At 39.9% G+C, this 58,753-nt stretch overlaps 2 non-coding genes and 1 pseudogene across 2 annotated transcripts; all 3 read left to right on the forward strand.

Annotated features, from left to right (window-relative positions):
- The first annotated feature begins 22,029 nt into the window (after positions 1-22,029).
- LOC147949866 (uncharacterized) lies at positions 22,030-23,172 on the forward strand (annotated as a pseudogene).
- A 5,860-nt stretch (positions 23,173-29,032) lies between these two features.
- LOC147949867 (small nucleolar RNA R71) lies at positions 29,033-29,139 on the forward strand. Its single transcript, XR_015565488.1, has one exon. It is a non-coding gene; the product is annotated as a small nucleolar RNA R71 (small nucleolar RNA).
- Positions 29,140-37,294: 8,155 nt separating this feature from the next.
- On the forward strand, positions 37,295-37,401 carry LOC147949868 (small nucleolar RNA R71). Its single transcript, XR_015565492.1, has one exon. It is a non-coding gene; the product is annotated as a small nucleolar RNA R71 (small nucleolar RNA).
- Positions 37,402-58,753: the final 21,352 nt, after the last annotated feature.

Raw genomic sequence — 58,753 nt, forward strand, 5'->3', positions numbered from 1 at the left:
AAGGGGTTTTGGTATGGTTGAATGAATCCCATTTTACTAATAATTTTAATATTGTGTCTAACAGTAATTGAATATGCATGATGTTTATCCATAAAACACAAATGATAAATTGGATATGCTAATTTTAAGATAAATTATTATTAAACTTTTAGTAGAAGAAATGATACATTTACCAAAACATAACAAAATTCAATAGCTATATTTCATTTTTTGGTATGATTTAATTGCTAAATTAATAAAATAATAAATAAATAAATCGAATTAAGTTTATTGAAATATTAAAAACAACAGTAACTGGATATGCATGATGTTTATCCATAAAACACAAATCATATGCATTAAGCTAATTTTAAGATAATTTCTTATTAAACTTTTAGTACAAGAAATGATACATTTATCAAAACATAACTAAATTTAATAGCTAAATTTCATTTTTTGGTAAGAATTTAATTGCTAAATTAATAAAATAATAACTAAATAAAAAATGAATTTAGTAAAATAAATGAAATCTTTAGATATTAGTAACAATACTATTATTTTTTAGTAGTTAATAAAAGTAATAACTAAATAAAAACTTATTAAATAAAATATAGAAAAAAAATTAAAGTAGTGAAAATAATATTATAAATTTTTTAGTAATATTAATACGATTAAACTTTTAACAAAAAAAAATGATCATATTTTTATAATTTTGAATGTGTTAATGAGTTTTTGAGATTGCATCACACAACTAACATTTAAAAATAACAAATGAATTTTCAGAAAATATCTAACTTGAATCAGTGAACGGATATTCATTTTCGGGTTTAACTGTTTGACTATCTAAGCATTCATGACATGGTCCAGAATTCTATTATGGCAGTCGATGATGCATTTGGTCAAACCCATTGTAACGACAAACCATTAAGACCATCTCCAATGGTTTTCCCTATTTTTATTTCTAAAATAGAGGAACTCTATAATAGAGGTGACTTTTGCGCCAATGGATATCTCTATTTTTTCCTCTAAAAAAAAATATTCCGTAGAGATTCCTTTTTTATTTTACCTATTAATACCTTATACTTATAAAAGTTGCAAGCTAACCCATTTATTTTAGTATTTGTGAAACTTTCATAAAATTATGATATTATTTAAATTTTTAACATTCATAAAAGAAGACAAGTGAACAAAGACAACAACATTTGGAGATGCAAAGTAAAAATTATGCTTTGAAAAAGGTAAAGGAAGAAAACAAAATTTTATTTTGTGACTTGAATTCCGTACATCCAAATGTTCGTGGATATCTTCAGGCTCAACAAGCGCAAATTTTACAAAAGCAGAATGATCAACAACAAAACCAGCAAGCTCCTCCTCCATCTACGTCGTTTGGTTCAATTGGACAAATTTTTAGGGATAGTGGTGGATCCGAAAGTAATTTACTAGAATATTAAATAATTAGTCTTTGTTGTATTAAAAATAATATTATGGTATGAATAAAAACTAAAATATTTAAGTTATTTATATTTAATAATATTTTATATAAATTTTATTTTGCAAATAATAGTCTCAAATTTTAAAAATGTTTTTATATACAAAAACCTTTAAAATTTTTCTATACGAAAACCTTAAAATTTTTTAAACCAAAATATTAAAATTAGTCAAATTTAACTTTATAATCAATTATCCTATTAATATGAAAATTAAATTATTATTAAAATATTTAAATTATTATTAAACTATTTAAATATATATTTTATTTATGGGTTTTGGTAGCTTCCAAGGATCCAAGTGACTGATCCAATCGAAAGATACTTCAGACTAAAACGTGGGCAGGTCGTGAATATTTAAATTATTACTAAACTATTTAAATATATATTTTATTTATTTTGATCATAAATATAAAAGTGTTAAAAGTTCAAGGACCATTTTATAAATAAAAAATCCAACTCTATTATAGAGGAAAAAATAGATTTCCTCTATATATAGAGGAAAAAATAGATTTCCTCTATATATAGAGGAAAAAATAGATTTCCTCTATATATAGAGTAAAAAATAGAGATCTCTATTATAGAGGTAGAAATAAAGATAGGTTGGAGTAGATTTTACTCTAAAATAGAGTTAAAAAACAAATATAGAAGTGGGTTGGAAATGCCCTAAAATGTTCATAAAACTCTGTATATTTGCATTCATTGTGGGATATCGATATGTTTGCATCAACATTTAATGATAAATAATATATATAATCAGGTCAATCTATCGACATCCAAGGTTAAAATCTTTAAAAATGTGTATTTATGGGATATGTATATGCAATAAAGTCTTTTAAGGATAAAAAGTCATGTGATTATTGTCAATGTTGTTTATTACCCTTCCAACGAAGTTCTTATGTCATTTTTTGCCAATAAAACTTTATTTTGATACTATATTATTTAACTTGTATATAGATTAGTAAAAATCTATGGTGTTCTTTCCATTCAAGATGGTATATGGTTGGCAAAAGTTGAGTTTTAATATCTACAATTATATATATGTTTTTGGTTCATGTTTGGCTACAATTATATATAGGTTCCTGGGAAGTGCTTTCGTCTTTATCAGGAGAGGGAATTTGAGAAACTGGAAGATTCAACCAAATCAGAGATCAAGGTATTTCCTGAGAATATCAATGATTTGGTTTGTTGGTTGCTATAACTTAAGTCTCTTAGGGAAGTTTAACCCTCATAGCTGAAGCATTTATTCTCTAATGGGTTTTGATAAACACTTTGTTGATCTATATTGTTTTTTTTTTTTTGGTATCAATGCAAAGATTTTATACCATTTTCGAATTTGTGACAGAAGTTACAGGTGAAACAAGTAGCAGAAAAAAGAAAATCTACAGCAGATAAATACAACAACATAATTCAAACTGCAAAGGAAACGGATTGAGAGCTCATGGCAAAGCCGCGAAATGAAACACCGATTCCAAACTGTAAAGGTTGGAAAATTGCGTGATTTCCACAAATCGAACGACAACGACCTGGAGTCCTCATCATAGTTGCCACGAGCATCCAACCAAAAACCAGCCTCAAGGCCTTGGGATAGGAGCCTACAGCTTCTCCGAGGACTAACGCAAAAACGGAAAGACAACTGCGGACTCAAACGCGAACCCTGCGGCACTGAAGCATCTGTGGGCTGCCTGAGAAGCCGCCTCAGGTAACCATTCCCATCGCAAGCGACAAGAACCATCTCCCTCGGGAAAGCGAAGCCACTTAGACCTGACCGCCGCCTCTAATCATTCAACAAAAACTTCACCTGAGCATCACACTAATCCCCATCCGCAGGCTGAACAAAAGTAAGAACAACAACGACAGAACTCAAAACTGCAAAAGAGAACAGGAGCGAGCTCATTGCTAAGCCGCAGAGAGAAACACCGAATCCAAACTGTTGAGGATGGATATTTGCGTGATTTCCACAGATTGAACGACCACAACCTGGAGTCCTCATCGTAGTTGCCACGAGCACCAACCAAAGCCCACCTCAAAACTTTGGGAAAGGGGCTTACAGCTTCTCCGAGGACTAACGCAAAAACGGAAAGACAACTGCGGACTTAAACGCAAACCGTGCGGCAAGGGAGCATCTGTGGGTTGCCAGAGAAAGCGCCTCCGACCACCATTCCTATTGCGAGCAAAAAGAACCATCTCCCACGGAATAGCGAAGCCACTTAGACCTAACCGCCGCCTCTATTCAATCACGGGAAGGCTTTACCAAGCATCACTCTAAGCCTACTGTCGCAGCAAGAGAAAAACCAACAACAACAACAACACAAACTCCACCATCGAGCAAAAGAAGGCAAAGCAAAGGGAACTTGATGAAAGGCAAATAGAACCTTGCCCACGGCTGACGAAGCTGACACCAACCTCAGCCCACACAATGAAGGAGATACGCCGTACAACCACCTAAAACCCACGACGATCTATCTGCCACAAGAACCAAGCAAACGCATTGAAACCGAGAAAACTCACATTCCACTCTAAGCTTAGCCTCCAAGTGTGTCACCAAATCCTTGTCCTCACGCACCACCTCCAGCCGCTTGAGAAAATCGAGGGAGGAGTGACCGAAGAAGAAGAAACCGAAACCAAGAAGCTAAACGCCAGTCAACACCAACCCACCTAAGATTCGACGAAAAAGAGATCTGAAGATGGCGGCGCACCACCATAATCAAATCGGAAGAGATTAACCCGCCGATAGGAAGCTCAAACCTTGGATCAAACACGCCACAAACCAACTGCAAGAAATCACTACACGAGGAGATCTCAAAACCAGAACCGCAAGAGTCGTAACGGAGCCGACAAACCCCAAGACACCAAACGAGAACCGAAGACCACCTTGCCGCCGTGCAGAGCGAACCGGACACCACCCACAACCAAGAGGCGAGACCAAAGCGGAGGACGGAGTGACGAGACGACAAGCGAGGAACGGAGGAAGCACACAGAAACAAAGAGGAAAGAGAGAAGAGAAGGGAAAGAGAAAACAAGAAGGAAGCCCTCTCCGGTCACCGGAGAGGCGAAGAACGGCGCAGATCTAAGGTTGTTGCAGAGAAGATCTAGAGAGAAGTTTCGCCGCGCGTCAGACTCACGCGCGCGAGCCTTCGTGCACCTCTGTTTGATCTATATTGTTAAACAAACAGTGGTGCGATTGTAAAAGCATTGGCAGAGTTGCACTCGCTTGGTGCCTTAACGGATGATGGTAAACTAGAGAATCCCGCTGGCTACCAAATGTCATGGCTCCCACTGGAACCTATTTACTCCAAAGCTCTTATTTGGGCCAATCAATTCAACTGTCTAGAGGAAATGCTGATTACTGTTGCCGTGCTCACTGTGGAGTCCATATTTTATAATCCGCGTGAGAAAAGAGAAAAGGTGAGCATACCAAAGAACCATAAGATATGTATATATATATAAAAGAATTACTCAAATGTTAACCTTGGTTTATTACTCATATCTAACAATCTTTTGAAAATTATTCAAATGTTTAGTGTCCTGCGTATAATTACAATTTAACTTTTGTGTTTAATTTTTCGATTTTGAGTAAAAAAAAAAAAAAAAAAAAACACATCAACAAATAAAAATACACATCAGATATAATTTAACACATCACTAAGCAGTTTTTTTTAGATCGACAGCTATTTTTTTCTTGTTTATATCAAAGAGAGGGAAAGTGAACAGTTTTCACTGTTCACAAACCGCAAAAAAAAAAAAAAAATCTTCTTCGTCATCGTCTCTCTCGCCGTCAATCTCTCGCCGCCATCTCTCGCCGTATTTACTCGCTCTCTCTCTCTTCAACGTCGCACTCTCTTTCTTCGTCATCGCTCTCTCTCGCCGTCTTTGCTCGATCTCTCTCTATCTTCGTCGTCGTGTTCGTCTTCGTTTAAACGTTCCGGTATGTGTCGAGTGTTTAGTTTTGAGTTTTCCTGCTGAATGTGGGTTTTTATCGATGATTTACGGCTGATTGTCGCCGTCGTTAATGACAGTTGATTTGTTAGATCTATTCGATTCGATGGCTGATTTACTTTTAGGGTTTACGGCTGATTTGTTAGATCTATTCGATTCGATGGCTGATTTGTTTAATTTTGTGGCTGAGTTACGGCGTAGTTTTGTATTGGTGACTGAGTTATTTTGTGCTTTAGATCTGAGTTATGTATTTGTGGCTGAGTTATGTTATGCTTTGTGTATGAGTTTGTTTTATGTTATGGCTGATTTATTTTATGATTTACTTATGAATTATATTATTTATCAGATGGTGAATATTTCTGAAGAACAAGCAAGGGATTACCCCCCAAGACTATACGCGGAAGGAAACTCTAATCTAGAGTTAAGAGAAATTAATACCAATTTCAGGATGGGAGAATTCCCTGCGATTAGGGAAGCAATAAGACATGATGTGTGGGAAAAAACGAAGGATCTACCTATTTGAATAATCTTTAAGCTAGTTGATAGCCAATTCGTCTGGTCTGGTAAGCTACTACATTTCCTACTATGTAACCAATTAACATAAGAAGGAGCTTTGGTTTATCGTTGGTGGTCAACCTATCAGGTTTGGGTTGAATGAATTTGCTCATGTGACGGGGTTAAACATAGACCAAATGCCGACATAACGGTTTGAACTTGAAGAGGAACACAAAGAGTTCGTAAGACTTTTGAAAGTGTCTGGTGGGGAAGGTCCATCATTAAATGAACTCAGGGGAGGACTGAAAGTGTGCCGGTCATGGGTAAACCCTGATCGCCGTAAATGGTTGGGGCTGTTGCTTCTTCAACACATTTAACTTTATGGTTTGCATCATAACTGTAGAATTCCATATGAAAGTGCCAAAAGAGTTTTTGATGGTGAAGCAATGAAGACTTATTCGTGGGGTTGGTCAGCATTTGAAGCCCTTGTTAATGGCATAAAGTTGTTGAGGCCGACGGGGAAATCGTACACCCTTAATGGGTTTACACCCGTGTTACAGGCTTTGGCGTATGAGTCCATCAAATGCTTTGGAGATCGGTTTGGGAATGCATCAGTTGAAGATGATGCCATACCATTGCTTCGATGGCATGGAAACCGTACACGTTCAACGATGGAAGCGGTTATTGCTGAAGAGATCAGAGCGCTTGGTGAGGTAAGGTTTTGATTGTGTTATGATAGACTGATAGTTACTGGCTGAGTTATTGTTTTAAATGATGGCTAAGATATGGTTTATCAGTGGTTGAGTGATTGTTTAGTAATAACTGAGTTATTATTTAGTTTAGTTATTGCTGAGTTATGGTTTAGTGATTGTTGAGTCATGGTTTAGTGATGGTTGAGTTATGGTTCTTTGATGGCTGATTTATGTCCTATGATGGCTGAGTTATGGTTCTTTTATGGTTGATTTATGGTTTAGTGATGGCTGAGTTAAAACTTACTGATGGGTTTCATAATCTCTTATGTTACAGCTGCGTGTCTGCAAAATGGTTATGAAGGAAAATGGTTGCGATCTATTTCATACGTGGCCAGATCAAGAAGACGACCCAGCTGTTGATCGCCTGATCGAAGACATACATATGGATACGTTTGTTAAAGGTTTTTGGGAGGCTAAGTGGGGGAGTGATAAGAAGAAGAAGAAAAAGAAAGCTAAAGCAGCTGTTGAACCTGAATCTCCTCCCGCAAAGAAGCGGAAAGTCCAGAAGGATGAAACTTCCACCATTCAGGGTGGTGAATATGGTGAAGGAGCAGGAGCTGCACATGAGAGGAAGAAGAAAGGAAAAAAGGTAAGTTATATGGTGTATAGTGAGTTTATATTTTATGTAATATTTCGTTAGCTTGTTTACGACATTTTGTGTATTTGTTTCAGTTGGCTTTTGAGGAGGAAGATGCGGGGGAAGATGTGTTGGTAAGAACTCTTGTTAACTTGGTGTCTAGGTTAAACTCATGGTTTGACACCCTTGATACAAACATTGCCAATATGCCTTCTGATCTGGAGAAGAAGATTGGAGATAGTTTGGAAAAGAAGATGAATGAAAGGATGGAAACCAGGTTTGGATCTTTCGAGCGTGATTTTAAACAGATGAAAGATCACGTGCTTTCCATGGGTGTTGGACAAACTGGCCAAAACACGGGACCTGCGAAAAACACGGGACCTGCGAAAACCACGACATCTGCGTTTTCAAATATCAAAATAAAGGACCTGGTACCACCGGAAATTCAGGCAAAACTATAGTCACCAAAAGGTCTACCAGTCATTCCAGGAAAAATGCAACAAAATTACTCTGTCAACAGTCCTCCGGTAATGTCTGATATATGATAATTTTATGGCTGATTTTCCAGAATGTTTAGGATGAGTTATCATTATCGTTAATTGTCTTCACTATGTTATACATGAAAAGAAATCTGTTGATGGCAGTGGTTTGGATGGGATCAGTAAGAATTTGATGGATGATTTTGATAATCCTCTTGATTTCGTTCAAAAGTCTCCACCTGCTAAGAAGTCTGCAGTTTCTAAGAATTCTGCAGCTGCTAAGAAACCAGCTGATACAAAAACAAGGCCTTACATGAGGAGAAATCCCAAAGAGTTAGAGACGACAGATAAGGCCAAAGAGTTAGAGGCGGCAAAGAAGGCCAAAGAAGTAGCTGTGGCAAACAAAGCCAAAGAACTAGCTGCGGCAAATAAGACCAAAGAATTAGCGGCTGGAGACATTCAGCCAAAGAAAAGAGGTAGAAAGCCTAAAAATCCTAAAATACGTCAGTCTGTTGTCTCCTGGAGGTTTGAATGAGGGAGAAGCTGGAGAAGAAGAAGATGGTGCATAAGCTGATGAAAGCAGTGTATGTGAAGTTACAGACCAGTTTAAAGCTGAAGCCAACACAGTTGAACCTAAATCTGAGGAAGATGCAGAGGAATAGATTAGGCTGGATAGTGTTAAGCTGTCAGCGGATGGGAGTGCATTGAATACACAACAAGCTCATCCAAGCAGGATTTTCCCTTATATTGGAGACAACGGACTGACGTGCATGAGGAAGAACTGTTCACCTGGACCTGGAATATATGATCCTTTGGCACATGTTGATCCGGTCCAGTTGCAGAAACTTTTGGATTTTCTAAAGAAATATGAGTAATGAACCCTTTAGACCCTTTTTTTAACAAGTTAATCACATCTTGTTAACATTATATAAACTTGTGTTTCTTTGTTTGTTCGGAATACTTTGTTAGGCAAGGGACCAGTCGAAGTTGAATTCTATAGGGAGCTAATCACCAAGCGAAAGGACTGGCCACTGAGGCCAGAAAAATTTGGTACCTATGGGTGGCTTTCTGATGCAGTAAGTTAAATCGAAGTCGTGATGAATCAGTTTATCTTAATGTCTTAGTTATTGTTCTCGTTGTCTGAGTTGTTGTTCTTTACTCAGCCACATTTTTTACAGCACATGTGCGCGTTTATGAGACTCCTTAGGATAAGGTACAACCGAGATCCCTTCCCATATCACAACAAACGCATTGCGTTATAGACCCGTGGTTCACCAGTACAATGGTTCGTGATCATACTCAGTTCGAGATCAAACCCAAGCTGTTTAAACTCACTGGCAATAGTTATGAATATTTAGTTAAAGGTTTGATACCTTCAGATCAACCTACTAATTTGAAGTGGATTGAAGATGTGGATCACCTGTATATTGCTCCACAAACTGGAGGCGATCACTGGGTGGCGCTGCACGTGGATCTGGTTAGGGGGCATATTGATTGCTATGATAGCATCGTCGGACAAGTAACCAAAGAAAGTGAGGAAAAAATGCTGACTGCTTGTAGCACGGGGAGAACGTTCCTCACGAATATCGTACACCTACTTTCAAACAGTTTACCTTCAGGAGGAGGAGTAAAGCCAAGGTCTCGCAAAACGTACAAGTTGGTGACTGTGGCGTGTACGCTTTAAAGTTTATTGAATGTCTAGCGCTTGGTGTGTCTTTCGATGGAATTTGTGATCAAAATATCCAGGCTATACGTGTTAAAATGGCAGCAGAAATCTACGATGAGGCACCTGAATTTTTGAATCAGTTTGACTAAAAAACATTTGTATTTCTTTTTGGTAGGACTTGTACTTGGATGTGTAAAAACATTTGGATTTCTTTGTTTAGTATCTTTTCAATGTTACAGCTGAGTTATGGACTTCACACGACTGAGTTATAAGTAAATATTAAATAAACATATATGTTATGGCTGAGTTATATACTTCGTACAGCTGAGTTATGGCTGAGTTATGTAATTGGTACGGCTTCGTTTGGTCTTTCGTGTCGTGCCTCAATATTACAAAAAGTGTTGTTGGGGAAACCGAAACAATAATTCTGTGTCTACTCAGATCCACACACGTAATAAATTCATAAAGTTAGTTTTTTCACAATATATTATACAAAATAATTAAAAAACTGAACTCAAAATTCGAATAAAAAAGGAAAAAATTCCGACAAAGTGACTAAGTGATGGCTGAGTTATTGAATTACATGGCTGACTTATGAAATATTTGTAAATTTACATTATTATAACTCAAAATTTAAATTTAGGATTGAAATATGAATATTACAATTATTATAACCAATAAAAAGTAATAATTATAGAGAAATATTGATTTTTACACATTCTCATCAGAATGTGTAAAACATACCACACATGACGTTTAGGGGTTAGAGTTAGAGTTGGGGTTTAGGGTTTAGGATGTAGGGTTTAGATGAGTAACATTATTTGTTTTTTGGTTTTGGTTTTAATGTGTTTTAATGTGTTTCGTTTAAGGTGGTAATATGGATATACTAATATGATTACCATTTGAATATTTTTTTAAAATTTTTAAATTTTTTTTGGTTATTTCCGGTAATGTGTCGGTTAGATTAATATATAACCATAAATAACCCAAAATACATTGTAATTAAGTAGATTAGCCTAATATAACCGAAAGTAAGTCGAATATAAACGAAATTAACCAAACATACCAATACAAAAATACCAAATTGGAAAAAATTATTTTCTCGGTTCGGTTCGGTTTGGTTTGGTCGGTTATTTAGTCATTCTAATTTGAGGGTTGACTGAGATATCGTTTCTGACGGTTGAGTTATTATTAATCATGACTGAGTTATTAAAATAGATTGATAAAACACCACAATAGAGAAAGTTCATATCAATTCCAAATAGAAAATAAAACACCACAACGGAGCTTGTTCAAGCTACTTGTTGAATCTCACAGATACTTGTTCAAGCTCACAAACTTCTTCTCTAGCGCGTCATATTTCTTTTCCATATTCAAGATCATTTGTTCTTGAATCTCGATGCGCTTCTTGGCTGCATCCAAGTCCTGCTTCATCTCATTCTTCTCTTCCTTAATATTGGCAAACTCGTCGCGCAATGCATCACTCCACCACCTCCTAGAACCGCAGCCTTGACCGGGACCCTTACAAATAGTACATAACTCATATTACAATATCCCAAAAAATCAAAATGCAAAACACAAAAATAAGAGTACAGAAATCTTTACATCTGTGATTTCAAACGCACAACTGAAATAAAGTTCTCCTCTCGTGCTAGGATCACTAGAAGTGGCAACGAGAAGCACCGCACCACAATTACACCCGATTGGAACGCCCTTGTCACGCCTCCTGATTTCACCGTACCTCATTTTCATCTTTCTTTCCTTACGATTCAGCTCCTACATTACGACAAACACAATATTAATATAACGTTGAAAGATTTCAGATGGTCTAGAGATCTACCTCAGTTAGTGCTTCAGACGCAGTTTTCTCATCAGCCCTGGGGCTGCCAGCGTAGATATCTCTCTGCGCCATCATCTTGACTCGATCTCCATTACTAAAACACAAAATCACTACAATCCCATCATTTATACGAAAACAATAAATCGAACGACGTCGTTTAACGATAATATACGTGACGACTGAGTTATGTTCTTTACAATGATGCTACGGCTGAGTTATGCAACAGCCATACGGCTGAATTATGCACCGACCATATTAATTTATTATATACCTTCTCGAGAATACAAAAAGCGTTGTTGGGGAGACGCAAACAATAATTATGTTTCTTGTTATCATCCACACGTGTAATAAACACATTTTTAGCGATTTATTATTAAAATAAAAAGAAATTCAACAATTGAATGGTATGGCTGAGTTATTGACATCAACGACTGACTTATGTAATATATGTAAATTTAAATTATTTTAACTCAAAATTTAAATTTAGAATTTAAAAATGAATATTACAATTATTATAACCAATAATGAGTAATAATTATAGAGAAAGAGTAATTTTTACACATTCTGATCAAAATGTGTAAAACATTCAAAACATGACATTTATGGGTTAGGGTTAGGGTTAGGGTTAGGGTTAATGTTTGGGGTGTAGATGAATAACATTATTTGTTTTTAATTTAACAGTTTGGTTTTGGTTCTAATGTGTTTGGTTTAAGGTGATAATATGAATATACTAATATGATTACCATTTGAATATTTTTTTAAAAAATTTGAAATTAATTTTTGGTTATTTCCGGTTATGGGTTCATTAGATTAATATATAACCATAAATGATCCAAAATATATTGTAATTAAGTAGATTAGCCTAATATAACCGAAAGTAAGCCGAATATAATCGAAATTAACCAAACATACCAATACAAAAATACCAAATTGGGAAAAATAAAATTTGGGTTCGGTTCGGTTTGGTCGTTTATTTAGTTGTTCTAATTTGAGGGTTGGCTGAGATACTGTTTATGACGGCTGAGTTATTGTTTACGGTCCTCAATAATATGAAAACATATTTTTCTTTCTTTCCTTGGTCTTTCGTTCTTTTAAATTCTCCAATTACAACATGCCTCGATATTACAAAAAGTGTTGTTGGGGAAACCCGAACAATAATTATGTTTATGCTCAGATCCACACGTGTAAAACATCCTCCAAAGTCAGTTTTTTTCACTATATATTATACAAAATAATTAAAAAATTGAACTCAAAATTCGAATAAAAAAAATAAAAACACTCCGACCAAGTGACTAACTGATGGCTGAGTTATCAACATCAACGGCTGACTTATGAAATATATGTAAATTTAAATTATTATAACTCAAAATTTAAATTTAGAATTGAAAAATGAATATTGCAATCATTATAACCAATAAAAAGTAATAATTATAGACAAAATGTGACTTTTACACATTCTGATCAAAATGTGTAAAACATGCGGGTTAGTGGTTAGGGTTAGGGTTAGGGTTTGGGGTGTAGGGTTCATATTTCAAACATTATGGGTTTTAATTTAACAGTTTGGTTTTCGTTATATTGTGTTTGGTTTAAGGTGGTAATTTTCAAAAATTTTGAAATTATTTTTCGGTTATTTCTGGTTATTGGCCGGTTAGATTAATATATAACCATAAATAACCTAAATGTTATCTAAATTAGGTAGATTAACTTAATATAACCGATAGAAATCCAAATATAACCGTAATTAATCGAAAAGGGGAAAAATTAGTTTTTTTGGTTCGGTTCGGTTTGGTCGGTTATTTAGTCTTATAATTGGAGTGATGACTGAGTTATAGTTTATGACGGCTGAGTTATCGTTTAGGGTCTTCTCATTAATATGAAAACGTATTCTTCTTTCTTTCCTGAATCTTTCGTTATGCCAGACTCCTAATAAATATTAAAACGTCTCTCGATGTCACAAAAAATGTTGTTAGGGAAACGCAAAAAATCACTAATTTTGTGCCTGCTCATATTCACATGCACAATATATTATTCAAAAAATTAAATAATTATTATTCAAATTTTGAATTTTATTAAAAAAACAAAAAACACACAATTGTAATTCCTAGTTCATAGTTCATATAGAAGACGACACGAAAGTACAATGGAAATCACTTTCTGAAACCGACGTCATCTGGGCCAAATTCTTCAAACATATCGACCAAATCATTCCAAAGTATGCTACTCAGCATCTCGGGTTTATTGCCACCTTTCGCTCATATCCTCTTGAGCGCACGCATCTAGGCTCTGTATAACGTACTAGCCACCAAATTAAACTGCGTCCAGAACATTAAAGTATGCTTTGGATCCCACGTGCATTTACGCTACAATTAAAGGAAAGAAACGATAAGAGTATAGAATAATATCAATATGGTGGTTTGTCCAGAGATCTTACCGCGAGGAGGAGAAACCATCGTCTCTTAAAGTGGAAGGGAATCAAGCGGTACGTCGGCCACGCATGGTGCCAGTTGTGTTGAAGTATTCTTCCAATCGCGATAGAGAGAACGTGAAGAAACTTGAACCACGTAACAGTGGTTGTGTCAACCCAAAAACCCACACCGGGGTTTAGAACCCTCATATTCTCCCGATCAGTGGCGCAAATGATCGCTTCGACATCTCTAAAAAACTGTTCATCGATATGAGGAACATCTTTCATGTTGATAGGAAGATGTAACAAATAGAAAGATCTGTGATTTAGGAGAGTATAAAGAGAAACAATAGAAACGAAGAATGAGATGAAAGAGAGTCAGACATATGAATGAGGAGAACATAAAGGAAAAACAATAGGAAAATGAAAGATCGCGTCTATTATTAGGTTAACTTATGGTTTACCGCCAAAATATTTTTTATGGGAAAACGAAAGGTCTCATCGATTCATGTGATGGCTGAGTTATCACTAGGAATAATCTGGAAGTAGATGGCTGATATATATGACTTGACGGCTGAGTTATAATATTTACGGGAAAACGAAAGGTATCGTTTATTCATGTGACGGCTGAATTATAATATTTACAGGAAAACAAAAGGTCTCGGTTATTCATGTGACGGATGAGTTATAATATTTACGGGACAACGAAAGGTGTCGTTTATTCATGTGACGACTGAGTTATAAACTCAGCCAAGGTGTCGTCAATGCGTCTATTACAGGATTAACTTATGGTTTCCCACCAAAGTATTGCTTAACAATAAAATTATTAGTTTATTACTTCTCAACTACAAATAGAACCAAGTGACTGAGTTATAATATTCCCATTTCTTTAGTCTATTACCTCTCAACTTCAAACTAGAGTAAAATTCCTGTTTACAACACTATGTCCGCTCGAGCACCCAAGATGCCGGATCTCCCCGACGATGTTTTCATAAAAATCGTTTCCCTTACTGCAGAAGATTGATGGTGGTCACTTGGTTCTATTTGAATGGCTGGTCGTAGGGGGAAAAAAGCAGTATACAATAAAGAAGTTCTGAAGACAGTTGCTATCTATTGCCTTTGTAATGATCCATCACAAATCAACACATACAATGCCCCTGATGGTGGCATCCAAATTGAAGGGCAGTACATGCCTTTCTTCGTCAAATGCTTTGACGCCGGCAACCCCATTGCCATCTACTACGAAGTGCTAAGGGTTGTGGCTGAGGATAGAGATATCCAGCGTGGGATTGATATTCTCATTCGTATTGTACCGGCCGATGCTGATGCCACCTTAGCATGTGGGATACTAAGTATTTGTCAAGGGAATGAGGTTATGGCTGTCCATTACCTCCAGTTGTTTGATGCACATCATTATCCTCTGGTCTCTGCGGGTTTCATGGCAACCGGTAATAATTTTCTGGCTGAGTTATCTCGTTATAAGACGGCCCGGAAAAACTCATACACAACCTCCCATCTCTATCCTGACAGCCCGTTACTCCCTTCACCCGCTTGTGCTGTGATTTGTTGTTTGGATAACTATTCTCTCCTCTTTGGAGACTATGAAATCATGTGCAAAAACTGTTACCTTTGGTGGTTGTCCCTCAAAGTCTCTGAGATCCTTTAGGGTTTTCAGTAGTGATTTCCAGTTTTACCTTATCAACTTGTGACTCTAAAGTCTTGAAACGACCTGACCCGCTATTTTTTTTATAATAAATAATAAATAAAAAATATACTAGAGCTAGTGGTCCCATACCCACTAGCCACCTAACCACAAACACAACCAACATCGGAAATAGCAGATACCAATAAATAATCCAATCATAAACCAATAGCCTATATTAATTTCAAATCATAAACTAATGATCCAAACAGCATAAACCAGAGAACCAGCAATCCTAAACAACATTCCAGGACTCAACTCTAGCAACCTAAGAGAAGCCAGACAACCAAGCGAACCACTAGAACATCCTCCTCTTCATTGCCTTGATTCCACGATCACACTTTGCCTTTACCTGCACTACAAACACAAATTGCAATGCATGAGTATTTTATAAACACTCAGTAAGGCAATCCTCCCATCTACTAGGCTATACACACAAGCAATAGAGATACTCTAACCATCAAGCAACAATCAACAAACAATCCAGGCTCTGCATCGACCGACACAATACTTGCATCGACCAACACCATTAGGGACCAGCATCGACCGACACAAAGTATGCATCGATCGACGCATGCTTGACATCACGCGGAAACCCTAATCGCATCGACCGACGCCTCCACATGGCATCGACCGATGCTCCTAGGTCAATCTGCGCCGTCCTCGCACTAGCATCGACCGACACACATAGTGCATCGACCGATGCACATGCCAAGCATCGTTTTCCCAGAAGCTTCTCGTCGGATCTTCGTTCCTGCAACCACAAGAATCGATCCCAAGCCACAAGAAAGCTTCCTAACGCCTCATATAACATTCTAACAAGCCTAACAACACATAAACAAACAGATCAGAGAAATCTCCAGCTTAGATAAGCCATGGTCATTCACTTACCTTTGCCAAGATGAATCTGAACCTCAAACAAGCAAAACAATGCTCCTAGGGAGCTCCTACAACGATCCCATCTACAGATCTCTACAGGAACAGCCTCAAGTCTCCAGAAAACTCCAAAAACACCAAGAATACTCTTCTCTCTTCTCTTTTCTCTCAAAAACTGCCAAAGTCGTCTAATGAGAGAAATGAACGACTTAAGGGTTTTTCCCCTTTCCCTTTGCCCAAAACGCAGCGTTTAACTTAAGTCAAAACGCAGGACATTGAATCAGCATCGACTGATGCTCCTCCAGCATCGATCGATGCACATCCCAAACCGGGATTCCGGTTCGCGGATGTTACAATTCTCCCCCACCAATTTAGATTCGTCCTCATATCTCAAACAACACTCAGCCAAGGACTCTCGTGCTACCGTCTCCACGGCCCGCACTCCTCTGACCGATATACGAAATGTCACCTCTAGGCGATAGTCTCACGCTCGAGGCATTATTTGCTCTCGACTTTTGGACTCTCCTTTTTACTCACAGGTCTAAACCTTGAGTTTTTATTGGCTCCTCATCAGACCGAAGTCTGCATGCCATAATATTGGCTCCTCACCGGGCCTAAGTCCGCCTGCCATAATATATATAAGGGAGTCCAATACTCGTCTCTCGGGTTGCCACCCTACAGCGCGCCCCCGGATCATCATCCGAAGTCGATATATCAGCCATACTCCCAAGCCACAAAGTCTTAGAATATAACGGTACTAGGAGAACCTAAGTTCCCCAAGAGTCGCGAGCAAACAATTCCGAACACGTCTGAGTCCTATTCCTATCCAGGTTTCCTTTCCGTGGCTCGCTTAAGACAACACGATGTCCTACCAACCACATATCCCCTCACTGGAATACCTCATGACCACACAAGGATCATCTCTCTGCCCAACGGGCCGCCACAAAGGCCAAGCAAATGTCCTAAACAGGACCGCCACCAAGGCCAAACAAATGTCCTAAACAGGACCGCCACCAAGGCCAAACAAATGTCCTAAACAGGACTGCCACCAAGGCCAAACAAATGTCCTAAAAAGGACCGCCACCAAGGCCACTCTTCCCGAAGGACCGTCACAAAGACCATTTGTCCCGAAGGACCGCCTCAACAGTCACTCTAGCTAAACAGTCCACCACAAAAACAACACAATTGGCTAAACAGCCCGCCCCAAAGGCCACACAATGGCTAAACAGCCCGCCACAAAGGCCACACAATGGCTAAACAGCCCGCCACAAAGGCCACACAACGGCTAAACAGCCCGCCACAAAGGCCACACAATAACTCAAAAGACTGCCACACACGGCGCAACGAATCAAAAGTCCGCCACTAAGGCGACACAAGCCCCTACAAGGCCCTCTGCCACTAAAAAATGGACAAATTCGAACTTACAAAAGACTTTCCATTTTTAGCACTTCCCACTTCTGGAAACTTTCCACTTATAAAAACTTCTAAAACAGGAAACTTTCCTCCAACACACTACCTCGCGGATACTTTGTACCCCAAACACCACCTCATCTTGTTACTTAGTCGCACAACCAACCACCCCAAGCGACAAAGTAAACAAGCGAGATGGGCTGGAATACTCCATTCCCGCTCCAGCAACGAATTACAGATGGGACCAGGCTAGGCAAGCTCAAGTCTCGGCTTGCTTCTCATACCACTTCTTAAACCTTGCCATCATCCTCGCCTCAGGCTCCCAAGTCTGCTCCTCAACACCTCCAAAGGTCCTTGATCCTCCTCCCGAGAACCCTCACTGGTCTCACCTCCAAAGTCATGTTAGGCTGAAGATCCTCAGGAATCTTAGCCAACAACTGATCATCCTTGCGGAGACACTTCCGCAACATAGACACATGGAAAACTTATGGAATGCACACATAACCTCAGGTAACTCCTGTCTATATGCCACTGGTCCAACTCGCTCAATCACTCTGAACGGTCCCATATACCTCGGACTCAACTTAGTCTCAGTCAATGACCTGTTCGGACCCCGCAACATGGCCATCTTGAGGTACACTCTATCTCCAACCTGAAACTCAAGATCTCTCCTCCTCCTATCGGCATAACTCTCTCTGCCGATCCTGAGTTTCCTTCATGTTCAGCTTGAGAACCCGAATCTTCTTCGAGGTCTCCTGAACAAAATCTGCCCCGTACATGCTCCTCTCCCCCACCTGAGTCCAGCTTAACGGTGTACGACACGGCCTCCCATACAAAGCCTTAGAAGGTGCCATGCCAATACTCGCCTGGTAACTGTTGTTATAAGCAAACTGTACCAAGCTCAAATGATCTGCCCAATGGCCACCCCAATCCAGCACACACATCCTCAGCAAATCCTCCAACGTCTGGATTGTCCTCTCTGACTGTCCATCTGTCTGGGGATGATAAGTTGTACTTATATGCACCTTAGTGCCCATCTCTGACTGAAATGCCCTCCAGAACACCGAAGTGAACTTGGAATCCCTATCAAACACAATACTCGCTGGCATCCCATGCAACCTGACTATCTCCTTCACATACTTCTTAGCCAAGACTGTTGCTCCATCAGTCTTCTTAATGGCCAGAAAGTGTGCCGACTTAGTCAACTGGTCCACAATGACCCAAATAGCATCAAACGTCCTGGACACTGGAAAACCTTCCACGAAGTCCATAGTAATCATATCCCACTTCCACTCTGGAATGGAAAGACTCTTCAGCAAACCACCTGGTACCTGATGCTCAGCCTTCACTAACTGATACACATCGCACCTCGTAACCCAACTAGCCATGTCCTTCTTCATCCGGACCCAGTGATAGTACCTCTTGAGATCTCGGTACATCTTAGTCCCTCTTGGATGAATAGAGAACATGCTAGCATGAACCTCTCTCAGAATCTCCTGCCTCAACTCCTCAATCCCTGCTGCAGTCTGAACCAGCTCGGCACGCGTAGCGTAACTCCGCCTCTACAGTGAACCCTCAAGTCATCACGTAGGGCTCTCAAAAACCTCCTGATCTGAGCCTCCTTAGACTCCATATCCCGACCCCCATACCTCAGAAGTCGACTGAACTCCAAGTCAAGCTCCCGCACTGACCGAGTTCCCTGAGCTAGCTGAAGGAACTGCACCTCCAACCTATCGAGTGCCTCTCTAGGGAAATACTTGCAGTTAAACTCCAAGACAAAGTCAGCCCAAGACATCTCCCTCTGCACTCTCCTGGTTGCCACATAACTCCTTCACAACTGAGCATCACCAATCAAATGGTGGACCCCAATGTCCACCCAAAACTCCTCAGGACATCTCAGAGTATGGAAGTTACGTTCCACACTCGTCCTCCACGCCTCCTCAGTGGTAGGATCAATACCTCCCGAAAACCGCTCGGTATGAATATGACCCATCTCTGTCAGCATGTTGATATAACGAGAATGGACCCATCTCTGTCAGCATGTTGATATAACGAGAATATGACCCATCTCTGCCGCTCCTCCACCCCCACTGGTGGCACAACCTGAGCCTAAGACGGTGCCACATGCGGCAACCGCGCTATCAACTGTGAAAGCAAACCCGCAAGGTCGACACCCGGGACTCCACCCACTAGGACTCCCGCACCTGGGGCCCTAACATCACTGGCTACTGGAGCATTAGCACCGCCCCCTCCGACCACACTCACGGAATCCCCCTGGACACCCTGCGACTCGCCGTCACCCTCTGCTGTCACACTCTTGTCCTCGGTCTCACTAACCACTGGGGCTCTCCCCCTACCACAACCACGTCCGCGTCCACAGCCACGACCAGAAACAGCATCCTCTCTAACCATCTGCACTACCATGAACAAAAGGCTAAGCACACATTTAACAGAACACAAAAACATAAACTCACCGTGGAATCACACTATAGGCTCGAAGAGGATGTTCTAGGACTCCATGCCACACACAATTGACTAACTCTCATAATCAATCAAGACATGCAATCCCAACATCAACAACAGAAACCTAGTGAACCCAAACCTAGAACTGTAAGGGCTGTGATACCAAACTGAAACGACCTGACCCGTTTTTTTTTAATAAATAATAAATAATAAATACACTACAGCTAGTGATCCTATACCCACTAGCCACCTAACCACAAACACAACCAACAGCGGAAATAGCAGATACCAATAATTAATTCAATCATAATCCAATAGCCAATATTAATTCCAAATCATAAACTAATGATCCAAACAACATAAACCAGAGAACCAGCAATCCTAAACAACATTCCAGAACTCAACTCTAGCAACCTAACAGAAGCCAAACAACCAAGCGAACCACTAGAACATCCTCCTCTTCATTGCCTTGATTCCACAATCACACTTTGCCTTTACCTGCACCACAAACACAAACTGCAATGCACGAGTATTTTATAAACACAAAGTAAGGCAATCCTCCCATCTACTAGGCTATACACACAAGCAATAGAGATACTCTAACAATCAAGCAACAATCAACAAACAAACCAGGCTCTGCATCAACCAACAGAAAGCTTGCATCGACCGACACCATCAAGGACCAGAATCGACCGACAAAAAGTATGCATCGATCGACACAAGGTTCACTTGCATCGACCGATGCTTCCACTTGCATCAATCAACGCATGCTCGACATCACGCGGAAACCCTAATCGCATCGACCGACGCCTCCACATGGCATCAACCGATGCTCCTAGGTCAATCTGCACCGTCCTCGCACTAGCATCAACCGACACACATAGTGCATCGACCGATGCACTTGTCGAGCATCGTTTTCCCCGAAGCTTCTCATCGGATCTTCGTTCCTGCAACCACAAGAATCGATCCCAAGCCACAAGAAAGCTTCCTAACGCCTCATATAACATTCCTAACAACACATAAACAAACAGATCAGAGAAATCTTCTGCTTAGATAAGCCATGGTCATGCACTTACCTTTGCCAAGATGAATCTGAACCTCAAACAAGCAAAACAACGCTCCTAGGAAGCTCCTAGAACTATCCTAGCTACAGATCTCTACAGGAACAGCCTCAAATCTCCATAAAACTCCAAGAACACTAAGAACACTCTTCTCTCTTCTCTTTTCTCTCAAAAATGGCCAAAGTTGTCTAACGAGACAAAAGAACGACTTAAGGGTTTTTCCCCTTTCCCTTTGCCCAAAACGTAGCATTTAACTTAAGTCAAAACGCAGGACATTGAATCAGCATCGACTGATGCTCCTCCAGCATCGATCGATGCACATCCCAAACCGGGATTCCGGTTTGCGGATGTTACAAGTCTATTCATTTTAAAATAATTATTTTCCATTTCTTAGGCGAGTATCTTTTTCATGTATTAAAGGTCCCTTTTTTTTTTAATTATATATGTTATATGTATTGTACGCTTGTTTCCACATGTATGATAGAGACTTTGGTTTTAGTTATTATGTACATATCTAAAATCCACCTTTTATGCTTCCACACAGTATCTACTCTCACTTTGAGGCTGAGTTATAATAAAGTAATGGCTGAGTTATCACAAGAAACAAACTGAAAATAAATGGCTGATTTATATGACTTAACGGTTGAGTTATGATATTTATAGGGAAACGAAAGGTCTCGTCGATTCATGTGACGGCTGAGTTATTGTAAGATATGACTGAGTTATCACAAGAAACCACCTTACAAGCAAACGATTGATTTATACTTGTTATAGTTTTACGGGAAAACGAAATGTCTCCTCGATGCATGTGACATATGAGTTATAGTGATTTATAAATCCGTGATAGCTGTGTTATCACAAGAAACAATCCTCTCAAAGGTTTTCTTTGGCCACGCGCGATGTTGTACCAAGACGTGATTCAAGAGATCCTCTCTCATTGTTCAGCGACGGAGATTGTAAAATTCCATCTACAAAACAAAGAGTGCAACAAACGAAGTTATGAGTTGAGATTTATCGGTCATCATCTCCATAGAGCCAACTCTGTTTTCGACTATTTTGTTCATTACGAGGACAAATGGTTTAGGTATCGGCCCCATTTTGTCCCCGACGTTGAAGTAGAACAAGAAGAAAAAGAAGATAAAACCCAAATCTCGCTTCAGTTTCTTCCTCAGAACAACGCAAAGATCAAAGCTTGTGATACACATCATGGGATTTTGATCTGTATCGGTGATAGGTTTAAAGGAGCGAAAACGATACCAGAGTACATCGTTTGTAAACCTGCTACAAAGCAGTTCCGGATCATACCAAACCCTAAAACTCGATATATGACGATCGCAACCGGTTTAATGGTGATTTCTTTGAATCCGTTTTGGTATAAGATCATTAGGGTTTCTGAACCAAGGACATGGATGACCAAGTAAGGTTTCTATATTCACAATTGTGAGGTCTTCGATTCTGATTTTTTTGTGTGGAAGCGACTGAATGATTTCGAGTTATCTAAGTTTTTCCCGAGAGAAGCTATACCGGTATCAGCATACGGTTTCTTGCATTGGTTAACAAGGAAGAACAACGTGATCCGGTTCTGTATGCGAACCAAAAATTGGTCTATTTTTTCTGTTCCGGACGTACTATTAGGCGATAGCAGTCTCATCTTGGTCAGCTACGAAGGAAAGCTAGGTGTTACTCAACATTCGGAATCAAGAAACGGAGCTGAGTTATGGGTTTTGGAGAACAATTTGAGAAAGTCTTGGGTAAAAATGGAAGACACTAAAATTACAGCGTTTAAAGGTGAATATGCACAACCCTTTTGGTTCCCAAGTAGCGACGTCGTATCAGTGGCGGCTAGTGATTGGCTCGGTCTCTACAACATGAATAGCAACAACTATCGATATTTGCATAGGGATAATCTGTTCTCGTCCGGCCACCCACCCAGTTATCATCTTATACCTTTCTACTCAAACTACGATAGAGCTTGTTTGGATAAAGATGGAGATGAAAGAAAAGATACTAAAGGAGTGGGAGATGGAGAGAGTAAGCTTTAATATGGTCAAGAGAATAGTAAAAAAACGTAGAAGATGATTGTTAAGTAAGACCTTTTTTGTTGTAATCGGATAGATTATGTGACCGATGAGTTATTGTGATTTATAAATCTGTGATGGCTGAGTTATCACAATAAACAATCTGAAAATAAATGGCTGATTTATTTCAATGTCATGACTGAGTTATAATATTTATAGGAAAACGAAAGGTCTCGTCTATTATTAGGTTAACTTATGACTGAGTTAACCCGCCAAAATATCGCTCTACGGCTGAGTTATTATATTTACGGGAAAACGAAAGGTCATGTGACGGCTGAGTTATAATGCATTATGACTGAGTTATCACAAAAAACAATCAGAAAATAAATGGCTGATATATATGACTTATAAAATTTACGGATAAACGAAAGGTCTCGTCGATTCATATTACGGCTGAGTTATAGTGATTTTTTAAGGACGCGTGGCAAGAAACATTGAATGTTTGCACGGTCTTTTAGACTGATTCTCGGGATGCAGCGAAAGTCCTGCCGCAATCTGATTGGTGGAAAGGGATCGCAGTTGCGTTCCAAGTTTTAGTATAAATAGAGGAAGGGTTGGAAATGTTCAGAGCATTCCTAACTCGAACGAAACTAGCAAAGATGCCAGTGACTACCCGATTTGCATGGTTGAAACGAGCCCGAGAACGGACAGCAGCTGGAGCTAGCGGTTTTGATCCGAATGCGTCGGATAATGCCCCCCCCTCAAGAGGAGACGGAGACGTCTCGATCCCGTGAACTCGTGCCAAGTTTTGATGTCGTCGAGCCGGAAGGGGATCCTTTGCAAAAGGAACTCCGGATGTACCGAGCTCGCCGCAAGAGACTAGGCGCGTATATCAAAGCACTTCGTCTTAAACTTTAGCAAGTCTTTCGGCTCTGCCGATTGGAAGGGACTATCCGAGTCCTGGATGAGCTCATCGCCGAAGGTTTCTTTCTGGCGAAGTGGCACATGACTCGTCTACTTGCTGAGCATTCCTCGTGCGAAGAGCAGGTCTCCCGTATGGTGGTGCCCAACTTACCCAAAGGTGATTACAAACCTTTGGGAGAGTCTAACTTCCTACGCATCACGGACGTCTGGGCCTACCGAGCTTGCGTGGAGAGGCTGAGGCGGTACGTCAACTACTTGGAGTCAACGGACCATTTCTTATGCGAGAGCCATGCCATAGAAGGTCCATGCGCATTCTTGGAGGAGATGGTGTCTGATAGTAGGTTTTTCACCCAGGGTCTCAATTCCCTATGCAGTTGTAGTACAAAGGGTTATCAATCCAAATGGTTGTTTATGCTAGCAGGAAGGATGCAATCAGAACAATGCAAGTCAAGCCAAGCAATTATGGGTTTTATCTAACAATCCTAAAATAATAAAAGAAAAGAGTATAAACAAATAACCACATGACCTAAGCACTCGATGCAAGCATTCGAGTAGAGGATCGGGTGGGGGTGATCGAGTAAGAAAATGAAATATGAACAACTCGAGGGGTTACTCGATGCAGGGTATCGTGTACCTGATCGGGTAAGAGATCGAGTGATGAATGAAAATGCTAGCAATTAAAAGACAAAAACTTCTAAGGATGGGGTAATCGAATCCTAAGTGTTCCTAACCAGTACAGATGCTTTACATGCCTCAAGCAAATATTTCCTAGACAATGAATCTCTAAAATCTTGTTAAAACACTCTCGTGATAAAAACAATCAACCTTGATCACTCCCCTACCCAACTCTCGTTGGAGAAACATGACCAAGCAGGCATTAAGATCCGATTGATTATTGTCAGTAAACCCCTTACTCATCTAATCTCTTAGGCTAAGTGAGTAAACCTCTAGCATTGGTTGATTCAAGCATCTCATCGACACCTCTCGGTGGTAAAACACCTTAGATCTAATCTCATCCTCTCGGTTTGTTGACATCATTAAGAACACTAATCTAGAAGGAAATGTATTAAACATATTCAATCAACTAAGACATCCTAACCGATCAAGAACACAAAATCATCTATCCCATCCCTAGAAACTTTACTTCACTACTTGGAAATCATAACACGAAACAAAACAACAGATATGAAGGAAAATTGCATTATATTAAACGATAAAGTAGAGGGATAAGAGTGCCGAGTGTTGCGTCCTTTGCCAGGTGTTGCGCATCACTTTGCCAAGTGTGGCGCATGAAAATTTTTCACGCCATTTGTCCGCCTAAGTGAAGAAAGAAGAAGACAATTGTTGATCATGCAATTGTATGAGAATCTCGCCCATCTCTCTAAATATACACTCCCACTCCTCTCATTTTTCACTAAGGAAGAAAGAAGAGAAAGAAGAGAAAGGGAGAGAAAGGAGAGAAAAGAGAGAAGAAGGAAGAGAGCAAGATCAAGACTATCAACCATCTAGAGGGTTGCTTCGAAAAGGAACTCGTTGCAACCAAGAAGATGCTTAAAGATTCAAAGTGCTGCCGAGAGAAGAATGTCGCCTAAAGAATCCGACAGCTCAACCTAGGAGATCGCTGGTTTTTTTGTGAGTTCAGGCATATTTCACCGAACTATATGGAGACTAAGGCCACACAATGGCTAAACAGCCCGCCACAAAGGCCACACAATGGCTAAACAGCCTGTCACAAAGGCCACACTAGCCTCTCCAAGGCTCACAACAACTAAAAATAGAAAAATTCTGACTCACATAAAACTTTTCATTTTTAGAACTTCTATTTCAGGAAACTTTCCCTCAACATCATCACAGTCCTAAAGGACTCTTATCAAAGGAAACTTCTTCTCCCGAAGTTCCTTGATCCTCCATCCGAGAACCCTCCCTGGTCTCGCCTACAAAGTCATGTTTGTCTGAAGATCCTCAAGAATATTAGCCAAAAACTGATCATCCTTACGAAGACACTTCCGCAGCATAGACACATGGAAAACCTTATGGAATGCTCGCATAATCTCAAGTAACTCAAATCTATATGCCACTGGTCCAACTCGCTCAATCACTCTGAATAGACCCATATACCTCGGACTCAACTTAGTCAGAGTCAATGACCTGTTCGGACCCCGCAACATGGTCATCTTGAGGTACACTCTATCTCCAACCTGAAACTCCAGATCTCTCCTCCTCCTACCGGCATGACTCCTCTCCCGATCCTGAGCTTCCTTCATGTTAAGCTTGAGAACCCGAATCTCCTCTGAGGTCTCCTGCACAAAATCTGCCCCATACATGCTCCTCTCCCCCACCTGAGTCCAGCATAACGGTGTATGACACGACCTCCCATACAAAACCTCGAAGGAGCCATCTTAATACTCGCCTGGTAACTGTTGTGGTAAGCAAACTCCACCAAGCTCAAGTGATCTGCCCAATGACCACCCCAATCCAGCACACACATCCTCAGCAAATCCTCCAACATCTGGATCGTCCTTTCTGACTGTCCATCTGTCTGGGGATGATAAGCTGTACTCATGTGCACCTTAGTGCCCATCTCTGCCTGAAATACCCTCCAGAACACTGAAGTGAACTTGAAATCCCTATCAGACACAACGCTCGCTGGCACCCCATGCAATTTGACTATTTTCTTCACATACTTCCTAGCCAAGACCGCTGCTCCATCAGTCTTCTTAATGGCCAGAAAATGTGTCGACTTAGTCAACCGGTCCACAATGACCCAAATAGCATCAAACTTCCTGAACGCTGGGAAACCAACTACGAAGTCCATAGTAATCATATCCCACTTCCACTCTGGAATGGGAAGACTCTTCAGCAAACCACCTGGTACCTGATGCTCAGCCTTCACTAGCTGACACACATCGCACCTCGCAACCCAACTATCGACGTCCTTCTTCATCCCGACCCAGTGATAATACCTCTTGAGATCACGGTATATCTTAGTCGCTCCTGGATGAATAGAGAACATGCTCGCATAAGCCTCACTCAAAATCTCCTGCTTCAACTCCTCATCCTTGGGCATACAAATCCGCCCATGCACCAGAATAGTACCTTTAGCCAAAACCTGATACTGTAAATCAACATCCTTTGAGGCATTCACCAGCCTCAAATCTTTCTCCTGAGCCAACTGCACTCTGCTCAACAGATCTGCTCTATCAGCTGCAACCAAACCCAACGGCTCCTGAGAAACCGCACACAAGCTCAACACACTGATCTCTCCTACCAAAGAATCCAAATCCTGCTCCTGAGCCGAAGCCGCCCGCTTCCGACTCAAAGCATCTGCAACCAAGTTAGCCTTACCAGGATGATAGATTATCTCCATATCATAATCCGCCACCAGCTTCATCCACCGCCGCTGCCTCAAGTTCAGCTCGGACCGAATGAATATATACTTCAGGCTCTTATGATCTGTAAACACATGTTCCATTGTACCATAAAGATAAGATCTCCAAATCTTCAGGGCAAAAACCACAACACCCATCTCCAAGTCATGAGTAGATAGTTGTCCTCATGCTTCTGCAACTGCCGTGAAGCATAGGCAATCACCTTCCCATGCTGCATCAACACACACCCCAAACCAACTCTGGATGCATCTGTATAGACCACATCAAATGTAGCATGAGTGTCTTGGCAATGTTTGCTTTCCCTAGGCATTGTTTGGGTAGAGAAAGCTTGACCATCAATGGTTGGCCTTTTTATTCCTTTCTTCATGTTAAATTCCATTTTGAAGTCCTCTCCATTCTCAATGCTAATCTTGTCTTTTTTTCACACTGCACCTACTGTTGCCAAGAATGGCCTTCCTAGGATTAGTGGATCTTCTGGCTCCTTATCCATGTCGAGGATCATGAAATCGGTAGGAACCTCCACTCTGCCGATCCTGAGAGGTAAGTTTTCCAGGATACCAATGGGATGCCTGATTTCCCTATCAGCTAGGACCAAATATAGGCTACTTGGTTTAAAATTTCTGAAACCCATCTTGTTGGCAATTGAAAGTGGCATGATACTGACCGAAGCTCCTAAATCGCACAAGCAATCGTTGAAAATCTGGAGGCCTATTGAACATGGCAAGGTGAAAGAGGCAAGATCCTCCAATTTCTTATTGATCCTTAGTTCAGGATCTAAACACACTCCACTCCTCAGGATCGCATTCCCTATTTATTTGATAGCTTTCTTCACCTCAATCTCCAGCTGAGCTGTTTCTTTGATGATTTCCCCTCGAAGAGCGTGTGGAGGAAAGAGTTTAGGAGGTGGGGCATCAGTTAACGAATCTTAAACCCGTGCTCGAGATTGGTTCTGCGGCCTAGGAGCATAACCTTTGTTGGGCGTTGTTAATCCGCGTAAGTCAGCCTTCTGAGATTGGTTCTGTGATCCTTGATGTGGTTGGAATCCAGGTGGTGCAATTGGTTGGTGGTAATTGCCAGGGTACTGCGGCTTAGGAGCATAACCTTGATTGTATTGGACAAAAGGCTTTTGTTGTCTCTGGTTGCCTTGGATTGCAGATGGGTAGATTTGGTCTTGAGGATTTGCAACATTCGGGTTACGGTATGAGAGATTCGGGTTCAGTTTGTAGTTGTTGTACCCTTTATTGTAACCTCCATGATTGTTGATGTAGTTCACATCCTCTAGCTGAGCATTCATTCCATCTTATTGCTGAAACTGGTCTTCCTCGAAAATGGAATGGACATGTTGATGCTGGTTAAGGAGTTTGTCCAATTTTTCATTTAAGGCATTCATGTCGCGCTTGTACTTGGCATCATCCTCTCCAGAGGATCATATTGAGCTAAGTTCTCCACTAGATCCCAACCTTCATCAACATCCTTGTTGAGAAGATTACCATTACTAGCTGTGTCCAGCAACATCCTTATCTTAGGAACTACACTCGCGGTAAAGTGTACTTAGCAATGAAGCATTTCTGAATCCATGATGCGGGCATCTGCTGGTGTATCACTTAAAACGTTCCCAAGCTTCACCGAATGTCTCATTGCTTTTCTGAACAAAGCTGGAGATGTCGTTTTGCAGCTTTGCGGTTCTGGAGTTGGAGAAGAATTTGGAAAGGAACGCCTTTTTGCATGCTTCCCAAGTGGTGATTTCTCCCAAATGTGTGCTTTGTCACCCAAAGAAAATGGGAAAAGCCGGAGTTTGAACCCATCTTCGCTAACTCCATAGATCTTGGTTAGGCTACAGAGCCTATAAAACCATCAAGATGGTCCAATAGATCCTCCATTGGTAGTCCATGAAACTTGTTGCTCTGTATCATCTAGATGAGTCTACTCTTGATCTCAAAATTGTTTTTTTGAACAGCAGGTGGCACAATACCATGTCTTTGAGTGTGAGTAGATGGAGCATCTCTTGCTCCTATGTTGGTCCTCTTTTGAGGAGGTGGTGGAAAATTCTGATTGTTCATGACCTCCTCAATTGTTGTTGGTTGCGGTTGTGGTACTTGTTGTTGACGGAGTAACCTTGGTCTATCGATGTTTTTGATGAAAGGACTCAAGTGTTGGCTACCCTTGGATCGTGTTTGCATGCAAAATCAGTTAACCGAGTGAGTACACAAAGGTTGGCTCGATCCAGGTGATCGAGTGACAGGTCGGGTGGGTACTCGGGTTGTACCTGAAATGCAAAACGAACGAACACAAAAGTAAACAAGTCAGTTCCAAACCAAAGTATAGAATAGAACTTGATCTAGCAAGTGCTGAAATTTTAAACGTAGCAAATAAAATTCAACCAAATGGCAACGACGCCAAATTGATAACAGGATTTTCACCCAGGGTATCAATTCCCTATGCAATTGTATTACAAAAGGTTATCAATCCAAATGGTTGTTATGCTAGCAAATGAGATAAGATCAGAATAATGTAAGTCTTGCCAAGCAATAATGGGGGATTTATCTAACAACCTAAAGTAAGCAACAGTAAATAAAAGAACAAGTACACATGACCTAAATACTCGATGCAAGCATTCGTTTACAGGATCGGGTGGGATGATTGGATCAAGAAGACAAGGATGAATAGCTTGAAGGTATACACGAAGCTGGTGATCGAGTACCAGTTCGGGTAATGGGTCGAGTTATGAATAAAAAGCTAAACAATCAAGATGCAAAAGCTCCTAAGTATGGGGTAATCGACTCCTAAATGCTCCTGACTGATTTGGGATGTCCTACATGCCTCAAAAAAATATTTTCGAGACAATGAATCTCTTCAATCTTGCTAAAAAACTCTCGTGATAGAAACAATCAAGCTTTGTCACTCCTCAACCTAACTCTCGTTGGAGAAACACAACCAAGCACTCATTACAATTCCATTTATTATTTTCAATAAACTCCTTACACACATAATCTCTTAGGCTAAGTGAGTAAATCTCTAGCATTGATTGATTCAAGCATTTCAACAACATCTCTCGATGGCAAAACACCCTAGATCTAGTCTCAACCTCTCGGTCTGAAAATAGCATTAAGAACATCAATCTAAAAGGCAATTTATATAAAATAAACATTCAAGCTAAGACATCCTACCCGATCAAAAGAACATATTTGTCTATCCCATCCCTAGAAACTTTATTTCACGACTCATATCTCATAGTAGAAAGCATGAAAACAAAAATGAATGAAGATTGCATTGTATTGAAAAGAAGATATAAGTAATGAAGTATAGAATCAAAACTAAAAGGAATAGCGAAAGAAACAAAAACGAATCTTAACAAAGTGGAAAAAGTGTTTGAGTCGCTCAAATCTCTCTCTTAGAAGCTCTCGCTCTCTGGTTTGAGTGACTGCGGCGTGCTCGGGCGAAAGGAAGAAGAGGGGGGTTTATATATGGAAACCCTTTTAACCTAGCTTCTCAGTCCTTCCCGAGGGTCTGCTCGAGGTGGTGCACGAGGATCTAGTCGGGTAACTCTTCGGGTAGGTCTTCGGGTTGTTCTTCCTACTCTTAGATCCTCTTTGATCGGGTTGAGGTTCTGACTGTTCTTCTTGCACAACTGCTCCTTTGGGTACATGTTCGGGTTTGACCATGTTTTACCCCATTTTAGGCTCTAAAGCACCTGTTTTCATCCAAAATGCACAAATGCAACAATGCAGCACCCTAAATGGCCTAAATGCAAATTCCTACAGTAAATGACCTAAAAATGCTAAGGTTAGTATATATATAATACAAAATATGGACAAAAATGGGTGTCTAAAACATGTAAATTAGAAAGTAATCACACCCCCAAACTTACATCTTGCTAGTCCTCTAGCAAGGAAGTATGAGGATGAGGTTTTTAAAAATGGGGACTCATAACCTTTTAGTGCTAGGCGAAGGATTCAAGCTATAGTCCTTAAAGATAGTTTAATGGTGCTAAGATCAATCAACATACTTACAAATGTTTTTCTATGCTTATCACCATGCATCAATCTAGTTCATCCTCCAACTAACAATGAAGACTTGCAATTCTAAAGAACATCTCTTTCACATTCATTAAAGTGTTTGGCGAATTCTCGCAAATGGAAAATGAATCAAGCTCAATCGGTTTCAAGGGTAAGACTTCTTGGTAGGTAGGTTTCAAACAATATCTTTAGGTGGCTTACTCTCAAAGGAAGGAATGCTAGACAGTTGTGAAAACTATCTAGGACTGATAACAATTGGGGCATACAAAGCTTAGCTCTTGATGATCTACCATTTTTCTCATTCACTTTCTTTTTATCAAACACCCTAGAGTAAAAATGCCCATAACTTTGATTTTAACTTTTTTTTTTTTTTACAATCCCTAAGATTTTAACTTTGAACAGCTAGCTCGCTTTTACAACAATTTTTTTTCTTTCCTTGCTATACTCCTTTTTTTTTTTGTTCTCTCTTTTTTTTTTTTTCTAGGAGGCTATAGCAAGACTTTTCTCTCCTTTTTTTTTACTTAGAGACTTAGGGATAATTAAACAACTTTGCCCATAAGCTTAGGGACTTTCTTGTTTAGTTTCTATTTTATTACTCAACTCAACCCAAATAAACATCCTAACCACCTATCTTTCAAAACAGATTCTAATAGCTAGTCCAAATGATTCTAAACTTAGCTAAAACAAGAGCCAGGTCTTTGTCGTTCTCAATACTCTCAAGGTTTCACAACCTATAACACAATGAAAAGGCCTCACTCAACAATTCACAACAAGGCTTGAAAGAAAAGGTTTGGGTTTAAGGGTAGGGAGAAACAATTTCGGGTTCAGCGAAAAGATTGGCAAAAATAGAGTGTTAACCCGAGTTTAGAGTTACCATGAGCAAGCATTCGAATTCCATAAGCAAGATAATTTATGTTCAGGTTAAGTCCAATAATATAGAGATGATACAATGTTCAAGCAAGTTTCACACAAGTGGAAGAAGCTTTCAAAAGAAACAAGGTTTTAAACAAAGATTTTTCATTTTTTTTCCAAAGATTGATCTAGCAACAATGAACTGTGATTAAGGGCTATAACTTCAATCCTAAGGTTGGACTTTAAACAAGGTAGTTTTAATCATTGTCCCCTAATATGCATATGCAACAGTTCTATATGAAGTAATCTAGACTCAATCCTAATATGTAAATGCAACTATATGAACACTCTTTTTTTTTAATCTATAAAAAATTTCAATTTTTTTTGGGGTTTTTATGCAAATAAATGCAGACTCAAATGAATAAAACTAGTATGCAAAAATTTGAAATAAGAAAATAAGAAAATAAAACACAATGTTAAATACATTCTCATACCCTCCCCCAAACTTAAATTACACAGTCCCTTGTGTAAATAAAAGTCTGAAAAAGAAATTTGAGAATCACACAAAGAAAATGAAACAAAATGCAATGGTATAAACAATGGTTTGGATGAAAGTGTTACCTCATGGGTTGGTAAAGAAGGAGGTTGTGGCTGCCTCCATGCTCGCCAAAGTGTACCCAGGATCGTCACCGGCTTCAGCAGGTGCCGGGATTTGCTTGTCAGAGAGCTCGATTATGTGCACGGACGACCTGCTCGAACCAGCATCCGAGGGGTTGATCGGGTAGGGCATCGCGTAGCTCACCGGGTACGGTATTGGGTAATACAATGGGTATGGTGGTATTGGTCCAGAATGGTCACCTGTGTAGCTGCTCATAGGATGCATCGTGTATGGCATAGTGTACGACATCTGGTAAGGCTGAGGGAAGATACCTGAGTGGTCACCCGAGTGTGTGTTCGATGGAGGCATCAGATAGGGCATCGTGTACCCTGTCGGGTGAGGTGTCGGATAGGCATCTGAGTGGCTTCTTCGTGACCTATAAGGTCTCGTAACAGCCTCCTCTGTCTGTGGCTCGTATGATTATGCCCTATGAGGCTCTGCAGGTGCCAAACCTCAGATTCCTCTTAGTGGTCCACTCCTCTGAGGCATAGCTTGCCTTGTCTTGCAACTCCCTAATCTGTCCTCCCATCACCTTTATTGTGTCGGTGAGGTACTTTACCTTCCTTGCTAAGAACTTGTTCATCCTCTTCAATCACCCGATTCTTTTATGAGCTTCTCTTACTCCCACCGGTTTGCTTTTGAGAGCAAACATACTCCTCAAAGTCGTAATCCTCTGAATCACCTCCCTGACCTTGCCTTGTTGGCTCTCTCTCTTCAGCTTCGGATTCCCCCTCAGGGTTGTACAAGTCTTCCAATGGTGGCATGAAGTCTATGTTCGCCGCAAGCCGGATTTTTGTGCACACTACGTTTGGCAGGATCATTTGAGTAGCTCCGACTCCCAGATGAACGAACTTGAAGAGTTAACTATCATTTGTCCTCTCATAAGCCAAGAATCTCGCCAAAGTGAGGTATTCGATATTTAGCCATCTCGGCTCTTGTGCCACTCCCTTCAGGGGCACATCGCAGGCTACCAAAAATTGTGTAACTAAACCTCTTATGGAGATCTCTCTAGATCCTTTCCGCCTCTCAGTTTTCGTTGCCCAGAATTTCAGATACAAGAACTGATCAAGCAGCACAAAAACCAAGCTAGGTTCCGCAACATCCCCTACTAGTGGTCTACCATCTCTAGTGTTATCCAAAATCCCACACAAGGATATATCTAGCAGTTGGAGCTAATGATCATTCACATTCCCAGTTTCCTTCCTAGCAAATAAAGTGCAGGCTAGGGACTTGTGGAAATACCTCAAGACATGGATCCTAATTTGAGCAGATTTGGAGATTGTGGATTTGTAGGGAAGCTTATCTCCTATTGTCAGCCATAGGGATCTCATCTCCTCCTTGCTTACCTCTATGTTTTCTCTACTACCAGCCTTGAAACCATACAGCTCCTCCATCTCCTTGAAAGTAAGTCGGTACTCCTTGTTGCGCACGGAGAAGGTGATGAACCCGATCCCCCCCATCGGGTAGCAGCTTTGTGTGGTCTTCAAAAAAGTGTAACCGCAGCGTGGCAAGGAAGTGAACTTTCTCCTCCTCGTAAGCTTCAAGGTTGGCTGCATCATCTAGCCTAGGTGGCACATGTCGAAAAGGAACTCGATATCTCTAGCGATCCCCAACTGTTTCATTGTTTCGGGTTGGGGATAGTAGGTCCCAACAAAGCTCATCTTGCGGAGGACCTTGAAGAGTTTGGCCGGAGTCTCCACTTCTCTTTCCTTCAGCCTCCTAGATGCCATCTTGGTACGTTCTCTCTGCTCCTCTTCATTGTCAGGGCTTTCAACCTCGGTGTCTTGATCTTCTTCTTTCGCCGCTCTCTCAGCTACCTTATCAGCCCTTTCAGAATCTGGTCTCATCCCCCTCACAACCGCGACTCTGCTTCTCAACCGGGAAGCTTGATTCTCCTCCGGTTCTACTCCTTCGGTGTCTGAATCGAGCTCCATTGGATCGGAGACGGTTCTCTTGGAAGTAGACAGGTCCCTACGTCGAGGAGATCAACGGATTGCACTCGCTACTGGGCTAGGAGAGCGAACTTGGATGTCTACACGATCGGGTGCTCGAGTGCATGCTCGGGTGACGCATCGGGTGGGGGATTGGAAACGTCCACTCAGCGGTTGGGAATGTGAAACGTCTCCTCCTCCTTGGGAATCGCGAGCATTGACGCTGTCGTCTCCGGTTCTGGCAGTGGCGGAAGTAGACCTAGATCCCTTCTTTTGATATGTCCTCATCTTTGGAGCCATTGGTGAAACCTTGAAAAGAAAGAAAGACTGAACTCGAGATCAATAGGGTTAGTCCACCAAGATTGAAAAACTCGATTTAGAGAGAGAGAAGAAGTTTGGAAGACAAAAAGTTTTAGGATTTAGAGAGAACTTATGGAGTTGTGAAGTTGTGGAGTTGAGGGTCTCTAAATAGGTAATGTTGGCTACTTGGGTTTCACCAAGAGTGGGCTAGAGTTTTGTGGAATTCATACTCCATTCGTCACCCGAGTGGAAACACAATCACGCGTGTCGTGTACGGATTCGGGTACAGCCTCGGGTTCCCCAAAATTTTCCATTTTCCTCTTTCCTCTTTTTTTTTTTGTTTTTTTTAGATGAAAATGTATATATATGAAAACTTATAGAAACAAATAAATATTGTAAAATCCAAATTAAACATAACAAAAGAAATAAAATTATATTAAAAGTGAGCTTGTTTTAAGTCACTAAGCTTTACTTTTCATGCTCTTCAAGCATTGAATTTGGGAGGGAGAGGTTCTGGAATCCTCTCCACTGTAATAGACTGATTTAGCCGGGTTTCATGGTCTTGTCCTGGTTCCACATCAAATGTAGCATGAGTTTCTTGGCATTGTTTGCTTTCCCTAGGCATTGTTTGGGTAGAGAAAGTTTGACCATCAATGGTTGGCCTTTTTATTCCTTTCTTGATGTTAAATTCCATTTTGAAGTGCTCTCCATGCTCAATGCTAATCTGTCTTTTTTTTCACACTGCACCTACTGTTGCCAAGAATGGCCTTCCTAGGATTAGTGGATCTTCTGGCTCCTTATTCATGTCGAGGATCATGAAATCGGTAGGAACTTCCACTCTGGCGATCCTGAGAGGTAAGTTTTCCAGGATACCAATGGGATGCCTGATTGCCCTATCAGCTAGGACCAAATATAGGCTACATGGTTTAAAATTTCTGAAACCCATCTTGTTGGCAACTGAAAGTGGCATGATACTGACCGAAGCTCCCAAATCGCACAAGTAATCGTTGAAAATCCTGAGACCTATTGAACATGGCAAAGTGAAAGAGCCAGGATCCTCCAATTTCTTATTGATCCTTAGTTCAGGGTCTAAACACACTCCACTCCTCAGGATCGCATTCCCAATTCATTTGATAGCTTCCTTCACCTCAATCTCCAGCTGAGCTGTTTCTTTGATGATTTCCTCTCGAAGAGCGTGTGAAGGCAAGAGTTTAGGAGGTGGGGCATCAATTAGCGAATCTCAAACCTGTGCCCGATTATCAACTCGATCAGTCTCCTCCAGTGTGGGATCGGGTTCATACTCGGATAAGTAGTATTGGTGCTCATACATCCCACTGTGTTCCATGTCCTCCCCATCTTGAAAATCACTGTCCTTAGTGAGGTAGTCATCAAAATCTTCAAGAAAGATTTCCTAGGCAGTAACATAGTCTTTTGGGTTCTAAACAACTTTACCCGGAAGTTGGCTGAGTTTTGGAGTTTGTTGGGCGTTGTTAATCCGCGTAAGTCAGCCTCCTGAGATTGGTTCTGTGATCCTTGATGTGGTTGGAATCCAGATGGTGCAATCGGTTGGTGGTAATTGCCAGGGTATTGCGGCTTAGGAGCATAACCTTGATTGTATTGGACAAAAGGCTTTTGTTGTCTCTGGTTGCCTTGGACTGCAGATGGGTAGATTTGGTCTTGAGGATTTGCAACATTCGGGTTACGGTATGAGAGATTCGGGTTCGGTTTGTAGTTGTTGTACCCTTTATTGTAACCTCCTTGATTGTTGATGTAGTTCACATCCTCTAGCTGAGCATTCTCCCCATCTTGTTGCTGAAACTGGTCTTCCTCGAAAATGGAATGGACATGTTGATGCTGGTTGAGGAGTTTGTCCAATTTTTCATTTAAGGCATTCATGTCGCGCTTATACTTGGCATCATCCTCTCCAGAGGATCAGATTGAGCTAAGTTCTCCACTAGATCCCAACCTTCATCAACATCCTTGTTGAGAAGATTACCATTACTAGCTGTGTCCAGCAACATCCTTATCTTGGGAACTACACCGCGGTAAAGTGTACTTAGCAATGAAGCATTGCTGAATCCATGATGCGGGCATCTGCTGGTGTATCACTTAAAACGTTCCCAAGCTTCACCGAACATCTCATTGCTTTTCTGAACAAAGCTGGAGATGTCGTTTTGCAGCTTTGCGGTTCTGGAGTTGGAGAAGAATTTGGAAAGGAACGCCTTTTTGCATGCTTCCCAAGTGGTGATTTCTCCCAAATGTGTGCTTTGTCACCCAAAGAAAATGGGAAAAGCCGGAGTTTGAAACCATCTTCGCTAACTCCATTGATCTTGGTTAGGCTACAGAGCCTATAAAACTCATCAAGATGGTCCAATAGATCCTCCATTGGTAGTCCATGAAACTTGTTGCTCTGTATCATCTAGATGAGTCTACTCTTGATCTCAAAATTGTTGTTTTGAACAGCAGGTGGCACAATACCATGTCTTTGAGTGTGAGTAGATGGAGCATCTCTTGCTCCTATGTTGGTCCTCTTTTGAGGAGGTGGTGGAAAATTCTGATTTTTCATGACCTCCTCAATTGTTGTTGGTTGCGGTTGTGGTACTTATTGTTGACGGAGTAACCTTGGTCAATCGATGTTGATGATGAAAGGACTCAAGTGTTGGCTACTCTTGGATCGTGTTTGCATGCACAATCAGTTAACCGAGTGAGTACACAAAGGTCGGCTCGATCCAGGTGATCGAGTGACAGGTCGGGTGGGTACTCGGGTTGTACCTAAAATGCAAAACAAACAAACACAAAAGTAAACAAGTCAGTTCCGAACCAAAGTATAGAATAGAACTTGATCTAACAAGTGCTTAAATTTTAAACGCAGCAAATAAAATTCAACCAAATGGCAACGGCGCCAAATTGATAACAAGATTTTCACCCAGGGTATCAATTCCCTATGCAATTGTATTACAAAAGGTTATCAATCCAAATGGTTATTATGCTAGCAGATGAGATATGATCAGAATAATGTAAGTCAAGCCAAGCAATAATGGGGGATTTATCTAACAACCTAAAGTAAGCAAAAGTAAATAAAAGAACAAGAACCACACGACCTAAGTACTCGATGCAAGCATTCGTTTACAGGATCGGGTGGGATGATCGGATCAAGAAGACAAGGATGAACAGCTTGAAGGTATACACGAAGCTGGTGATCGAGTACCAGTTCGGGTAATGGGTCGAGTTATGAATAAAAGGCTAAACAATCAAGATGCAAAAGCTCCTAAGTATGGGGTAATCGACTCCTAAGTGCTCCTGACTGATTTGGGATGTCCTACATGCCTCAAGCAAATATTTCCTAGACAATGAATCTCTTAAATCTTGCTAAAACACACTCGTGATAGAAACAATCAACCTTTGTCACTCCTCAACCCAACTCTCGTTGGAGAAACACGACCAAGTTAACATTACAAACCCATTCATTATTTTCAATAAACTCCTTACACACATAATCTCTTAGGCTAAGTGAGTAAATCTCTAGCATTGATTGATTCAAGCATTTCAACAACATCTCTCTATGGCAAAACACCCTAGATCTAGTCTCAACCTCTCGGTCTGAAAATAGCATTAAGAACATCAATCTAGAAGGTAATTTATATAAAATAAACATTCAAGCTAAGACACCATAACCGATCAAAAGCACATATTTGTCTATCCCATCCCTAGAAACTTTATTTCACGACTCAGATCTCATAGTAGAAAGCATGAAAACAAAAATGAATGAAGATTGAATTGTATTGAAAATAAGATAAAAGTAATGAAGTACAAAATCAAAACTAAAAGGAATAGCGAAAGAAACAAAAACGAATCTTAACAAAGTGGAAAAAGTGTTTGAGTCCCTTAAATCTCTCTCTTAGAAGCTCTCGCTCTCTGGTTTGAGTGACTGCGGCATGCTCGGGCGAAAGGAAGTTAACCTAGCTTCTCAGTCCTGCCCGAGGGTTTGCTTGAGGTGGTGCACGAAGATCTAGTCGGGTAACTCTTCAGGTAGGTCTTCGGGTTGTTCTTCCTACACTTAGATCCTCTTTGATCGGGTTGAGGTTCGGACTGTTCTTCTTGCACAACTGCTCCTTCGGGTACATGTTCGGGTTTGACCTCGTTTTACCCCATTTTAGGCTCTAAAGCACCTGTTTTCATCCAAAATGCACAAATGCAGCAATGCAGCACCCTAAATGGCCTAAATGCAAAATCCTATTGTAAAGGACCTAAAAATGCTAAGGTTAGTATATATATATTGCAAAATATGGACAAAAAGGGTGTCTATGTAACATCCGCGAACCAAAATTGGAGATTTTGGGGATGGGCGTCGATCGACACCAGGGAAGTGTCGATCGACACCAGCAATTTCTGATTCGACCAGATTGTTTTAATTCGCAATTTTGGGTTGGTTTGGTTTATTTGGGTTGTCCAGACCGGGTATATAAGCGGAGAAGCAACAAAGTGAGGGGTTTAGAGTGTTTTGGTCGCCGTTGAGAGAAGAAAACGTGCAGATCGTGTCTGCGAAGGCGGTGACGATCAACACCATTTAGTGTCGGTCGACACCATGTTGGTTGAGTGTCGGTCGACACCGACCTAGTGTTGGTAGACACTAGTGACGTGTTAGCGTCGGTCGACACCGGCCTAGTGTCGGTCGACACCAGACTTAACCGAGTCTTGTTTTCCTCGTTTGTTGTGTTGATGTGTTTTGTTTGTTGGGTTTAATAATAAAATTCTCAGTTGCTTGTGTGTATAGCACAGTAGATGGGAGGATGGCCTCACTGAGTGTTTATTAAATACTCATGCATCTCAATTTGTGTTTGTGGTGCAGGTAAAGGCAAAGTGTGAATGTGGAATCAAGGCAATGAGGAAGAGGATGATCTAGGGTCTCATTTGTGTGATGTTGGTTATTTATGATTATGTGTTGGAACCTTGGTTAGAGTTATGTGATGTTGTTGGATAGAATGGTTAGGAATGTTATTGTATTAATGATATGTTGGTTTGGTATTATTTGTATGTTTCCGCTGTGTAAGATAGTTATTGCTGGTTTAAATGATTTTTTGTGGTTTGGGTGCTTAATTAAATATTGTATTTAAAAAAAAAAAAAACGGGTCGGGTCGTTTTAATTTGGTATCAGAGCGTATACGGTTCTAGGATGGTTAGGTGGATGGTTTAAAGTGGTTTAGGGATTTAATTGGTTGAATTGATCTCTATGTTGGTTGATGCTTGATGTTGTGTGATGAAATTGACTATGAGTAGTTAGTCAAATTGTTTCTGGTATGGAGTCCTAGTATCATCCTCCTCGAGCCTATAGTGAGATTCCACGGTAAGATGTGTTCTTTGTGTGCGGTTTTAAATTGTGTGCTTAGCCTTCTGTTCTAGGTAGTGCAGATGGCTAAAGGTGGTGCTGTTGCTGGTCGTGGACGCGGACATGGTTGTGGACGCGGACGCGGACATGGTCGTGGTAGGGGCGGAGGCCCAGTGGTTAGTGATACCGTGGATCAGAGTGTGACAGCTGAGGGTGTTGGCGGATCGCAGGGCTTCTAGGAGGGGTCCCTGAGTGTGGCCGGTGGGGGTACCGATAGGACCGTAAGCGCTGAAGGGGTCGGTGTGGGCGGTGTCGGTGCCAGAGTGGCCGGTGATGCTAGGGTTGCCGGTGCGGGAGTACCAGCAGGTGGAGCCCCTGGGGAAGGCGTTGATCTTGCGGGCTTGTTGACACAGCTGTTAGCGCGGATACCGGGTGTGGTACCAGCACATACAAAGGCAGTACCGCTAGTGGCGGTGGGAGTGCAGCAGTCAGTGGCTGCAGATGTTGGGGTTCATTCCCGTTATGTGTCCATGCTGAGGGAGATGCGTGGCATTGATACTGCGCGATTTTTGGGTTGTACAGATCCTACCGCTGTGAATGTTTGGAGGACGAGTGTGGAACGTAACTTCCAGACTCTGAGATGTCCAGAGGAGTTTTGGGTGGACATAGGGGTCCACGACTTGATTGGTGATGCTCAGTTGTGGTGGAGATCAGTGGCTGCTAGGAGAGTGCAGAGGGAGATGTCTTGGGCTGACTTCATCGAGGAGTTCAACCGCAAGTATTTTTCCTAGAGAGGCTTTAGACCGGTTAGAGGTGCATTTTCTACAATTATCTCAGGGGACTCGGTCAGTGCGGGAGCTAGACTTAGAGTTTAGTGAGCTTCTGATGTATGGTGGTCGGGCGATGGAGTCTGAGGTGGCTCAGATTAGGAGGTTCATGAGGGCGCTTTGAGAGGACTTGAGGGTCCACTGCAGAGGGAGGAGTTACGCTACTAGGGTGGAGCTAGTGGAGACTGCAGCTGAGGTAGAGGATGGCTTGAGGGTGCAGGATGTGGTGGTTAGCCCTACCGTTCAGACATAGGAGACATTGGAGCCGAGCATTTCCAGCAAGGGCAACAAGTCGGAACAAAGGCTTAAGAGGAAGTGGGAGGAGACGTCAGTGACAAACCAAGGCAGTCAGAGATGCTATGGGTGCGGGAGCATGGATCACAGGTTGGCAAACTGCCCCAAGAATAGCGGGACGCAGGAGAACATTCGAGTGTGCTTTTACTGCAAGGAGGTGGGACATATCAGGCCACAGTGTCCAAGGTTGCAGCAGTTGACAGTGGGAGGGGTGCAGCCGAGGGAAGGGCCGGGCGCCAATCCCGGAGTTTAGATTCTTTTTGTTTTCATTTGTTCTGTTAAGCTTTTGCGTTTTGGAATTGTAGACGTTTGTTGCATTTGAGAATTTAAAAAGATGATTAGTTCTTATGAAATTTTGATGCGTAATAGATGAATGTTTATGTGATTTGTGAAATGGAAAATTTCCTGATATAGAAGTTTCTATAAGTGGGAAGTTTCCAAAAGAGGAAAGTTCTAAAAATGGAAAGTTTTAGGGGAGTTAGAAGTTGTCCATTTTTTTTAGCGGTTGTGAGCCTTGGAGAGGCTTGTGTGGCCTTTGTGGTGGGCTGTTTAGCCAATTGTGTGGCCGATGTGCTTACTGGTGTTGTTGAAGAGGATTTAATAAGATGATTAGTTCCTATGGAATCCTGAGGTATAGTGGGTTGAAGGATTATGCGATTTCTATAAATGGAAAGTTTCCATAAATAGAAAGTTTCTAAAAATAGAAAGTTTTATGAATAGTTAGGACTATCTATTTTTGGAAAGGGGATGTGAAATGTCGGAGTTTCAGCTTGCAAAGCATTTGATGCGGTGAATCAGAATATGTGAACGTATGATACTTGTTTGTTTTATTACGCTCGTATTGATGATTTGGTGTGGATAATTGCCAAACGGAAAAGCTATTTTTAGAAAGGGTGTGTGTAAGCACCCGATTGGTTGAGATGTTTTAGAGTTGGCCTGAATAGTGGTCATGGTGGTGGTGATATTCCGGTGAGGGAATATGGTGGTTGGTGGACATTGTGATATTTTACGCGAACCACGGGAGGTAGTTCTGGTCGGGAGATGCTTATAGACCTAAGAACTTGTTTGCTCATGAGGAGATGATTAGTTCTTCTGGGGAGATGATTAGTTCTCCGGAGGAGATGATTAGTTCTCCTAAGGAGATGATTATTTCCCCTAGTTCACCGCGGGCTTGACGGGTGCGACCCCGAGAGCGGCAGAGGAGATGATTAGTTCTCCTAGGGGATGATTTGTTCCCCAAAGGGGATGAGTAGTTCCCCTGGTACCAAGGTCTCGAGGGTGACGATCCGAGAGTGAGACAATATGGCTCAAGGACGACGGTCTGAGAGTGCAGGCGATGTAGTTCGAGGGTTGCGACCTGAGAATGTGTGGGTGACAGAGAAAACAATGTATAGGATGTGGGTATGAGCATAGTGACTGGATGTAGACCTCAGAGGTCGGGTTAGATCTCATGCTGACTAGTGGGGTCAGGGTGGAGTGGACCGTTGGATGAAGTGGATGTGCGGGCTGTTGCAATAGTTGCACGGAAAACCTTGATTGATGGTGTTCAGTCCGATTGGAGGATGTGTGGGGCGTGGTGACGGCTGCACGGAGGTCCTTGGCGGATGGACAGTGTTGTGGGATTCGAGTACGAATCCATATTGGTGGGGGAGAATTGTAACATCCGAGAACCAAAATTGGGGATTTTGGGGATGGGTGTCGTTCGACACCAGCAATTTCTGGTTCGACCAGATTGTTTTAATTCGCGATTTTTGGGTTGATTTAATTGATTTGGGTTATCCAGACCGGGTATATAAGCGGAGAAGCGACAAAGTGAGGGGTTTAGAGTGTTTTGGTCGCAGTTGAGAGAAGAAAAAGAGAGAAAGGAGAGAACTTGAGAGTTTGGGGATTTTTGAGTTGTTCTTGGCTGTTTTGGAGAGATCAGTTCCTGTGGAGTGGAGATCTATAGCTAAGGACGTAGGAGAAGCTTCCTAAGGTGCGGGATTCATCATCTTTTGACCAGAATCTTCCTGTAGAGAGGTGAGTGCTTGACCGTGGCTGATCTAAGCATGAGATCTCTGTAGTTTTGGCTGTTTCTTTGTGTTTGTGGTTTTTTCCTTGTGTGGGTTGGTTTTTTTCATGTTCCCATAGGTTCCTGAGAAGTTTGGAATAGTTTGGGACGGTTTGGAAGCGGATTGGAGCGGAGGTTTGTCGCTCGGCTTCGTGCAGATCGTCTCTGCGAAGGCGGTGTCGATCGACAGTAGTTAGTGTCGGTTGACACCATGTTGGCTGAGTGTTGGTCGACACCGACCTAGTGTCGGTCGACACCAGTGACGTGTTAGCGTAGGTCGACACCAGACTTAACCGAGTCTTGTTTTCCTGGTTTGTTGTGTTGTTGTGTTTTGTTTGTTGGCTTTAATAATATAATTCTCAGTTGCTTGTGTGTATAGCCTAGTAGATGGGAGGATGGCATCACTGAGTGTTTATTAAATACTCATGCATCTCAATTTGTGTTTGCGGTGCAGGTAAAGGCAAAGTGTGAACGTGAAATCAAGGTGATGAGGAAGAGGATGATCTAGGGTCTCATTTGTGTGATGTTGGTTATTTATGATTATGTGTTGGAACCTTGGTTAGAGTTTTGTTAGGTTATTGGATAGAATGGTTAGGAATGTTATTGTATTAATTATATGTTGGTTTTGTATTTATTTGTATGTTTCCGCTGTGTAAGATGGTTATTGCTGGTTTAAATAATGTTTTGTGGTTTGGGTTGGTTTAATTAAGTAGTATGGGATGCTTAATTATATGTTGTATTTTTTAAAAAAAACCGGTCGGGTCGTTTCAGTTTAAAACATGTAAATTAGAGAGTTATCAATGAGATCATCAAGAGACATTGACTTACATTTGAAGTTAAGATAATTCTTGAAATCCGACCAGCCTGGTGGTAGCTTCTCGATCAAGACATTCGTTTTGAAGATGTTGCAGATCGACTTTCCTTCCAACTCTATCTCTTGAAAGATGAGTTGAAGAGCCTCCACTTGTTCCATACTTGGTTTGGAATACAACATCTTGAAGTTTAGAAACTTCTTAGTTGAATATTTCCGCATCCCAAACTCATTAGTCTTGTATATACACTCCAAAGCCAGCCACAATGCTTTTGAAGTTTGGTATATACTGTAGAGCTCATAAAGATCATTGACCAAACGGTTCAGAATCTGACATTTGCAACAATATTCCCCTTGAGCCAGTTATCCATACTCCTAACCATATACACATATGTAGCGCCTTGTAGAAGCGTTGTTGGATCCTCTGTAGTTATATTTCCATGTTCATGTTGGCCAGATAGTAGCGCTTCTTGTTTTACCAAGTTTTGAACCCAACTTTGCAACCAAACCCTCCTCCAAATATAAATTAAACAGTCCCTTGTGTACGAGAAATTTGAAAAATGATTTGAAAATCAAAACAACACAAAACAACAAACAGTGCAATGTTATAAACAATGGAATGGTGAAAGAGGTACCTCAAGTCTGCTGGAAGAAGTTGCTAACATCACTACTGATGTTGTCATAGGTGTAACAAGGAAAATTTTTGGCATCAAACTGAACTTCTCGAGGAGACGAAGGGTACTCAATCTGGCACTCAGACAAGCGCTTGGCCGAGCGTCTCAGAGGTGATGGTCGAGCGTCTGGTCGAACATAGTGAGACAGATATAAATGCTCTCCTGAATAACCATAGTACTGAGGCGAGTATAGGCAGGATCAACATGGTATTCTAGATGATAAGGAGGATAAGCTTGACCATAGTGATGTTAGCCTGGATAGCCATAGTGAGTTGGTCGAGTACCTCAGAAACTGTTGTTCTAGGGGAGATAAATCTCTTCCTTGCTGCATAGTGATACGCCCAAATTTGAGGATCACTCAGGCGGATTTGAAAAGATAGAAACTCGCCAAGGTGCAAGGTGCAATGAGGGAGATTTAATGGATTGAGGGGTCGGACAGCAGATGCGGAAGGCTGCTGATATTCCCAACTCCAATGCTGCTAGATATGACACACTAGTCCAACAAGAGGAGGCTATTGTTTAGATATTACACACCAAGAAATATGGAAGTGTTCTAGACAAAGAACAAAGAGATAGACTAATAAAATGAAAAGGAAAATTTATTGATGTTTCTCAAATGAGATTACATGTGTTTATATAGGGATAAAAAACTTGGTAACAAGGCCAAGTATTAATTGTTCTTGAAACTAAAACACAAAAAGATAGATAGTTGAATGAAGACCCAACTCTCGAAGTTTTCCTTCCTAAGGTATCCTTCCCAAGGTGAGTTGAACTCTATTTTCGTCACTTCACATTCTTAGGCTTTTAGTAGGCTCAAAGTGGGCTGAACTTGATAGGTATCATCCCCAATATATTTTCTCATGCTCTCTTTGGCCATAAGCTCTTGAATTATCCCATGAATTGTATTCCTTAGCTTCATAGCTTTTGTTCTAGTCATTGGTCTTTCAGATGCAAGCAATGGTTCCTCCGCTACAAGCTCCTCGGATTCAAGTTCAGCTACCTGTTCCTCAGGTCAAGATCAGCTACAAGCTCCTAGTCCTTAGCTCCATCCATGATCACATCACATAGGTTCATATGACGATTCTCTTGATGGTTCCTCAGGTTTTTTTGGCTCTAGGCATGGTTCTTGTTGAATTGCTTCTTCTAAAATGCTCACCAATTGCTGAAGATGTAGCTCCCTCCTTTAGCTCTTTAATTTGATCACCCATGGACTTCATTGAGTTAGACATCTTCTTCATCTTATCCTTCAAAGAATTAATGGTCTTGCCATGCCATTTGTTCCAACGCTGAAGAAGCATGACCATTCTACTAGTCTTTATTACTACTATCCCTTGGGTAAGGCTCATAATCCACAAAGTTGCGCTACTCTTCCTCATCCTCCATTTCTACATCCTCTCTTTCTTCACTTCTTCTCAAAGGTGTTGTTCTATCAAATAGAAGCTTAGTTGTTGGCCAAAACTCAATATTGAGCCCATACCTTATTGTAGTTGCTTGGACATTGGGAAGAACAATATGAGCCTTCCCAACTGCAAGGTGATCAAAGTTGAAGAGTAAATGGCCTTGAGATTTCTCCTTTGCTAGAATGAGGGCAGTAATGAGGTGGGGGATATCAATCCACTTTGGCATGGTCTCCTTGGGTTTGGCTCGGAGTGGCAAATTTGCAGATATCATAATGGGTGTGATGATTCTTCCTATACAAAGCTCTCCAACTGAACCTTTCCTATAAAAGTTAGCTGCCCACACCTTGTATTAATCCAATTAATCAATTAAGGTCATGGCAAGGTCTGAATCAGCTCTATTCCATACAGAACCTTTCAATCTCTTGTTGAAGCAAAATCCCACAAAGTGCTATATGTATCATCTTAAGTTCTCCCTCATTCAAATTTCTAGTCTGCTTCATAGCAAAGAAGGTGTTGGCTAAAGCTCTATGGAAATACGTTAAAACTGGACTTCTTATTTGTCTCTATTTGTTTGCCATATTCAATGTAGCTCATCCTTTGGAATGAAAATATCCAGTTCAATTCCAACATCAAACCCATAAAACTGTGCAACTTCCTTGATTGTGAGCTCATAAGGATGTCCTTTGATTGTGAAGGTGATGAAGCCTGGTCCTTTCTCCATATCTGGTTCATCCTCAAAGGTACTTATCCTAAGAGAGGCTAAGAATTCACTACGCACCTCTTGGTAGCCCTCCAAGTGCATGCTCAAAATCTGCTCAACTTGTAATTTTCAAAAAGAAACTCCACATCTTCTGCTTCTCCATAGTCTCCTTGTGTGAGTATCTAGTTCCCTTGAACTGCATGCTCTTGAAGGCTTGGTAAATCTGTTTGGTTGACAACTCCTTAGGGTTTTGTGGATGGTGTGGTGTTGTGAGCTCTTCTTGATCTTTTTCACTATCATCTTCATTTCCTAGAGATTCTTCAGCTCACCTCTTTCCCTTTGCAATGTGGCATTCCGCACCACTAGAACTTGACCTCTACATAACATCAAACTCCCGGTTGTTCCCGTTAATGTGACACCCCTGTTTCAGAGACTTGCGGAGATATATAAAAGAATACACCAAAGTGCATTTATCTTTTCGGTCAAGGGTCCTGAGAGAACTCCATACTTAAGCATGCTTGAGTTGGAGTTGTCTCAGGATGTGTGACCTTCCGGGAAGTGATTGTCGGAATTGTGCGAGTGTGGACAAAACACATGGAAAGATCATGTGGTGATTTTTAGGGATGGTAACAAGTCTTTAAAACCTTTCGGACGTAGCAAACCGACCATTAGATATGGATGGGCTCACGGGCCTAGTGAGAAGACGTGAGGCCCATTAAGGAAGGTGGGTCCATGAACTGGAATTGAACATGAAACCCACTAAAAAGTGGCAGTCGGGGTGTTACATGTGATATCAGAGAAGAACCCAGATGAGTGTGGAGTCGAGTGGGCTCACAACGTCGGGAGTGACGATCTTGGTATTTTATGAGAAAACTTTTAATTATTGTTAAAATTAATATATATATATATATATATATATATATATATATATATATATATATATATATACCTTTACTAAGAAAATTTAAAATAATTTTATGACCAATGAAATATGATATATTTACTTACAAAAAAGTTTTAAACCTAATAATATATACTCCTATTGAATAGTATAGATAGATCTATAATATAAGTATAAGGTTGACCAAATATTCAACATAGATAAATTTATTATTGTACTTACCATTTAAATATGACAAATTAGGAGATTTTAAAAACAAATTATATTTTCAAATCCTTTAGTACCATAAAAAAAATGATCCTATCTTATGCTATGAATACTTAACCAAAAATGCTATCAATTATTTAGTCAACCATCATATCCTACAATATATAGAAATTAAAAGTTGAAAAGTTTTCAAGATAATAATTCCTAAAAGATATTAGGAAATTTATTTTATGGAGTGATCACATCTGTATATATATAACTCTTAGTGTTTCGATCATGTTTCTTTCACAAAAAAAAAAAATAATTAAAAAAATGGCTTTATCATACAAATCTTTCTTTTTCATATTCTTGTGTTTGGTTGTTCTCTTGATCCCAAGTATGGAACAAAAGAAATCTACATTTTTAATTAAAACATATATGATATGCTTCTTTCTATTATATATACTATGTTTATAATTTGTTTGATTAAATATTACAAAAGTTGGAGAAGCTGATGTTACACCGAAACATATCAATTATGTTATAGGTTCTTGCAAGACAACTCAAGAGTGTATCACAAAATGTTTTAAGGTACACTGGCATCAAGGAAGATGTTATCGGGTGGCAGATGACCTTTGCTTGCTATTATAAATAATAGTATATTAAGATATTTAAGTGTGCACATGTTGTCATTCAAAGTATAATAATAATAATATTATTATTTTTACTACGCTGGATTGTTTTTAAAGTTTATTTATTGATCAGTTTTTCAAGTGAATAATTAGCTTGCATGTTATTTTAGGAAATATATATATAGGATTAGGTGCGAGCTTAGAAACCCAAAGCGAGTAATGTCCAACCATCATCAAATTATTTGAAATTACAAAAATAAAAAAACAGAACAAAAATCACCCAAATACAAAATTACTTCATCTAAAGAAGTATAATCCACTTGAAATGATTGTTGGAACTATGCAAGTGAGGAAAAAACACAAGACAAGATCATGTGATCATTTATAGGGTGGGTAAACAGGTCTTTAAAGCCGTCGGATATGGCTGGGCCCACAGCCTAGTGAGAAGACGTGGGACCCATTAAGAGAAGTGGGCTCATGTGCCAGGATTGCACATGGGGCCTATTAAGAGAGGTGGCGGTCTTGGTGTGCAACGAGGACATATGCGATTAGTTAGTGGAGTGAATTGTGACACCCCGATATATGGAGAGGTTTAAAAGAATTGATTTTCCTATCTATATCACAAAATTGCACTTATCTTTTTGGTCAACTAATAACTCTCTAATTTACATGTTTAGACACCCATTTTTGTCCATATTTTGCATTGTATATACCCTAACCTTAGCATTTTTAGGTCATTTACTGTAGGAATTTGCATTTAGGCCATATAGGGTGCTGCATTGTTGCATACGTGCATTTTGGATGAAACCAGGTGCTTAAGAGCCTAAAATGGGGAAAAACAAGGTCAAACCCGAGCATATGCCCGACAGAGCAATTGTGCAAGAAGAACAGTCCAAACCTCAACCCCATCAAGGAGGATCTAAGAGCAGGAAGAACAACCCGAAGACATACCCGAGGAGTTACCCGACTTGAACCTCGTGCACCCCCTCAAGCAGACCCTCGGGCAGGACCGAGCAGCTAGCTTAAAAGGGTTTCCATATATAAACCCCCCTCTTCTTCCTCTCTCCCTAGCACGCCGCAGAGCTTCAGGACAGAGAGCGAGAGCTTCGGGGAGAGGAATTAAGCGACTCAAAATCTTTTTCCACTTTTTAGGATTCATTTTCGTTTCTTTTGATATTCTTTTTAGTTTTCGATTCTGCACTCTTCTACTTTTATCTTATTTTCAATACAATGCAATCTCCATCTTCTTGTGTTTTTATGCTTTCTTTCATGAGATCTGAGTAGTGAATTAAAGTTTCTAGGGATGGGATAGAAAAATAAGTGTTCTTTATCGGTTAGGATGTCTTAGCTTAAATATTTATTTTATATAAATTTCCTTCTAGATTGATGTTCTTAATGCTATTTTCAGAGAGAGATTGAGACTAGATCTTGGGTGTTTTGCCATCGAGAGATGTTGTTAAAATGCTTGAATCAATTAATGCTAGAGATTTACTCACTTAGCCTAAGAGATTAGATGTGTAAGGTGTTTATTGACAATAATGAATCGGTTTGTAATGCCTGCTTGGTCATGTTTCTCCAACTAGAATTGGGTAGGGGAGTGACCAAGGTCGATTACCCCATCCTTAGGAGCTTTCACATCTTGATTGTTTACGTTTTTATTCATAACTCGACCCTTTACCCAAACTGGTACTCGATCACCAGCTTCATGTATACCTTCGAGCTGTTCATACTCTTCTTCTCGATCCGATCACTCCACCCGATCTTGTACTCGAATGCTTGCATCGAGTGCTTAGGTCGTGTTGTTCTTGACTTTTTATTTTCTTTTGATTATTTTAGGATTGTTAGATTAAACCCCAATTATTGCTTGGCTTGACTTGCTTGCTTCTGATCATATCTTATTTGCTAGCATAACAACCATTTGGATTGATAACCCTTTGTACTAAAACTGTATAGGGAATTGATACCCTGGGAGAAAATCCTATTTTCATCAACCATATCAAGATAACTCCACAATTAAGCGTGTTTGAGCTAAAGCAATTTCAGAATGGGTGACCTTCGAGGAAGTGAGTGTGAGAACTGTATGAGTGAGGAAAAAACACAGGAAAATATCATGTGATTATTTGTAGAATCAGTAAAAGAATTAAGAAAACCTTCCAAAAGTAACAAACTAGCCGTCAGATAAGGGTTGGCCCATAGGCCTACAGAGGACATAGATCATGCTCTAATTCTACAACAACACTAACCCATTCTTTGCGGTGCATTTTTCAAGATTAAATAAAAAAAAGGTTAATGTCACCAATAACACTTTTTCTCAAAAGTTTGCTTTTTCTCTATAAGTAAAAAAAAAACGTAATGTTATTGTGAAATACAGGTGTGATTATTCCATCATAAACACATGGCATTACACTTGTCCATGTTGTATTACATAATTCTTTAAGTGTAACATTTGTCATTACCAAAACTAATGAGTAAGCTAAGTGACTCATGTTTTATTTACTTCACTATAAATAGGAAGAAGTGTTAGTGAATAATAGTGGTGTACGTAGGAAACTAAGAAGAACAAACATAATAAACTCCATTATTCACATTCCTCTCTTTTCTTCTATTCCACCTTGTTTCTCTTGTCTCATACACTATTATATAGTAGTTTCATAACACGTTATCAGCACGATGTCTTTACCGCTGAAGCTTCTACGAGGTAAGTAAATTCATATTGTTTCGGTTTATATTTATAGAACATAAATATTATATACATCTTGAAATTATGTCTTTTTCTGGGTTGATCGTCATAAGTTGTAGGCGTTGCCTCTTTTACGATCAAATCTATAGCTAAATCTTATCCAGATAGATTGATTGATATATGGTAGGCTCTGCCTCCTTCACGATCAAATAAAAGCTATGTCTTTTCCAGATAGATAGATCGTTATATATGGTAGGTTTTGCCTCCTTTACGATCATATATAAAGCTATATAATATTTGGATTGATCATTTGATATGGTAGGCTTCGCTCCTCCTTCACGATCTAACAAAAGGCTATTTCCTTTCCGGAAATATCGGTTTAGCCTTCTATAAGATCAAATAGAAGGCTATGTCATTTCCGGACTGATCGTTATACATATAAAGGTTCTTCCTCATTAATGATCAAATAAAAAGCTTTGTCTTTTCTGGATTGATCTTTATATATGACAGGCTCTACATACTCTACGATCAAAGAAAAGTTCTATCTATTAAATTCATATATATAAGGCTATAGCTCTTATTTTATTTTCTGCATTTATATGTTAGTTTATTTAATTTTGTTTATTCGTAAAACATAACTATATGTGTTAAATGAGATTTAAAGACAACGAAATGTCTTTAAAATCAAAAATATAGTTCTCTTATGAGAATATATGAAGCACATGTCAGTATATCATAGACAGTGCAAACATAATTAGAAGGTCTAGATGAGTTAGTCTCTCGACTTTCAAAGACATCAGATTCATAATTATCGATGTCTAGTATTCTCCGAAGTCTCAAAGAAACTCATGAAGTTTCGAAGACATTTTGTCTTAATAAATTATTATGTTGAGACTATAAATATGGTATCACAAGATCGACCATATTGGAGACACGCATGTATATGATTATATCATGCAAAAAGAAAGATGACAAAATGATAGTAAATGAAATTCCTTAATGCTTTAAGCATAGTGTCACCGGTCAAGCCATCCCGAACAATCAATGATATTAAAAATCATCGACAATCTGTTTAGAGGAAAAAAAGTTCTTTCAAAAGTATTGCATGTCCCCGTTCACATTTCAAGAGGTTGTAAGCACTGCATTTCATTCATATTTCAGGTAACATCTAATTTATGTTGAATTTATTTAAGTTTATTTAAATTTCTATTTATTGTTTATCGAGTCGATGGTTATATACCTCCTCCTTGATTCTTTAGTAGGCTATGCCTCCAAAATCATATAATGTTGGCCCATTCACCATCCTTTTGGATTAACAAGCTCATTGTATATATATGATGGTTTGATTTCTTTAACAAATCCCCAATTATACCCCAAATATAACCTATCTAATAATAAGATTCGGTCAAAGGTGAACGGACATAAAAGTCATCATTTTGAGAGGGGTAATACTAATCTCACATCTTCTAAGGATCTACGATAATAAACATAACTGAAATCAGTGTGTTGTTGATTCTAAAGTGGGATTCAGTACATGATGAATGAACTCTAAGAGTTATCATCTCGAGGGGGAGAATTAAAGGAATCCCACATCGACAATAAGTCGATAAACTTTGGTGAATTTGACACCCCAGAGCGATATAACTTGGGTGAAGTCATATCCTTTAGTTTATCACATATATAAGTCGCATGTGATAAAGTGGAACATATGTGATGTTCATCTTGAAATGAGCTATGATGAATCGTTTATAGTGCAACTCCAAGAGATTGCAAAACGGTTCTTGGTGATTTAATCTCCATGTTAAAACATGGAACATGCAGTTTTGCATGTAGTCAATATTATATATAAGACCAACAATTTATAAAGAAAATTTTCTTCCATGTTATATATTCATGGTTGGAAATTAAATATTTCTTATTTTGAATCTTATGGGTGTTTGATATATATTGTAAATGCTCCTCCACACCGCATAAAACTATCATCCATAGAGGATGAAATATATAGATGCGGGAGATGAGTCTCCGCTCTAATAATATAGAGCCATCTTATGAGAGATGTCAATATTGCAAGATTTGCAGATCATCAAGTTGGATGATAAAAGTTCCCCTTCATTATGGGAGAATCATTGAATAATTTGAATCTTTGAACAAATGAATATAATTAGTATGAACTTAAAATGTCAAAAGTTCAACAGATCACTATTCAAGATATATATTGCAAATCAATTGCAAAAATCTGATGGATGAGATTTCATATAATTATTGATTCTCACATAAATGAATATGAACTTGTAATTCTGAGAAATCTCACATCCCATCTAGAAATGCTCCTATAAAATATGTCTCTGACGGATGACATACAAGTCTATGACACATAAGAAACGTGATAGACTACTTTGGTTCCTAAGATAAATAAAATCCTCGAAAAAAGGAGCAAATTAAAAAGAGGATTATACTCTCAAAAGAGGAGCAAATGAACTCTTAAAGAGGAGTAGATAGACTCTTTATGAAGAGCTAATAGACTCCTAGAGAGAAGTAAATATGCTCCTAAAGAGGGGCAAGATATTTCTGAAGAAGAGTAGATAAACTGATTGATATGGTTAATAACAAAATCAGATACCTAAATAAAATCATTTATATAATGATTATTGAGATCTCGATTAACCATGTCACTACGGGATATATGGACCAAAGACATATATGTCGACAATAAAATGATATAGCGCAAATGTGATTAATGTGGATCATAAATCTCTGCTTTGTGAGCGTATAGATATATATATATATATATATATTGGCCAATAAAGAGGTAATCAAGTCTATATTAAACTCATATGAAAGATGAGTAATTTTCGGACTAGTGGTCCAAGCATCAAAAGGGTATAATGATATATAACAAAATGGTGTGTCGCGCAATGTTTTGTTAGAGTACCATATATCAATAAAAATTGATGTTATATAATGACTTGAAATACATCTCATGGGATGCTTGAAGAGCTTATCCCGAAAGATATATGACATCATAATTATGTTTTCAGGAACTCATTGATAATCATCAAAACCCCTAAAGGGTTATTTTGAATAAAAGATCTTGTAAACATCTTTCTAAATAGATGTTGTACCAATAACTTCTAAAGGAAGTCATATATATATATATATATAGTCATTTAAGATCATGTATAAATGTTAACGAGCATTTATATATGTTATGAATTTTGCATAACCATTTTCTACTAATCTCTTTGAAGCATATATCATGAGTAGATTTTGAGATGAGTTAAAACATATCTCCTATTGCAAAGGTATAATTAACTTGGGATTATTCTATCCTAGAAACTCTTTGGTTGGTCTAGTTGGTTTTGATGATGCAGAATATTTATCAGTTCCACATAAATCCTTATCCCAAACTGGATATGTTTTCACAATTGGAGGAACTGCAATCTCATGGCGCTCACAAAAACAGACTTTGGTCGCCACTTCCTCATATCCTGCAGAAATAATAGCTCTTCATGAAGCATCGAGGGAATATGTATGGCTCCGATCAATTACTAACCACATACAAGAATCGAGTGGAATAATCACCAGTAAAGAGCCAGCAACATTATTTGAAGACAATGCTGCTTGTGTCGCCCAAATCAAAGAAGGAAGTTGATATCCAACATATCCGCTCAAGTGACAATGCAGCAGATCTATTTATAAAGGCGCTTCCGAGTACCACATTCAAAAAGTATATTCACAATATTGGAATGTGTCATCTACGAGATTTATGAAGAAAGGTTATACATATGTTTTCGAGGGGGAGATTACGTTACTATACTCTTTTTCCCTTGTCATGGTTTTTATCCCAATGGGTTTTTCCTTGACAAGGTTTTTAATGAGGTAGTTCGTAACTCGTCAATGGTGATGGATAATCAAGGGGATCTATTGTGAAACACAAGTGTGATTATTCCATCACAAACACATGGCATTACACTTGTCCATATTGTATTACATAATTCTTTAAGTGTAACATTTGTCATTACCAAAACTAATGAGTAAGCTAAGTGACTCACGTTTTGTTTACTTAACTATAAATAGGAAGAAGTTAGTGAATAATAGTGGTGTATGTAGGAAAGTAAGAAGAACAAACATAATAAACTCTATTATTCACATTCTTCTCTTGTCTTCTATTCCACCTTGTTTCTCTTGTCTCATACACTATTATATAGTAGTTTCATAACAAATGTGCGTTTTTCCAGACAGAGCAATAACCCATGCGCCACCAGTGTTTATTAATCTATCAATTATCCAACGGATAGTTTAAGAAGCGGACTTGCTAATACAAAATGTTTTTGATTTATTAAATTAATGATTAACAAAAAGATATAATTAACATATTATATTTTAACAAATGTCTCTATGTTCAACATTGTAACGCCCTGATCGCCATCTCTAAGTGGATTCCATATCCGATCCCAATTGTAACATCCGTGAACCAAAGAGGGTGATTTGGGGATGGGTTCAATCGTTTGAACAGCACAAACTTTTTACCGTCCCTACAAATTACCACATGATCTGTCCCTGTGTTTTGTCTTCACTCGCATAGTTCCAACAGTTACTTCCCGGATGGTCACCCATCCTAAGACTATTTGAGGATAATCACGCTTAAATGTAGAGTTCTCTCAGACCCCTTGACCAAAAAGATATGTGCACTTTAGTGACATAGCTAGCAAAATTAATTTCTTTAAATCTCTGCGCTAGTCTCTGAAATCAGGGTTTCACAACAGCCCAAACAAAATTTAGATTTTAGATTAGATAATTGAATCTAAGTTTGTGATTTCTTCTAATCTTTTGCTTCATATGAAGTCGTCGCTTTCAGGTAACAAACAGAAGTCATACAACCCAATCACTTAGATAAGCTCATGGTCACGCACTCACCTTAACAATTGATTCACGAAAATAACTACAGCAAAAATAGAAGCTCTCCAATATCCAAGACCAACATATGACACCCCGGTTTCAGAGACTTGTGGAGAGGTTTGAAAGAATTGATTTGGCCACCTATGTCATCAAAGTGCACTTATCTTTTCGGTCAAGGTCCTGAGAGAACTCCAGAGTTAAGCGTGCTTGAGTTGGAGTAGTCCTATAATGGGGGACCTTCCGAGAAGTGATTGTCGGAAATGTGCTAGCTAGTACAAAACAGGAAAGATCATGTAGTGATTTATAGGGACGGTAACAATTCTTTAAAGCCTCCCGGACGTAGCAACCCAGTTTCAGAGACTTGCGGAGAGGTTTGAAAGAATTGATTTGGCCACCTATGTTACCAAAGTGCACTTATCTTTTCAGTCAAGGGTCCGGAGAAAACTCCAGAGTTAAGCGTGCTTGAGGTGGAGTAGTCTCAAAATGGGTGACTTCCGGGAAGCGATTGTCAGAACTGTGCGAGTGAGTACAAAACACTCGGAAAGATCATATGGTGATTTGTAGGGACGGTAACAAGTCTTTAAAGCCTCACGTACGTAGTAAACCGACCGCTGGATATGGATGGGCTCATGGGCCTAGTGAGAGGACATGATGCCCATTAAGGAAGGTGGGCCCATGGACTAGGATTGGACATGAGGCCCACCAAGAGGTGGCGGTTGTGGCATTACACGACCAAACTCGCTCCTACAACCAATCATAACAACAAAAAAACATTGAAAACAAACTTCCAGAAAAAATAAGAAAAGAACAACCTCACAAGTGAAACCACGAAATCAAAATGAACTGTTTATTTTTAAATTCCTCCAGTGAACAGCACTTTTTATACGTCCAGAAGCTTCCCACAAACATTTAGCACGATCAGATATAAGATGAAACCTCAATCGATCCCGAAACACCCGCTGGTCTCAATCTGCGGTTGAGAAGAAACTGTTAGAATTAGCGGAAGACTTGAGAGTTTAGAAGAATAGAATCGAGAGAGAGAGAGAGAGAGAGAGAGAGAGAGAGAGTTTCGGTGAACAAAGAGAATAAGAAGAAGATAAGATTCAACTAACTAGAATAGCACATACAACATGTGACCACAACCTTAAATAGGCGGCCAATACTAGGGTAAATCCCTTTTTACACAAATAGAAACATAAGATAGGGATATATAGAAAGAGAAGGGTGTGTTCCTAAGTGTTGATAGTGACATTAGCAAGGTCAACTTGCTTAAGCCCACACATGACTTCTTCTTCCTTCTACACCTCCAACGGCTACAAGGGATGTTCTCGATCCTTCTTGTGGGCTTTAGGAGGCCTGTCCTTGCCTTAAGGCTTCCTTACCAAGAGAACTCGACCTTATTCATCTTGTGTACGGACGGTCGTACGAACACCACCTAACACATGATAGGCCAAGGTTAATAGAAGCGCACCACAAAACTCCCGATATGTCCTAGAATATTAACTCAAATTCACTTCTTTGAAAAGGAGAGTGTACAAAAATCTCTTATCTACAACCCTACCAAATATCAATACCTTTCGAAACGATTTGACCAGTCGGATCCTCCTTCTCCCAAACCCTAACAGTTCAGTTTCTCTCTTTGCTCTAAGGAAAAAGCTTGATCTCTTTCTCTTCCTCCTTTAATCAAAAAAATCAAGGGTTCCTACACTTTCTCTCCCTCCCTCTGATAACAATGTCGGCACCAGCCAAAAAAAGAGAGGAGGTGTGACATAGGGACATTAAGGGTTTTTGGTTTAGTTTGATGAAACCAGGATTTACTTAAACCAAATATCGATTAAAATCCACTCTTTTGGTTTACTCAACGCATCCCAAATTTTATTCCCAAAACACAGATGTTACAATTCTCCCCCACCAACATAGATTCTTCCTCGAATCTCAAACAATCGTCAGCAAAGGATTCATGTGTTACCGTCTCCACGGCCCACACTTCCTCAGACCGATCTACGAAGGTTACCACTAGGTGATAAACTCACCTTCCAGGCATTATTTGCTCTCGACTTTTCGGCTTTCCTTTACTCATATGTCTCGACTTTGAGTTTTATTAGCTCCTAATCAGGCCGAAACCTGCATGCCATAATATTGGCTTCTCATCGGG

Source organism: Camelina sativa, chromosome 1 (assembly GCF_030686135.1).
Source record: "Camelina sativa cultivar CO46 ecotype springtype chromosome 1, ASM3068613v1".
NCBI lineage: Eukaryota > Viridiplantae > Streptophyta > Magnoliopsida > Brassicales > Brassicaceae > Camelina > Camelina sativa.